The sequence below is a fragment of the Oryx dammah genome, unplaced genomic scaffold (genome assembly GCF_014754425.2).
Source record: "Oryx dammah isolate SB20612 unplaced genomic scaffold, SCBI_Odam_1.1 HiC_scaffold_26, whole genome shotgun sequence".
Classification (NCBI taxonomy): domain Eukaryota; kingdom Metazoa; phylum Chordata; class Mammalia; order Artiodactyla; family Bovidae; genus Oryx; species Oryx dammah.
The window spans coordinates 71328608-71400696 of record NW_024070210.1 but is presented as its reverse complement, the minus strand read 5'-3'; positions in this window follow the sequence as shown (position 1 = coordinate 71400696).

The window sequence follows — 72089 nt, the reverse complement described above, 5'->3', positions numbered from 1 at the left end:
TGGGGTAAGAATTTCCCCATGTGATTGAGGGGCAAAAATTAATGCTATAAGGCAAAAATGGTGAACTAAGGCAGTTATGCTCTCTCCCCACTCTTCCCATCTATTGATTATCTACTGTGACATAAAAAATTACTCCCCGAACCTAGCATCTTAAAACAACAATCTTTTACTAGCTCCCAATTTCTGTGGATCAGAAATCCAGATATGGATTATTTAGATACTCTGACTCAGGTTCTCTCAGAGGGCTGAAGCCTATCCAAAAACTTGTCTGGTAAAGATCTGCTTCGAAGGTCATTCACATGGCTATTGGCAGAATTCAATTCCTTAGGGTTGTTGGACTGAGGGCCTCAATTCCTTGCTGGGCTGGAGACTTTTTTTTTTTTTCCTCTCAGTAGGGCAGCTGGCTTCCCATAGAATGAGGAAGTGAGAGGGCAAGGGAAAACGTCCAATATGGAAGCCCATGATGGAAGCCAGAATGGAATCATATCATGGAGGTGACTTTTCAACACTTGTCACATTCTATTCATTAGAAGTGTGTGACAATGTCCAGCCTTGATTCAAGGGGAAGATACACAAGGGAAAGAATACCAGGAGGTGGTGATTGTTGGGAGCCACCTTGGAGGCTGCTTCTCAGACCCTCAATTCATTCTGTCCCCTATTCTGCCCTGGTATGGATGTCAGTTGGACAGCATCTCTCAGGCTCTTAACCTTTGGCTTTCAATTGGGTTTCGCCAATGGGAAATGCAGGCAGAAGAATAAAAAAGGAAAGAGAAGCAGAAATACAGTAGAAATATTTCTTTTCCTGCCTTTTTTTTTTTTTTTTTTGCATTCACGCTGTGTTTCTGGAAGTGGCTAAATTATTCTGCCTCCAGACATCACTCAGTAGTGCTAATGCCATTCCTCCACTTCCCTCTTCAGGCTTGGGAATGGTTTAGGCTTCCCACAATTTCCAGTCCCTGAAATACCTCAACATCCATTGCTGATTCTTTAATTCTGCACACACATCTAAAATGTTTCTTTCGTTAAATTCTTTTATTTCCCTAATAGAATCTTGAATAGTATACATTTCTTAAAGGAAGACATTGTGTATTATTAGTTTTTTAGTCATAGTGCCTTACATGGTAAACATTTAACCACTGTTGGGTGATTAAGGGCATGAGTGAATGGGTAGATGAGTGAGCCTAGTTTAGAAAATATATTGTTATATGAAAATTCTTTACTGTTACAGAGACATTAATCTTCTTATGTTTTGTTTGAAACTATAACAGAGAAAAGAATAAAATGATCTCTAATGAAATCTGACTGTGGCTCAGATCATGAACTCCTTATTGCCAAATCTGGACTTAAACTGAAAAAAGTAGGGAAAACCACTAGACCATTCAGGTATGACCTAAATCAAATCCCTTACAGTGGAAGTGAGAAGTCGATTTAAGGGACTAGATCTGATAGAGTGCCTGAAGAACTATGGACGGAAGTTTGTAAAATTGCACAGGAGTCAGGGATCAAGACTATCCCCAAGGAAATGAAATGCAAAAAGGGCAAAATGGCTGTCTGAGGAGGCCTTATGAATATCTGTGAAAAGTAGAGAAGCGAAAAGCAAAGGATAACTATAAAGTTATAAAATAAAACTATATCCATTTGAATGCAAAGTTCCAAAGAATAGCAAGGAGAGACAAGAAAGCCTTCCTCAGTGATCAATGCAAAGAAATAGAGGAAAACAATAGAATGTGAAAGACTAGAGATCTCTTCAAGAAAATTAGAGATACCAAGGGAACGTTTCATGCAAAGATGGGCACAATAAAGGACAGAAATGGTATGGACCTAACAGAGCAGAAGATATTAAGAATACGTGGCAAGAATACACAGAAGAACTGTACAAAAAAGATCTTCATGACCCAGATAATCACGATGGTGTGATCACTCATCTAGAGCCAGACATCCTGGAATGTGAAGTCAACTGGGCCTTAGAAAGTATCACTACGAACAAAGCTAGTGGAGGTGATGGAATTCCAGTTGAGCTATTTCAAATCCTGAAAGATGATGCTGTGAAAGTGCTGCACTCAATATGCCAGCAAATTTGGAAAACTCAGCAGTGGCCACAGGACTGGAAAAGGTCAGTTTTCATTCCAATCCCAAAGAAAGGCAATGCCAAAGAATGCTCAAACTACCGACAATTGCACTCATCTCACATGCTAGCAAAGTAATGCTCAAAATTCTCCAAGCCAGGCTTCAACAATATGTGAACTGTGAACTTCCAGATGTTCAAGCTGGTTTTAGAAAAGGCAGAGGAACCAGAGATCAAATTGCCAACATCTGTTGGATCATTGAAAAAGCAAGAGAGTTCCAGAAAAACGTCTATTTCTGCTTTATTGACTATGCTAGTTTTTTTGTGTGTGTAAAACAAACTGTGGGAAATTCTGAAAGAGATGGGAATACCAGACCACCTGACCTGCCTGTTGAGAAATCTGAATGCAGGTCAGGAAGCAACAGTTAGAATTGGACATGGAACAACAGACTCGTTCCAAATAGGAAAAGGAGTACATCAATGCTGTATACTGTCACCCTGCTTATTTAACTTATATGCAGAATACATCATGAGAAACTCTGGGCTGGATGAAGCACAAGCTGGAATCAAGATTGCCGGGAGAAATATCAATAACCTCAGATATGCAGATGACACCACCCTTATGGCAGAAAGTGAAGAAGAACTAAAGAGCCACTTGATGAAAATGAAAGAGGAGAGTGAAAAAGTTGGCTGAAAGCTCAACATTTGGAAAACTAAGATCATGGCATCTGGTCCCACTTCATGGGAAATAAATGGGGAAACAGTGAAAAAGGGGCAGACTTTATTTTTTTGGACCCCCAAAATCACTTCAGATGGTGACCACAGCCATGGAATTAACAGATGCTTACTCCTTGGAAGGAAAGTATGACCAACCCAGACAGCATATTCAAAAGCAGAGACATTACTTTGCCAACAAAAGTCCGTCTAGTCAAGGCTATGGCTTTTCCAGTCATGTATGGATGTGAGAGTTGGAGTATAAGGAAAGCTGAGCACTGAAGAATTGACGCTTTTGAGCTGTGGTGTTGGAGAAGACTCTTGAGAGTCCCTTGGACTGCAGGAGATCCAATCAGTCCATCCTAAAAGAAATCAGTCCTGAATATTCATTGGAAGGACTGATGCTGAAGCTGAAACTCCAATACTTTGGCCACTTCATGCGAAGAACTGACTCATTTGAAAAAACCCTAATGCTGGGAAAGATTGAAGGTGGGAGGAGAAGGGGATGACAGAGGATGAGATGGCTGGATGGCATCACCGACTCAAATGTCATGAGTTTGAGTAAACTCTGGGAGCTAGTTATGGACAGGGAGGCCTGGCGTGCTGTAGTCCAAGGGATCATAAAGATTTCACACATGACTGAGCGACTGAACTGGCTGACTGACTGAATGCAAACTGGAAATTTTAAAGAAGTAATTTTTTTTCTTTTGATAGAGAAGAGAAAAAGAAACTTACTTAAACAAGCCAACAAATTTACAGTAGTGTAAACAGAGATTTTTCAGGGGATAACCAAGTTTATGAAGGCAAAATGCATACCAATACTAGATAGGCATAACCTGAAGTGTGGTTATTTTTATACCATTTCTAAACAATTAAGATTTTTCTAGCTATATGTCTCATGAAAGATGTTTAAATTTTTGTTAGTAATAAAGAACAGTTAGGCTGATGTTTGAAAGTATTTAAGAGTTTTAGACATAAAATAAAACATACTGTACTGTGTTCTAAATATTAATATACAATTAATAAAGAACTCTAACCCATAGAGGAAAGACAATTAAAAGCATTTACTGTTGTATAACTTCACTCTGCAAGATGTAATATTGTGGAAATATGTATTTTTCATAATTTAGTTTGTCAAGGCAAGGTACCATATTCTTTGAGATTTTGGCTTCTATCATTTCGCCACCATAGTAAGAAATAGCCTTAGTGTTCTGGGCTAGAATTTACCTGTCAATACGAGGCAAATTCTGGATACCATGTGTTTTCTTTCTGTAAAGTATGTTATAGCTGCCTTGTAAATAACTTTCAAAAATTGACTTTCTTATTATTTTCCCTACCTGTCCTAGCCTTAGGGGACATATATTTGAACAGGAAATTCATAATCTTTGCTATGAGGCACACTTGGTTACTTCCAGTGGATAAGTAATTAAGGGAATATTTGCAAGGCTCATGTAGAGACTATGAGGATGAGTAGAATTTAAAGGTAGAATCCAGTCAGCTCAAAAGCATCTTATTAGTGAGAAATTTATTTTTTGATGTTTTTTTTTATATAGCCCAACTACCTAGCTAATTTGTTTTTAAAACAAAATCTCTAGGAGAACCTTTTCTTAATTGGCAGTTTTATTGGCATGGTGTTGACAACAGTCCTCATTAATACAACATTCATTGCACTTAAAGAAACCTAAGATGGTGTGCTGCAGGGTGTAAAAATATCTCAAACAACTCTGCACCTTCTTCCCAACATTTGCAATGAATAAAATAAAAATGTTGAGAGATATTAATAAAGTGACAGAAACCAATAATGTTCAAAAAGAAACTAAAACTAAGAGCTTCGACTTCTTAATTACGTCTTCTCTTCCATTTCAAACACAGACATGCACAAACCTACATATATCTTAATTTCAGCATATTCAAAGATACACTCACTTTTTCAGACTTGAGCTAACTTACAGATTCCCAAAGAGGTGCAAGGTTTAGGAAATAGTTCAATTAATAGAGAACCAAGAATTCTTTTAACTAGAAATATTTGTAATCAACCTCCCAAGAGGGTAATAAAATATGTGACTGAATGTGAAACAGGCAAGAGTAAGAAGTGACAAATTCATTTATTTCTTAAAAATCAAAACATTATATTGAAAAATCTGTTACTCACTTACCTGCCAAGTTCTAAGATTAGAAATCTTTGTTTTCACTGCAACAGTTGATGCTACTGCAAACTGCTAAGTCACTTGAAGAACCTCCCCCCTGTTCTGTTTCAGATGTTTCTTCTTCAATAACTTTTTAATTAAAAAGCTTTACAGATAACTCTAAACTTAGAGCCATAAGAACAATGCTTTTAGATTTTTCCCCTCTCTCATGTGTGTATATATGTCTATAATTCTCCAGATTTATTAATATTAAAATAAGTGCTGTCCTGCACTGAAATAAAGCTACAAGTACAATATCTGTCTCAGTTCTTTAATTACTTCATGGATATCTACCAATGTATTAATTAACTTCTAAAGTTAATGACTTTGTCAACTGTACAGTTACTTCTCTCAGTATCTGCTCTTAGTATTGTCCATAGTTTTAAAAATCAAATCAATCATTTTCTATAGGTTTCATTTAATTCAATCACTACAGCTATTTAGTTTATCATTTCATTAAGATACTTCTTATTTATAATATTATCATAACAAACAAATATTATTTGTTTGTAATAGAGAAAAATATAAGGAACCACTAATAGTATCATAGTATCCAATAGTCACATATAGATTTAAGAGTTGGACTACAAAGAAAGCTGAGTGCCAAAGAATCGATGTTTTTGAACTGTGGTGTTGGAGAAGACTCTTGAGAGTCCCTTGGACTGCAAGGAGATCCAACCAGCACATCCTAGAGGAAGTCAGTCCTGAATATTCGTTGGAAAGACTGATGCTGAAGCTGAAACTCTAATACTTTGGCCACCTGCTGTGAAGAACTGACTCATCTGTAAAGACCCTGATGCTGGGAAAGATTGAAGGCAGGAGGAAGAAGGGGAAGACAGAGGATGAGATGGTTGGATGGCATCACCTACTCAATGGACATGAGTTTGAGTAAACTCTGAGAGCTGGTTATGGACAGGGAGGTCTGGTGTGTTGCAATCCATGGGGTTGCAAAGAGTCAGATACAACTGAGCAACTGAACTGAACTGAATAGTATCATGGGTTAAGAGATGCTTAAAGTCCAGAATCTACTGAAAACCATTATTCTATACATGGTATGGTGTGTAAAACTCTCACCATCAGTGTCACTTTATTTCATTAAGTTGAATGGACCAGGACAATTATATAACCTGATACTATTACAAGGAAGTAATCTAATATCACAACAGTAACATGATTGGGGTAACTTGAAACCAATCTAAAAAAACAATCTTTGCCATTGAGTTTGGGACCAAACTTAACTTTTCACTGAGTCTTCAAATTCTACAACTTTTCCATCATTTATTTAAGATGAATTCTTTAAAACTCCAGGAAAAAAATTAAAAAGAATCTTTTCCCCCACACACTATTACATAGCTAAGGTTTAGAGAAAGCGCCAAAAGTTGAGGGATATGTGTAAAAGATCTTAAAGGACAGAGCTGTTTTTGTTCACTACCCCCTCCTCTGCTTCAAAGAAAAACAACATGAGTTACCTATAAGGATAAGGGAAACAGATTTCCATCTGTAAGCCTATAAGAGGCCATTGAAAACAAGGATGTGAAAAAAAAGTTTTAAAAAACACATTCAGAGAAGACTTTAAAATGAAAGCAAACAATTAGTGAATTGGGTAACAACAGAAACTGAGCCTATGCTGAAGCCTGTCATCTATCTCCTGTCTCTTCAGTGACAGAAACAGCTTTTTTTTTTTCTTTCACTATGTAACCCTATCCTGAACTTTGTGACCTTTACAAGAAAGAAAGGTATTCACAAAATAAAATCAGGATTATCATTGCTGGTGGCAAAATGAGAGACTAGTGGGTTTATTGTTTGGAAACCATTCTAAGTACGAATACTAAAGCAAGGAAATTAAAGTTTGTCTGAAAATAACTTTGATACAAAGAACACATTGAAGTTGCAAGTCTATAAACTGCATAATGTTCTAGAGTAACTGCTGCTGCTGCTGCTGCTAAGTCGCTTCAGTCGTGTCCGACTCTGTGCGACCCCATAGACGGCAGCCCATCAGGCTCCCCCGTCCCTGGGATTCTCCAGGCAAGAACACTGGAGTGGGTTGCCATTTCCTTCTCCAACGCAGGAAAGTGAAAAGGGAAAGTGAAGTCGCTCAGTCATATCCGACTCTTAGCAACCCCATGGACCGCAGCCTACCAGGCTCCTCCATCCATACATGGGCAATAATGGCATGATGTTTTAAGGAGTTTGCTTATATATGAAGATACTTAATCTGGATAATTTAAAGAAGTAGTTATAACCTTGGGCAAGTTTGTTAATCTTACTCTATGTATCTCAGTTTTCCCATTCTTAAAATAGAAATAACAACTCATAATTTGTTTTTTCTGCTGCTAACCTATACAATATATTTAAAATATTTAGAGTTGTGGCTGGCACAAAGTAAGCACTCAATAAATATTACTACTATGCCTTTAAAAATAGATTTTTGCTAAAATATAAGTCACAGTGTCACTGGCTAAGACACAGCATTTGGCCCAGATTAGAAATTTAATCTCAGTGCTCTTCTTGGCATAAAATAGAATCCACAAAATTTGCAGATGTTCTATGTTATTTTTTGTTTGTGTTTTCACTTAGTCATGTACGACTTTGCGATCCCATGGATTGTAGCCCTGTAGGCTCCTCTGTCTGTAGAATTATCCAGGCAAAGATACTGGATTGGGTAGCCATTCCCTTCTCCAGGGGATCTTCCCAACCCAGGAATCGAACCCGGGTCTCCTGCATTGCAGGTGGCTTCTTTACCATCTGAGTTTAAGTGATACTTATGAGCCTGAAAGCTACAAACCAGTGAGCTCTCTTAGAAACTGTTTGGTTACCAGAAGAAAAAAAAATGCTTTTTCTGGTCCTCCGACAAAATTTGTACATGATTTATTCACTAAATTAAGCATCTCACTGTGGACCAGCCAGATCATTCATTTGATGGTAAATGATTATCCATCTAAACTTGTTAATTAAAATACACAGTATTAGGTTTTTGTAGCTCAGTTGGTAAAGAGTCTGCCTGCAGTGCAGGAGACCCAGGTTCAATTCCTGGGTCAGGAAGATCCCCTGGAGAAGGAAATGGCAACCCACTCAAGTATTCTTGCCTGGAGGATCCCATGGACACAGGAGCCTGGCAGACTACGGTCTATGGGGTCTCAAGAGTCGGACACGACTAAGCACACAACACACATAGGTTTTTTCCCATTAGAGAACATCTCTATTGCCTACTGACTAGTCAAATAGAAATAATACCCCAAGATTTAAGTGGTTCTTATTTTGGAGATGATACATTTCTTCCTATGTCAATGAATGTATGCAAAGCCCACAAGAGCTGCTGTATAAGAAATATCAAGAGGCTTTGTGGTTTATGAACCCTAGGTTAAGAACTCGAGACAGAAAGAATTTCAAATATGAAGCAAGATTTTCAGGCATTTTTGTGACAACACAGAGCTTAGGGTGTCAGTTTGGATTTTTGTCCTGAATTGAAAAGAATTAGTTGCATCATATATCTTTAATGCATTTGAGTGGTAGAGTTGGCAAAAACTAATATTGTATTTGATTTGGTGTTGCAAATAGACTTCTATTAAAACTTTCTATTTATATAGGATAGTGTATTAGTTGTCTAGCGCTGCTATAAGAAACTTCCACAGACTGAGTGGCTTGAACAACAGACATTTACTTTCTCACTATTATGGAAACTGGAAGTCCAAGATCTAGGGACTGGCAGAGTTGGTTTCTTCCTCTCTTTAGTTTGAAAATGGTGCCTTCTTGCTGCCTTTTCTTACAATTTTCTCTCTGTGAGTTCATACTCTTAGTATCTCTTCATACATCCAAATTTTTCCTTCTTAGGACACCAGACAGATTGGATTAGGATCCACCCATATGACCTCATTTAATTTTTACCACTTCTTTAAAGGCCCTATTTCTTATACAGTCACATTCTTAGGCATGAGAGTTAGGAGAGTAGGGCATCAACATTTGAATTTAATTGGGACACAATTCAGGCCATAACACACTGTACATGAATTTAATTGGTTTTCTTTGCTTCTAAAAGTGTTCTTTCAAATTCCAAATTTTCTTAGTTGAATTATCTATCCTTCAGAAACATTACATTGTATAGAAATTGTACCTCATTTTGTTACATTAACCTGATGTCAATAAAACTAACAATGGTTAATTTGTGACCCAAAGAAAACAACTATAGACAAAAGGCTTTATAAAGATAAAATAGTAATAACTGTAGTTTGTAGAGCTTTTCTTGACCTTAAATGTCATCATGGAACAAGTAATATAAATAAGCAATATGTAGTTTTGAAAAGATTTATAATATTTGTTTAATTGTCATGTTTGCTTTTTATGTAGAAGATTCGGTATACAAGTTATTCTTGGCAATGGAAAGGCTATACAAATTATGTTTTAATTCTTACCTTGCTACTGATTTTGCTATGTTAGAAGAATATCAATAATATATTGGCAAATCTGCCAGCTGAGGTTGGAAATTGCAAGGGAGTAAGAATTGATAGGTTTATATATACAATAGGCTAAAAGATCAAACATTAGAATTTATTTAGAAATAGTATATTTATTGTTAACTTTCACTGTTAAACTAGCCTTCCCAAATAAAATATTTTATATTGGTGTGCATGCAGAAATGACAAAAGCTAAATACAAAGAGGTAAAAATTATACAGCTGAACAGTGGACGCAAATCCAAAGCAAATAAAATCAATATTGGATATTAAAATGGTAAATATTTAGGCAATAAATCTTAGAATATGAAGATTATCAGTAGGTCAACTTCCACATTTGTGAAAAAGATATAAAAAGGAGACCAGTCTACTTAGTCCTTTTCCCTTACCAAAAATCTTTTTTGCAAAGAGGAAATCAATATTTTGTGTTAGATTTTTTTTTTAAATTTTCCAATGTGCAACCAGTTTTAAGTAATATTAAAAGCATTTAAACCCAGAAAATGTGCAAAATATCAACAAAAATTTAACCCTATTGCATAGTGTGGTTAGATGAACAACAGAAGTAATTGCTGTCAGTTTGTATTTTTTTGACCAATAATTCTCTGTATTTCCTGCAAGTAACTAGAGTGATGCAAATGACCTTATTTTTACAGCATGCTTTTATTAAATAGTTTATTATTTTGGCAGACTAATAAAGATTTTGGTATTTGCTTTTATTTGCAATAATATTACCACCACATAAAAAAGGATTTTATGTTCTTTTTGAGGAACAAGGAGGATAAAAGTGGTGATGGATAGCGCAACTGAGGCATCAGCAATGAGCTGGAAATGAGACACATAAATATGAAAGCAGAGCTAAGAAAATAGAACTGCACCCTTGGCCTTTCTTAAAAGAACATGCACACTTCAAGGTTCATTCACACTGTTACGAAAACTCCTTTTGTTTCTGATTAATCAGGGCCTGCACTTAAAGTCTGAAACACTATTCTTACTCATAACTGACTGACTCCTTCTATTTAATTAGATTCATTCTAGGGAAGTATTTCCAAGCTTTCTGAGGATGTTTTGATTTGAGGGGAAAAAAATCAATTGAAAATTTGGTAGCTGGAGGCAGTGGAAGGGGAATCAAAACAGATTGACTATTTTTAACTTTATTTAGCACAGTGCACATAAATGAAAGCTTTCCACACTGTAGCATCTAAGAGTCAATAGAGCAATTGCATAGTGTTTAAGGATGTAGGTGGCTAGGCAATTGAATGTGTCATTAAGGACAAATAGTATTCAGTATATGTATATATACATATACGTATTCAGTATATATATACACATATATATATAAACACATTGGGCACACTGCATTGGATGGAGTCTTTGGGAATTATAGCATTATATCTTGCCAGTGATGGTATGTGTTTATTCAAAAATTATAATTGTTTTCATGTTGCATGTTTTCTGATTTAATGTCAGTATGTAAAATTTACATGTCAAATATTATATATTTATTGTCACCAGAGTATGTTTAGCATTAATTTTATCTTTTCCCATTAATAACTTGTTTCCTTGTAGCAGCATTTAATTGTTACCATGAATGAAAGTAAGCAGACTGTGATAAAGAGAGGAGGGAAGGTAAGTCTTTTATTCAGGGCTAGAACCTGAATTGGCAGCTCTTAACTCTGTAATATTCAAACGTGGAACTATTTTTTCTTTGCACATGAAAGTGCAGCCAATAGATAAAAGTAAGAAGAAGTAATATGTTGTGAGCTGAGAAATCCACTGCTTCATTATCGACATAATTCTTCAGATCTTACAGAGGGAGAGAGCTCTACCATTTGGACTCTTGTTGCAAAGGCTTACAATAGACACGATTCTGACAAGAGGTTGGTGGTAGCTGAACAGACTTAACAATTAATGGTATGCCAAGGCTGAGTTCAGAGAATTGCTTTACCCAATGCCAATCATTCATTCCTGGCAGTAGCACTTCACATCTTTCCTGGGATGCCGTCCAACCACAGTGGCATCTAAAATATATCGAGCAGTGTTACAGTTGGAGGTGAAATTGAAATTTGCGCCAAACAGAAGTGACAAATTCACATGGCTGAGTGTTGCCTAGCAATCAGGTCCAAGGGGGATGTGGCAGTTCTGCCTTTACCCATGGGGGTGTGTAAGAGGGAAAAGAAACAGTTATGTTAGAGCTTAGGTGGGTTCACAAGTAGAGCCAGGTGTATGAGTGACTTTATTTTACTTTCAGAGTGTAAGGAGTTAGGAATTGAAGTGGCATAGGGAAAGGAGGGCAGCAGCTGAAGTTGGTAGGATAAGCAGCTTTCATGCTGGAGGTTCTCAGCAACTAACCTGGGGGAGGGGGAGAGCAGCAGGATGCCAAGTTGCCAGACTTCCTGCAGAAATTCATGGCAGTTGGCCATCCTGCTGCCTTTTGACTGCAGGCCTCTGATGCACCTCTGTTCAGCTGACATTTGGCAGCTGGGTGGCCCCAGGGTAAAGTGAGCAAATGGTGGCTTTCTCTTCCCAGAAATCCACCTGGGAGCAAAGCTCAGCTGGGCAGCCAGACTCAAGAGATGAGTGGAAGGAATGAAACAGTCAGGCTGAAATTCTTATCTTGTGCCCTCATCTACTGTTTCTTTAGGGGGTTTCCCATTCCACCTATTTTTTTTATTAGTCTTCTCTTTATCTGAAGGAATGCTACTCAAACTCCCCCTACTCTATCCTCTAAAGGATGAAGTGACTGTCAGAATCAGTGATCAACATACAAAACAGCAGAAGGGTATATCAAAATACCAACTCTGGGGAAAGAAACCCAATGCTTGCCCTGTACAATTTTCTCAGGTAACCACCTAAGAAATCTTGTGTAAATTATTTTGTGTTGGGTTTTCTACCTCTTCTTGTTTGGAAGAAGCATGAACCTGGAAATGTGTGGCATAGGTTTAACTGTTTAGTGGAGGAATCCATGGGGGTATACAGCCATCACATCATAGGCTGTTTTCCTTTTTGCCTACTTTTTTGATGTTTTTTTTCTTTTGAAATGTTAAGACCTCATTAACCTAATGAGTATAGTCTTCACAGCCCTATATGAGAGAAGAGCCCAACCTCGACTGAGATGGTGTTCACTATCATTCCCCAGTGTGGTGCTCATTAATCCATAGACTTACTCTTAATGACTCTCAGCCTGAGCAAATGCCTATTCATAGTGTTGCAAAACTTCAGTGCTATGTCTGGGAAGTTTGGCTAAATTTGTATGTAATCTCTTATTTTCTCAAGCCAACTAGAACTTCCTAAGGGTAGGAACCTAAGTAGGATCAGATAAGATAAAAAGGTGAAAATGTAAATGCTATATAATTGTGAGGTATTTTTGTTATTCTTATGTATAGTATGCAGTTCATTTTGCAAAAGATGTTTAATAAATTCTGGTGGATCAATGGTCAAACTAAATTTATGGATCAATTGATAATGACTGATGAATATATAAAACTACATATATGTTTAAGAGTCTATAGATCATAAAACTGGGTAATAATAATAGCAACAACTAAATTTATGGACTGCTGATTCTGTTATCCTTTCTTTAATTAACTCATTTAATTCTCACAGCAACAATATGAGGTAGATATTATGATTCTCATTTAAAATGAGTTGTTTGCACAAAAAGATTAATCAGTTTTCCCAAATTGTTAGTAAGAAGAATTTGTTTCTAACTGGACTTCAGAAATAACCTCCATTATTGGCATTAATTGCCCACATATATTAAAATTCAGATCTATTCTATTTAATTTCTGTAAGAATGAAAAGCTAAAGCAGAATGCAGTCAGTACACACTTAACGGTCAGCAGAAATTTCTGTTTTTTAGTCGCTCAGTCGTGTCTGACTCTTTGCAACCTCATGGACTGCAGCACACCAGGCTTCCCTGTTCTTCATCATCTCCTGGAGCATGCTCAAACTCTTGTCCATTGAGTCGATGATGCCACTGAATCATTTCATTCTCTGTCGCCCTCTTCTCCTCCTGCCTTCAATCTTCCCCAGCATCAGAGTTTTTTCCAGTGAGTCAGTTCTTCACATCAGGTGGCCAAAGTACTGAAGCTTCAGCTTCAGCATTAGTCCTTAAGATGAATATTCAGGACCGATTCCTTTAGGATTGACTGCAGTTCCAAGGGACTCTCAAGAGTCTTCTCTAACGTCACAGTTCCAAAGCATCAATTCTTCACCACTCAGCCTTTTTTTTACTGGCAGAATAGTAGTGAAGTGAAAGTCACTCAGTCATGTCCGACTCTTGTGACCCCATGCATGTAGCCCACGAGGTTCCTCTGTCCATGGGATTCTCCAGGCAAGAATACTGGAGTGGGTTGCCATTTCCTTCTCCAGAATAGGACACTTCAAAAGTTACCATATCCAATCCCTGAAACCTTTGAATATGTTACCTTACGTGGCAAAAAGGAATTAAGGTTGCAGATGGGATTATGGTTGCTTATCAGATTACCTTAATCTAGGGAAAGGTTATCCTTGATTAACCAGTAGGTCCAATGTAATCTAATCACAAGAAAATACAGAGATGATACTGAAGAGAGAGGCAGAAGATTGTCAGAGGAATCACTGTGAGAAAGACTTGACTGCCATTACCAGTTTTGAAGATGAAAGGGGACCATCATCCAAGGAATGCGTACAGAGTCTAGAAGCTGAGACAGGCAAAGGTCTCTGGCCTCTTCCCATACCTTGATTTTAACACAGTGAGACCCTTTTTAGACCTCTAACCTCCAAAGCTGAAACATAATGAAATCATATTGTTTGAAGTAATTAGGTTTGCAATAATTTATTATAGCAGAAATAGGCAACTAATACAGTTTTCAAATTCCAAGATTACAGAATGAATTTTGATTTCTTGCAAATCTAATGCTGGAAGAGATTATTGATATAAGTTCCAGGAGTCAAAAATTGGAAGGCTTGGCCTGGTTTAGATTCACTATTAATCTTATTTTCATTTGAACTAGTACAAGGAAAATATCTCTACATAATCTATAAATTCTGAGTACTTTCTTTTCTCTAAAACAAGCAATATCTATTTTTATTCCATTTTAAGCATATTGTTTTATTTTATTCCAATTTAAGCATATTATTATTGTTAAACTTATAGATATCAGTCCAGTTCAGTCGCTCAGTTGTGTCCGACTCTTTGTGACGCCATGAATCACAGCACGCCAGGCCTCCCTGTCCATCACCAACTCCCGGAATTCAGTCAGACTCATGTCCATCGAGTCAGTGATGCCATCCAGCCATCTCATCCTCTGTCGTCCCCTTCTCCTCCTGCCCCCAATCCCTCCCAGCATCAGAGTCTTTTCCAATGAGTCAACTCTTCGCATGAGGTGGCCAAAGATAGGCACCCAAAATTACTTGGAAAAGAGAAACATCAAATTCCATGGTCCATGATTTAAGCTATCCTGCCCTGTTACTTCACATTCCTTGTTCTTTCTGTCTTTCCTCCTCTTTTCCATCTTCCTTTACCAGTCCTTTGTTTAACTCTCAAAACAATGATTTCCTCACACTTGATACTTCTCTGGCTAGAGATCCATAAGAATACATCCCTTTTTAAAAAGTCTCAGTAACCTAATATTTCTATTTCTCTTTTCTTCTCTTTTAGTGTAATAGTAGTAATAATAATAATAAATGAAAATTTTAAGCACTTCCTATGTGCTAATATTGTGAAAAATGCTTTACATACATTATATCATTTAATCCTCATAAAAAATAAGAGGTTAAAAAAAAAAGAGGTAATTACTCTATTTTTGTTTTCAGATAAGAAAAGGGAGGCTTAAAGGTTAGAGACTTGCCCTAAGTCAGTTAGCTCAAAAGTAGAAGAGCAGGGATTCAAATCTAGAGAAGTGTCCACTTCAGGTGAGTGATTTTAACCTCACTTTCTGCTACTTACTTGTTTAGTTTCTCCCTGGGAGCAGCTACTATACTATCTCCTATGCAAAAAAATACCTGAATGCACAGTGCTTAGGATAAAAAAATTATAAATTGTCAAGTGCTCTGTCCTGAGGGGAGCTCTAGCTGGTTAAGAAATAAACAGAGTAAAAGTGGGGGAAGTGAGCAACCCAGCCAAGTGTTGTGGATGCAAAAGCCAAGGGTATCCATATTAGAAAATAGACCCTGGGAATATCAAAGCAGAGCCTTTGGATTATTTAGTTTCATATTTTGAGAATTTCACACCAAGTCTGTGTATGGTGAGTGTTCTACCAGTGATTTTAAAGCTGATATTGCTGGACCATTAGGGATGTGATGATAATATTGGAGAATCATGTGTTTTATAGTCAGTATTCTAATATGTCAAAGAAAATTATCCCTCTACAATAATAAGACTACAGACTATTTAAAAAGATGAGTTTCTTGGCTGTTGGCTAGGATTATATCAGTTCAGTAAGGTTATATCCTTGACCAGAATCTTTGCTTAACAGATGTATATGTGTAAGAAAATAGGAAGCCAAATATTACTTAAACTGTTTGTTAAACAATATATATCAAAACACAAGGATTGTGGAGTATAATGAATTTAAAGCTTTACAATGGTGAAATAGGCCAGAACTGTAATGTGTACTCAAAAATTGTTGAGTTTAGTTCAGTTCAGTCATTCAGTAGTGTCCAACTATATGCAACCTCATGGACTGCAGCAGGGCAGGCTTCCTTGTCGATCTCGAACTCCTGGAGCTTACTCAAACTCATGTTCATAGAGTCAGTGATGTCATCCAACCATCTCATTCTCTGTCGTCCTCTTCTCCTGCCCTCAATCTTCCCCAGCATAGGGTCTTTTCAAATGAGTCAGTTCTTTGCAGCAGGTGCCAGAGTATTGGAGTTTCAGCTTCAACATCAGTCCTTCCAATGAATATTTAGGACTGATGTCCTTTAGGATGGATTGGTTGGATCTCTTTGTAGTCCAAGGGAATCTCAAGAGTATTCTCCAACACCACAATTCAAAAGCAAAATTTCTTCAATGCTTAGCTTTCTTTATAGTCCAGCTCTCACATCCATACATGACTACTGGAAAAACCATAGCTTTGACTAGATGGATCTTTGTTGGCAAAGTAATGGCTCAGCTTTTTAATATGCTGTCTAGGTTGGTCGTAACTTTTCTTCCAAGGAGCAAGCGGCTTTTAATTTCATGGCTACAGTTACCATCTGTAGTGACTTTGGAGCCACCCCCCCAAATAAAGTCTGTCACTGTTTCCATTGTTTCCCCATCTATTTGCCATGAAGTGATGGGACTGAATGCCATGATCTTAGTTTTCTGAATGTTGAGTTTTAAGCCAGCTTTTTCACTCTCCTCTTTCACTTTCATCAAGAGGCTCTTTAGTTCTTCTTCACTTTCTGCCATAAGGGTGGTGTCATCTGCATAACTGAGGTTATTGACATTTCTCCCAGCAATCTTGATTCCAGCTTATGCTTCATCTAGCTCAGCATTTTGCATGATTTATTCTACATATAAGTTAAATAAGCAGGGTGAAAATATACAGCCTTGACATACTCCTTTCCTGGTCTGGAACTGGTCTCTTGTTCCATGTTCTTGCTTCTTGCTTCTACATACACATTTCTCTGGACGCAGGTCAGGAGGTCTTGTATTGCCATCTCTTTAAGAATTTTCAGAGTTTGTTGTATTCCACACAGTCAAGGGATTTGGCATAGTCAACAAAGCCAGGGTAGATGTTTTTCTGGAACTCTCTTGCTTTTTTGATGATCCAACGGACATTGGCAATTTGACCCCTGGTTCTTCTGCCTTTTCTAAATCAAACTTGAACATCTGGAAGTTCATGCTTTTATGTACTGTTGAAGCCTGGCTTGAAGATTTTTGAGCATTACTTTACTAGCATGTGAGATGAATGTAGTTGTGCTGTTGTTTGAACAGTCTTTGGCATTGCCTTTCTTTGGGATTGGAATGAAACTGACCTTTTCTAGTCCTGTGGCCACTGCTGAGCTTTTTGCTGGCATATTGAGTGCAGCACTCTCACAGCATCATCTTTTAGGATTTGAAATAGCTCAACTGGAATTCCATCACCTCCACTAGCATTGTTCATAGTGATGCTTCCTAAGGCCCACTTGATGTTGCCTTCCAGGACGTCTGACTCTAGGTGAGTGATCACACCATCATGGTCATCTAGGTCATGAAGATCTTTTTTCTATAGTTCTTCTGTGTATTGTTACCACCTCTTCTTAATATCTTCTTCTTCTGTTAGGTCCATACCATTTCTGTCCTTTATTGTGCCCATCTTTGCATGAAATGTTCCCTTGGTATCTCTACTTTTATTGAAGACATTTCTCTCTAGTCTTTCCCTTTCTATTGTTTTCCTCTATTTCTTTGTATGGACCACTGAAGAAGGCTTCCTTTTCTCTCCTTGTTATTCTTTGGAACATTGCATTCAAATGAGTGTATCTTTCCTTTTCTCCTTTGCCTTTTGTATCTTTTCTTTTGTCAGCTATTTGTAATGCCTCCTAGGGCAACTATTTTGCCCTTTTGCATTTCTTTGTCTTGGTGATGGTCTTAATCACTGCCTCTTGTACAATGTCATGAACCTCCATCCATAGTTTCAGGTACTCTATCAGATCTAATCTCTTGAAGCTATTTCTCACTTCCACTGTATAATTGTAAGGGATTTGATTTAGGTCACACCTGAATGGTCTAGTGGTTTTCCCCACTTTCTTCAATTTAAGTCTGAACTTGGCAATAAAGAGTTCACGGTCTGTGCCATAGTCAGCTCCGGGTCTTTTTTTTTCTCACTGTGTAGAGCTTCTCCATCTTTGGCTGCAAAGAATATAACAAATCTGATTTTGGTATTGAGCATCTGGTGATGTCCATGTGTAGAGTCTTCTCTTGTGTTGTTGGAAGAGGGTATTTGCTATGACCAGTGTGTTGTCTTGACAAAACTCTGTTAGTCTTTGACCTGCTTTGTTTCTTCTCCAAGGCCAAATTTGCCTGTTACTCCAGGTATCTCTTTACTGCCTACGTTTGCATTCCAGTCCCCTGTAATGAAAAGGATATCTTTTTTGGGTGTTGGTTGCAAAGGGACTTGTAAGTTTTCATAAAACCATTCAGCTTCAGCTTTCTTTAGCATTACCGGTCGGGGCGTGGGCTTGGATAAAAGTTGAGTGAATAGGTTAAAATTTTATGTTTCCGAATATGCCCAGTTATAAATCTAATACTTCCATGAACAGAGCAATGAATTACTTCTTCTGATCATCATACTTTAGTGCTAATTGACTTATCAGCTCAACTTTTGTGCCAGGTGATGTATAGCTGAGATATGGACACAGAGGAATGTGTCAGAAGGAAGACAATTTTTCTGGAAAGTAATACACAGTTTTATCCAGTAGGAAGTATTAAGGGGCTAGTTTCTTTGGGGCTTGGGTGGGGGGTGTAGGTATAGAAGAGAGTAACATAAAAAAGAATAAAAAGTATGAAAACAAGAGGTAAGATAATACAACTAGAGGTAAATGTTTATTTTACAATTTTTCTACTCTTGGTACTTAAACCAAAATGGAAGCAATAAATAATTTCTAGGCCTCTAGTTGAAAGGACTGCACCATTCAAAATATAATGCTGTCCCCAAAAAGGAAATGAGATTTGAACACAGGTCTGGTACTAGGATGAGGAGAGTCAAGGCACATCATTTAAAGCATATGAAAATGTATATAGTAGCATAAAAAATCATAATTTCATTTAATAAAACAGTAGATATCACATGGTAGTACTGAAAAAATTAACCAGGAAGTGATGCAAAACTGGGAAGAGGGAGCCATCATTAAGGCCTGGATTCAAGAGGTACAGAACCAATATACAGGGGTCTGGAGGGAGCATCTGTCTGATTTGCCCTGTATTCCCAGGCATGTACAACATTGGATTCAGTTCAGTTCAGTTCAGTTGCTCAATCATGTCTGACTCTTTGCAACCCCATGGACTGCAGCACGCCAGGCCTCCCTGTCCATCACCAACTCCCAGGGTTTAACAAAACTCATGTCCATTGAGTCTGTGATGCCATCCAACCATCTCATCCTCTGTTGTCCCCTGCTCCTCTGGCCCTCAATCTTTCCCAGCATCAGGCTCTTTTCAAATGAGTCAACTCTTCACATCAGGTGGCCAAAGAATTGGAGTTTCAGCTTTAACATCAGTCCTTCCAATGAACACCCAGGACTGATCTCCTTTAGGATGGACTGGTTGGATCTCCTTGCAGTCCAACGGACTCGCAAGAGTCTTCTCCAACATCACAGTTCAAAGCATCAATTCTTCAGCATTCAGCTTTTTTATAGTCCAACTCTCACATCCATACATGACTACTGGAAAAACCATAGCCTTGACTAGATGGAACTTTGTTGGCAAAGTAATATCTCTGCTTTTTAATATGCTGTCTAGTGTGGTCATAACTTTCCTTCCAAGGAGTAAGCATCTTTTAATTTCATGGCTGCAGTCACCATCTGCAGTGATTTTGGAGCCCCCCAAAATAAAGTCAGCCACTGTTTCCACTGTTTCCCCATCAATTTGCCATGATGATGGGACCAGATGCCATGATGTTAGGTTTCTGAATGTTGAACATTGAATTACACTTACTAAAAGAGATTTTTCACTCTCTCTTCTCATAGTATATAGTTCAGTCGCTCAGTCGTGTCTGACTTTGTGACTCCATGAATCGCAGCACGCCAGGCCTCCCTGTCCATCACCAACTCCCGGAGTTCACTCAGACTCACGTCCATCGAGTCAGTGATGCCATCCAGCCATCTCATCCTCTGTCGTCCCCTTCTCCTCCTGCCCCCACTCCCTCCCAGCATCAGAGTCTTTTCCAATGAGTCAACTCTTCGCATGAGGTGGCCAAAGTACTGGAGTTTCAGCTTTAGCATCATTCCTTCCAAAGAAATCCCAGGGCTGATCTCCTTCAGAATGGACTGGTTGGATCTCCTTGCAGTCCAAAAGACTCTCAAGAGTCTTCTCCAACACCACAATTCAAAAGCATCAATTTCTTTGGCGCTCAGCCTTCTTCACAGTCCAACTCTCACATCCATACATGACCACTGGGAAAACCATAGCCTTGACTAGACAGACCTTAGTCGGCAAAGTAATCTCTGCTTTTGAGTATGCTATCTAGGTTGGTCATAACTTTTCTTCCAAGGAGTAAGTGTCTTTTAATTTCATGGCTGCAATCACCATCTGCAGTGATTTTGGAGCCCCCCCCCCCCAAAAAAAAATAAAGTCTGACACTGTTTCCACTGTTTCCCCATCTATTTCCCATGAAGTGATGGAACCAGATGCCATGATCTTCATTTTCTGAATGCTGAGCTTTAGGCCAACTTTTTCACTCTCCTCTTTCACTTTCAACAAGAGGCTTTTTAGTTCCTCTTCACTTTCTGCCATAAGGGTGGTGTCATCTGCATATCTGAGGTTATTGATATTTCTCCTGGCAATCTTGATTCCAGCTTGTGTTTCTTTCAGTCCAGTGTTTCTCATGATGTACTCTGCATATAAGTTAAATAAGCAGGGTGACAATATACAGCCTTGACGTACTCCTTTTCCTATTTGGAACCAGTCTGTTGTCCCATGTCCAGTTCTAACTGTTGCTTCCTGACATGCATACAGATTTCTCAAGAGGCAGGTCAAGTGGTCTGGTATTCCCATCTCTTTCAGAATTTCCCACAGTTTATTGTGATCCACACAGGCAAAGGCTTTGGCATAGTCAATAAAGCAGAAATAGATGTTTTTCTGGAACTCTCTTGCTTTTTCCACTATCCAGCGGATATTGGCCATTTTATCTCTGGTTCCTTTGCCTTTTCTAAAACCAGCTTGAACATCTGGAAGTTCACAGTTCACGTATTGCTGAAGCCTGGCTTGCAGAATTTTGAGCATTACTTTACTAGCATGTGAGATGAGTGCAATTGTGTGGTAGTTTGAGCATTCTTTGACATTGCCTTTCTTTGGGATTGGAATGAAAACTGACCTTTTCCAGTCCTGTGGCCACTGCTGAGTTTTCCAAATTTGCTGGTATGTTGAGTGCAGCACTTTCACAGCATCATCTTTTAGGATTTGAAATAACTCAACTGGAATTCCATCACCACCATTAGCTTTGTTTGTAGTGATGCTTTTAAGGCCCACGACTTCACATTCCAGGATGTCTGGCTCTAGATGAGTGATCACACCATCGTGATTATCCAGGTCATAAAGATCTTTTTTGTACAGTTCTTCTGTGTATTCTTGACACCTCTTCTTAGTATCTTCTTCTTCTTTTAGGTCCATACCATTTCTGTCCTTTATCGAGCCCATCTTTGCATGAAATGTTCCCTTGGTATCTCTAATTTTCTTAAAGACATCTCTAGTCTTTCCCATTCTGTTGTTTTCCTTGATTTCTTTGCGTTGATCACTGAAGGCTTTCTTATCTCTTCTTGCTATTCTTTGGAACTCTGCATTCAGATGCTTATATCTTTCCTTTTCTCCTTTGTTTTTCACCTCTCTTCTTTTCACAGCTATTTGTAAGCCCTCCCCAGACAGCCATTTTTCTTTTTTGCATTTCTTTTCCATGGGGATGGTCTTGATCCCTGTCTCCTCTACAGTGTCACGAACCTCATTCCATAGTTCATCAGGAACTCTATCTATCAGAACTAGGCCCTTAAATCTATTTCTCACTTCCACTGTTAAATCTATTTCTCACTTCCACTGTATAATCATAAGGGATTTGATTTAGGTCATACCTGAATGGTCTAGTGGTTTTCCCTGCTTTCTTCAATTTAAGTCTGAATTTGGTAATAAGGAGTTCATGATCTGAGCTGCTCCTGGTCTTGTTTTTGTTGACTGTATAGAGCTTCTCCATCTTTGGCTGCAAAGAATATAATCAATCTGATAACTGAAACTCATGGGACCCCTTTTTTCTTCTCATGACAGCCCTAAGATTCTCAACCTAGCTGTCAAATTCTATAGTACCAATCAGAGGACTGGCCCCATAGATCCACACAATAAATACTCTCTAATGGACAGGGAGGCTTGGCGTGCTGCAATTCATGGGGTCGCAAAGAGTTGGACACGACTGAGCGACTGAACTGAACTGAATTATACAGTGAAGCATAAAAAACATTAACTTGGAGATCTCAGCAAATGGCGACTCTGATATTTCCTAGCAGTGTGAATTTAGGTCAGTTATGTATTAATTTTGTTTTCCTTATCTGTATAATGGGATTACTAAGTTCAACAAAAGATTAATTGAACTATAAGCATAACTGAGGTCACATGTAAATGTGTCTGATAATTATTAAAAACTCAAATGTTGACTCTAAATTTGAAAGGTGACCATATTGCTATATACTGCTGGAGGCTGCCACATTTCATTGAGGGAAGTTGTGTGGTATTTAGAAATTGGGTCTGTTCAAAGCAGTTAGATCTGGAAGATCACTGAAATTCTGTTTCTGAGAAGCAACCATCTAGTCACATTCTTTCTAGGTCCTAAAGCACTGATACAAAATATAATACAAAAAGATTAACAGAAAACTTAACTACACTTTTTGCTCATTGTGCATATGCTTACATCTTGGCTGTGTATCAATTGGGGTCAGTGGGTGATGATATTATTAGGCTGGCAAAATTAAAAACAAAAACAAAAAGTAGTAAGCATTTTATTTAGTCAAATGTATTTGACTTAACAGGAAGACACATCTTATTCAGGGATTCTTTCTACTACATTTGTATCAAATTGTCTTTTATTAATACAATGGTGATAAAAGATAGTAATTATTCAAATTACCTTTCATAGGAAAATGAAAAGTTTTCACTCTATATCAATTTCCCAGTTTTTTCTATTGTTAATTAATTTTTAAGTTAATTAAATTTGAAAGTCTAGAAGTTCCTGACTGTAGCACTGACCTATTAATAGTTTTTATTTTTATTATTAGCATTGACATTATCATGAACAGTGCTAAGAGGAAACTTTCTGAAAACAATATCTGATTGTTCATTGAAAAATGCCAAGTTTTAAAATCCTTACTTGCCTTTCTCAGTATCAAAACCTAACCCCACCCCCTGAACCTCCCACCCCTAGCTCTGAGGAGGAAAAGATGAGAGGAAAGAATGAGCAAGAATCAGACATTTTTGTGCTCCTGTGGGATCCTACTGACTGAAATATTTAAAAGTGTGGAAGTTGCACAGAGGAAGCCCACTTACTGCTAAGGGGAAAGGTTGCAATTTGGCTTGCACCATCCTCTGCAAGCCAGCTCAGAAGGCTTCTCTGCCCTGACCTAGCTCTAGGCAAGTGGCTATCAGGCCTGTCTGGGGTAAGCAATACAAATAAGATAAAACACCAACAGCAGTTTGAATATCAAAACTGCTACTTGAGTTGCCACACTCCCAGCAGAATAATGCAGTCACATTTTAGAGGATTTTCATGGGATGAAATTTCAACAGATATAGTAGGAAAATTGAAGAAAATAACTCTATAAAAGTTTAAAGTCCATGCACAGTGGTAGATTTTAAATCCATTGTAAACTCTTCGTTTTGACTATCTCTGATTAACTTTCAAAGACATTTCTATTGTAAATTAATAAAAAAACTTTTATAAGGACTGGAGATAGTTTCTGACCTAAGAACTTAATCATGAAGTTGTTAATCTTTAAATGATTTACAAATATAAAAAGCTACTATTTTTTCTACTATTTAATAAAATTTACCAGCAATATTTGTCATATTCTTATCATTATCTCTTCATTGAATTTGACTTGAAAAGTAATTTTTAATTGCAAATGTCAACTCTGAGTGTTATGGTGAGTTGTATCAGACCTGTTATTCAGACATATTCACATTAAGTTAAGAGAAACAAAGAGAATCTACAAACTCTGAGATCTCACCAGATTAGTCTGTTATCAGAGCCAAGACCATATATGTAGAAGTTTGGTTTGCTCAAACTATTTCAAGCCCCACTCATAATCCTAGACACTTATTTAATCTGAACATATATTTATAAGAGAATTTGCTAAAAAAACCTCATGTCAATAAGTGACAGGAATAGTTGCAATAATACAAATAGACTTGACAATACCAATAATAACATATATTCCCTACAGAACAAATATCCTCTTCAACATGGTGGCATTTATGTTCTTCGATTAAGATTTGATATTTTACCACCCAGGAGAGCATCCCACTCTTTGACCTCTTCTTCTGAGTTAAGAATTATTAATTGCTCATGCTCTGATTCTGTTTATCTGTTAGAAAAAACAGAAAGGAGTTTCACCTCTTTCCCATTTTTATGCATCCTTTGTGACTGGCTAAGCTATATTAGGATATATATACACACATTTTAGGATAAGTATATATGCCAAGAGAATACACTGGTCATAACAAACACCCTCTTCCAGCAACACAAGAGAAGACAACACATGGACATCACTAGATGATCAATACCGAAATCAGATTGATTATATTATTTGCAGCCAAAGATGGAAAAGTTCTGTACAGTCAGTAAAAACAAGACCGGGAGCTGACTGTGGCACAGACTGTGAACTCCTTATTGCCAAATTCAGACATAAATTGAAGAAAGTAGGGAAAACCACTAGACCATTTGGGTATGACCAAAATCAAATCCCTAACAATTATGCAGTGGAAGTGAAAAATAGATTCAAGGGATTAGATCTGATAGAGTGCCTGAAGAACTATGGACAGAGGTTCCTGACATTGTACAGGAGTCAGGGATCAAGACCATCCCGAAGGAAAAGAAATGGAAAAAGGCAAAGTGGTCGTCTGAGGAGGCCTTACAAAGACCTGTGAAAAGAAAAGCAAAAGGCAAAGGAGAAAAGGAAAGATATACCCATTTGAATGCAGAGTTCCAAATAATAGCAAGGAGAGATAAGAAAGCCTTCCTCAGTGATAGGTGGAAAGAAATAGAGGAAAACGATGGAATGGGAATACAAAGGGAACATTTCATGCCAAGATGGGTATGATAAAGAACAGAAATGGTATGGACCTAACAGAAGCAGAAGATATTAAGAAGAGGTGGCAAGAATACACAGAAGAACTGTACAAAAAAGATCTTCATGACTCAGATAACCACGATGGTGTGATCACTCACCTAGAATGAGACAGCCTGGAATGTGAAGTCAAGTGGGCCTTAGAAAGCATCACTACCAACAAAGCTAGTGGAAGTGATGAAATTCCAGCCGAGCTTTTTCAAATCCTAAAAGATGATGCTGTGAAAGTGCTGCACTCAATATGCCAGCAAATCTGGAAAAACTCAGCAGTGGCCACAGGACTGGAAAAGGTCAGTTTTCATTCCAATCCCAAAGAAAGGCAATGCCAAAGAATGCTGAAACTACTGCACAATTGCATTCATGTCACATGCTAGTAAAGTATTGCTCAAAATTCTCCAAGACAGGCTTTAACAGTATGTGAACCGTGAACTTCCAGATGTTCAAGCTGGATTTAGAAAAGGCAGAGGAAACAGAGATAAAATTGCCAACATCGCTGGATAATCAAAAAAGCAAGAGAGTTCCAGAAAAACATCTAATTCTGCTTTATTGACTATGCCAAAGAAAGCCTTTGACTGTGTGGACCACAACAAACTGTGGAAAATTCTGAGAGATGGGAATACCAGACCACCTGACCTGCCTCTTGAGAAATCTGTATGCAGGTCAGGAAGCAACAGTTAGAACTGGACATGGCACAACAGACTGGTTCCAAATAGAGAAAGGAGTAGGTCAAGGCTGTATATTGTCATCCTGCTTATTTGACTTATATGCAGAGTAAATCATGCAAAACGCCCTGCTGGAGGAAGCACAAGCTGGAATCAAGATTGCTGGGAGAAATATCCATAACCTCAGATATGCAGATGACACCACTCTTATGGTAGAAAGTGAAGAGGAACTAAAGAGCCACTTGATGAAAGTGAAAGAAGAGAGTGAAAAAGTTGGCTTAAAGCTCAACATTCAGAAACCTAAGATCATGGCATCTGGTCCCATCACTTCATGGCAAATAGATGGGGAAACACTGGAAACAGTGAGAGAGTTTGTTTTCTTTGGCTCCAAAATCACTGCAGATGGTGACTGCAGCCATGAAATTAAAAGATGCTTGCTCCTTGGAAGAAAAGTTACGACCAAACTAGACAGCATATTAAAAAGCAGAGACATTACTTTGCCAACAAAGGTCCATCTAGTCAAAGCTATGGTTTTCCCTGTAGTCATATACAGATATGAGAGTTGGACTATAAAGAAAGCTGAGCCGAAGAACTGATGCTTTTGAACTGTGGTATTGGAGAAGACTCTTGAGAGTCCCTTGCAATGCAAGATCCAACTAGTCCATCCTATAGGAAATCAGTCCTGAATATTCATCAAAAGGACTGATGCTGAAGCTGAAACTCCAATACTGTAGCCACCTGCTGCTAACAACTGACTCATTTGAAAAGACTCTGATGCTTGGAAAGATTGAAGGTGGGAGGAGAAGGGGACAACAGAGTATGAAATGGTTGGATGGCATCACCGACTCAATGAACATGAGTTTGAGTAAACTATGGGAGTTGGTGATGAAGAGGGAGGCCTGGCGTGCTGCAGTCCATGGGGTCACAAAGAATTGGACACGACTGAGCCACTGAACTGAATTGAACCAATATTAAAGTGGTTACCATGTGTAACAGAACACCATTCATGCATGCACCTGTCTTCCTCAGGTTTATTCTGACAGTGGGTATGTGTGTATGTGTGTGTTTGAAAGGAAGATAATAAATATAGCCATGTATATTTTGACACAATGTTGAATGTCATAAAGCAAAATTTAATATTTTTCTTTTTTAAAGCCAGAAATAAAGATCATTCATCAATGAATCTATTAAAGTTAAATTGACTGGAGAAATATGTTTATTTTCTTTAACTTTTATTTTGTATCTTGATGTTGAAAATTATTCTTAAATTTTTCCCCGATCCTCATTTTGCGTCTGTAATTTTTTGATTGACTAAATTTAGTTTTTTTTTTGTTGTTGAAGTATAACTCTGTAATTTTTAAAGATAGCCTTACCAGTCAGAGTGGATCTTCAGGTGTATATGTGTGGAACCTGGGACAAACTGACACATACATCTTTAATATATCTCCTGCCTTTAGATTTATGGCGAAATCCTTTAAACATAGTATTATGTTTTTATAACGTCATTGAGAAATTGAAAAAATTTAAATTTAAAATAATTTTTGTCAAAACTAGATCATTATAGTCTAAAGAATATATTTGAACTCATGCTACATCAAAACTCAGGACAGGCATGGCTATTCAGGTGTTGTTCCCTGATCAAGTCATGCAGGGTAAGATTTTAGCTTCTAGACTTTCAGACAAGAAGTTTTAGAGAATGAATATATAGTTTACCTTAAGTTAATTTCCTTTGAAATCAATATATGTTATTGATATTAAAGGGATATATAGACTGCATTAATGTACTGTATTTGAATGGACCATTCTAAGAATATATTTGTATGTAAGGATATGTGTGTGTATACACACCCATTTTTAATATCTAATAAAAAAGAATTCATGGGTCTATATTCAAACCTGAGCACACATATTCATATTTTATGATCAAGCACAGTTCTGACATCACTGACACTTTGCACTGGAATAGGACAAGCTGGTGTCACCAAACAGGAAAATTAATTCATTCAATCCTTAGTACACTCATGGAAGCCACACAATTCATTATAAGCATATTGCCAGTAGAAAGACAAACAACATGTTTGTTCTGTTAGATCTAAATCATAGCAGGGAGCTGGGCTGGTGGAAATATAGTGCATCCAGCCTTAAGTATTCTGAGTTGTATTCATGAATGACTTACAATGTGCCTGGGTTCCACTCCAGTTCCTTATAATTTACACTGGGTTATTATGCATTGTGCTTCTTCCCAAATCAGCTGTATCCATAAGAAACTCATGCATTATGGAGCCAGGGGAACACTCAGGACCAGCCAAAGAATGTTCTGTCCACTGGGGAAATGGCAAAATAAAAACCACTCCCTATACAAATGCACAAATATGCTGGTCCCTAAACATCAGATATTTCTGAAACCGCACCTAAGAAAAGTCCAATGTCTGGTCTCAAGAAGTGTGTGACTGGCAGTTTGGAGTAGATAATTTTAGCTGTCATCAAGTTGGGGAGCCTGGCTGGTTAAATCTTTTGCAAGTCTACTGCTTTTCCAAACATTCCTCAGAGTATCTAACACACAAACATACTTTATTGAGCAACAACAAAGGTTGTTTTTTCCACCCACCCTACTACCTTATTCAGACTAATACAGGAATTAAGACCAATGAAAAGGGAAAAGTAAAACCCTAGGTGTTTAAAGTTCTTTGCTCAGACAAGATTATTTTTTCAAGTTTTGAATTTGTAGCACGCCTTCATGGATACCCTACTTTAAAATTTCAGTATAGCATTACTAGTACTTTCTGCTTTAAAAACAGATAGCTAATGGGAATTTGCTGTATGACTCAGGGAACTCAAACTGAGGCTCTGTAACAACCTAGAGGAGTAGGATGGGGAGAGAGATGGGAGGGAGGGGATATAAGTATACCTATGGATGATTCTTGTTTGTGTTTGGCAGAAACCAAAGAATTCTGTTGCTTGACCTGAGGCCAAACTATGGTGGAGGTAATTACCTAAATCAAATCCCTTACAATTATACAGTGGAAGTGACAAATAGATTCAAAGGATTAGATCTGATAGACAGAGTGCCTGAAGAACTATGGATGGAGGTTCGTGACATTGTACAGGAGGTAGGAATCAAGACCATCCCCAAGAAAAAGAAATGCAAAAGGGCAAAATGGTTGAATGACAAGGCCTTACAAATAGCTGAGAAAAGAAGAGAAGTGAAAGGCAAAGGAGAAAAGGAAAGATACCCATTTGAATGAAGAGTTCCAAAGAATAGCAAGGAGAGATAAGAAAACTTCTTCAGTGATCAATGCAAAGAAATAGAAGGAAAAAATAGATTGGGAAAGACTAGAGATCTCCTCATGAAAACGAGAGATACCAAGGGAATATTTCATGCAAAGATGAGCACAATAAAGGACAGAAAAGGCATGGACCTAACAGTAACAGAAGATACTCAGAAGAGGTGGCAAGAATACACAGAAGAACTGTACAAAAAAGATCTTCATGACCCAGATGACCATGATGGTGTGATCACTCATCTAGAACCAGACATCCTGAAATGTGAAGTCAAGTGTAGGTGATGGAATTCCAGTTGAGCTATTTCAAGTCCTAAAAGATGATCCTGTGAAAGTGCTGCACTGAATATGCCAGCAAATCTGGAAAACTCAGCAGTGGCCACAGAACTGGAAAAGGTCAGTTTCATTCTAGTTCCAAAGAAAGGCAATGCAAAAGACCGTTCAAACTATGCACAATTGCACTCATCTCACATGCTAGCAAAGTAATGCTAAAAATTCTCCAAGCCAGGCTTCAACAGTATGTGAACTGTGAACTTCCAGATGTTCAAGCTGAATTTAGGAAAGGCAGAGAAACCAGAAATCAAATTGCCAACGTCGTTAGATCATCAAAAAAGCAAGAGAGTTCCAGAAAAACATCTACTTCTGCTTTCTTGACTATGCCAAACCCTTTGACTGTGTGGACCACAACAAACTCTGGAAAATTCTTAAAGAGATGGGAATGCCAGACCACCTGACCTGCCTCCTGAGAGATCTGTATGCATGTCAAGAAGCAACAGAACTGAACATGGAACAACAGACTGGTTCCAAATAGGGAAAAGAGTACGTCAAGGCTATGTATTTTCACCCTGCTATTTAACTTATATGCAGTGTACATCATAAGAAATGCCAGGCTGGATGAAGCACAAGCTCGAATCAAGATTGCTGGGAGAAATATCAATAACCTCAGATACGCAGATGACACAAAGCTATAATTTTTTCAGTAGTCATATATGAATGTGAGAGTTGGACTATAAAGAAACATAAGCACAGAAGAATTGATGCTTTTGAACTGTGGTGTTGGAGAGGACTCTTGAGATTCCCTTTGAGTGCAAGGAGATCCAACCAGTCCATCCTAAAGGAAATCAATCCTGAATATTCATTGGAAGGACTGATGCTGAAGCTGAAACTCCAATACTTTAGCCACCTGCTGCAAAGAACTGACTCATTTGAAAGACCATGATGCTGGGAAAGATTTAAGGTGAGGAGAAGGGGGTGACAGAAGATGAGATGGTTGGATGGCATTACCGACTCAATGGACATGAGTCTGAGTAGACTCTGGAAGTTGGTGATAGACAAGGAAGCCTGGGTGCTTTAGTCCATGGGGTCACAAAGAGTCAGACACAACTGAGCGACTAAACTGACTGAAACAATTCTGTAAAGGAATTATCCTTCAATTAATAAATAAATTAAAAATAAAAAAACTATATTGTTAAGCCTATATGAAGGGATGATTTAAGTTCTATATGAGACTAGACTAAGAAGTTTAATAGTGAAATATTCAAATAATGCTGTTCTAATATATGAGCATTTTTTTAGCAAACATTTTTAATGGAAACTAGATATATGCTCTAATAGTAGTTTTATGTATTTTTCTCACTATTGTATTGCTAGTAACTAGACCATAGGAGACATTCAACACATATTGTTAAATGGGGGTAAGAAATCTATGGTTTGGTGACATGTCAGAGAGAGAACACAGCTTTGAACAGGTGGTATGTTTATCACATTGGAATTTATTTCTCTATGTATGTATGCTCGGAAATCCAGAGGATAAGACGTTAAGCAAGTTTTAATAAAGGGTGTACTAATATCTGTTCTGATCTTTGTGGCCAGAACAGGGTCAAAGGGGTCTTCAGGGATGTATTTGGCTACAAATATCAGAAAACTCCCACAGTGGCCCTAACAGACCTAGTTTTGTCTTCTGCAGCAAGAAGGTTGGGAGTAGGTAGAACAAGGTAGGTGTGGTAGCTCAATAATGCTACTGCTGCTGCTAAAGTCGCTTCAGTCGTGTCTGACTCTGTGCGACCCCATAGACGGCAGCCCATCAGGCTCCACCGTCCCTGGGATTCTCCAGGCAAGAACACTGGAGTGGGTTGCCATTTCCTTCTTCAATGCATGAAAGTGAAAACTGAAAGGGAAGTCGCTCAGTCGTGTCCAACTCTCAGTGACCCCATGGACTGTGGCCCACCAGGCTCCTCCGTCCATGGGATTTTCCAGGCAAGAGTACTGGAGTGGGGTGCCATTGCCTTCTCTGAATAATGCTACTAGGAACCTCAATTCTTTCCATCTTTCTGTTCTGCCAAACATAATCTGTGGGCTCTTGCTCTCAAGCTTGGCATATTATGAATGCAAGAAAGATACCTGCTGCCATGTTTTAAGCTAATATTTCATCAGGCAAAAAGGAAACACAGAGGGAATGGGGAATTGGGAATGGATGGTGACAGCACCCAGAAGCAACTGCTTTCCCATCAATCCCAGCAAATGTCTGCTTACGTTTCATAGAGTAGGAGGTGCCACATCATTAGGATACCATGCAGTCTGGGATCAGTTCAGTTCAGTTGCTCATCCATGTCCAACTCTTTGTGACCCCATGGACTGCAGCACGCCAGGCTTCCCTGTCCATCGCCAACCCCTGGAGCTTGCTCAAACTCATGTCTATTGAGTTGGTGATGCCAGCCAACCGTCTTATCCTCTGTCATCCCCTTCTCCTCCTGCCTTCAATCTTTTCCAGCAAGAGAGGGTCTTTTCTAATGAGTCAGTTCTTCTCATCATGTGGCCAAAGTATTGGAGTTTCGGCTTCAGCATCAGTCCTTTCAATGAACATTCAGGACTGATTTCCTTAAGGATTGACTGGTTTGATCTCCTTGCAGTCCAAGGGACTCTCAAGAGTCTTCTCCAACACCACAGTTCAAAATCCACAGTCTGGGATAGCAAATGATTTTAGCTAGATGGTTTGTTTCATCTCCAAAAGCCAGGGTTTTATTAGACAAAGCAGAAGTGAGGAAAGATATTGGGTAGATATCTGGCTGTATCTGCCCAAGGACTAAAGTGAAGAAATTAGTTTAACTGTCATAACATAAAATCTGAGCAGTGTTCCTCTTGATTTACCCTTCTATAAGTAAATTCAAACTAAAGCAGTTCTATGGGGAAACGGTTTTAGTGGATATTTTCATGACTGAATTAATTTAGACCTTGTTGTTTTCATAAATAGCTTAATAGGTAAAGATATCATGATGGATTTTTATCCTGCATTTATGGCCTAGGGAACAGAAAATAATCTTTCTATTGCCCTGAACTTAGAGTCTTCTCTTATCTGGGTCAACTTCTTCCTTTTTTCTCCTTTCAAAATCATTTTCTCTAAGTAGCTCTCAAAGAAGGAATATTATAAAGAAATTTGTACCCAAATGTAAATGTTTGAGAGTATTTTTCTATGTTATCCTTTTGGTGGGATATTTGAAGTTTAATGGGATAATTGCCTTAAAATCTATCTCTAATAGAAAGAGTGGCCAAGAGACATATTTTTGAATTCAGGAATCTTAACCTTAGATATGTAGTCACCTGTTATGGGCAGTTGTCTTTCTTATCTAAGAATTGAACTTTGTTTTTCTTTACCAAGAATGCTAAAAGAGTAATAATAATGTCTCTTTAATACTTGACAATGTACCAATGGAACAATTGATTCCTTTAGCAGATGACTTATATGAAACACGTAATTCTATGACTCTTTGCTTATAGAAATATAAACAATTTAATACTTGTTAGGAGTTGGAGATGCTCAAATTTTCATTTAAGGTTCTGGCCCTTTCCTTGGATTCATTACTTTTATTTTAGACCAAGACTTTTATTAATATAATGAAGGGAAATGTTTGGCAGAAAGGTATAATGTAAGCTAATCCTTTGTAAATTTAAGAAAACTAGAAAGAGGGGAAGGAATAAGTGACTCATGACTAAAACAATGGAAGCTGTTGTTGCAGGTGTTCATGGATGTTGCATGTGGACCAAGAAAGTCTTTATAGTCTTCAAAAAACAATTTGTCTTCACCTACAGACTGCATAGCCTTATCACATATTTACTGCTCACCACCCCATTTGCTCCTATAAATTTCCTTTTTTGCCTTCAGTCTTAATGCTCTTGGCAAAGGAGAAAGCTTATGGAAAATATTCATTGACTTCTTACTGAAGCAGTGTTGTTTCTGCATAGGAGGCAGGCTCAAGGAGTATAGCTACAGATCCCAGAACAACTTCCTTGATTTTACAAGGGCTCTGAGGGAACTTTACTGCAGTAATACAAGCAGAAACTCTCATTCTAAGGTTTCACAGAAATGCACATTACCCTCTCTTTACTCACATTGCTAGAAGACCTTGCCCTTAGAGAATCAGAACCTGGGCTCTAGGTGTATGTGGACAAGAGACATCTGAAGGGGCACTGTTTTTACTGTTATTTGCTCTAGGATACCCTTTCATCTCTGTTCTATTATCTCCCAGGCAGGCCTTTCTGAGGCTGTGTAGGGTCTTCCTCTCTGCTGAACTGCATAATAGCCCCAAACTTCCTGCCCCAGGTTGGAAGTAGGGGATGAGGATGTGTAGAATAAATGTAAATGGATCTTTTCCAACAATTGTCAAGGAACAAGGAACATTAGAGAATTTCTTTGCCCACATATGGAGTATATTGTCCCTGGCTGTTCAGAATAAGCCTCTCAATCTCAGAGAATTCTGTCCCTCAGGAATGCCACAGGAATAGCCCCAATTTACAGAATGTAAATTACTTGAGTCAGGATCATATATTTAACGACAATCTTTCCTCCCAAATGACATGAATTCTTGAATAATTTAGAAGGAAAAAATAATTAAATACAAGGGTACTCTCTTTAGATTTAGGGGATGCTTGTGGCCATGCTCAAACGTACATTTGTGCCATATGGGAGGGTTAGTATTAGAGAAGTTTAACCAGCTTTAAAGTGGAACAGAGTTGATATTTTCAACCTATAAAAAGCTCTTTTTAAATACATAGAATGACATCAAGATCCCAGGTAGATAAATGGACAAAAGTTATTGAGGCAACTTATTCAGGAGAAAGTAAAATAAGGAAACAGAGAAAATATTCACCTTCTTTTTTGGAGGAATCCAGAAAATGCAGATTAAAACAATAATAAAGGCCCATTTTATCATTAAAGTAAGTAAAACTTTAAAAATTATATTATATAATACTAATGAGATTGTGGAGAAGCAAATATTTATATTTATTGCTGGCTGTAGTGTAAAACTTCGGAAACAAGTTTGGACATTTTATTACATCAAAAGCTCTGAGAAGTTTTGTGACCAATGATCCTAAGAAATAATTCAAAATATTGAAAACTACATGAATGGAGAGTAATTGCTATGTTTTCTATAATAGCTAAAGTGAAGTGAAGTCGCTCAGTCATGTCCAACTCTTTGAGACCCCACGGACTGTAGCCTACCAGGCTCCTCTGTCCATGGGATTTTCCAGGCAATAGTACAATAGTATTGGAGTGGATTGCCATTTCCTTCTCCAGGGGATCTTCCCAACCCAGGGATCGAAGCCGGGTTGCTCACATTGTAGACAGACGCTTTACCGTCTGAAACACCAGGGAAGTCTAATAGCTAAAATTAGAAGCAAATATGAAAAATAGTTACAAATTATAAAATAACAGTTCAGTGGAATCAAATGTCTTTTAAAATGTTTGATTATACTATGCTAGCATATGATACATGAAATAAAAAATATTCAAAATTTAAATTACACTCTGTATATAGCTATGTAAAATATTTAACTATATGTATAAGCCCTAAGAAGAAATTTATAAAATAGTATCAATATATTAATTTAGTATGATTTTCAGAGATTTATTCTTAAATTTGTTTTAAGATGATAAAATTTAAAATATGTATTGAGTTTTGTGAGGACTTTCAACTTGTTAGGGATAAATGTGAATTAGATTTATTTCTCTGATAACTCTGTACTATGCTGAGTTCTTTATTTTTTTGCTGAGGTACTATTTCTAATGCTATAACTTAATAATCTTTTAAGTTGTCAGGACAGTTTCTCTAGTTTTTTAAAACTCAGTCCTGTTTTGCAATTTCAATCTCACATTCAATACAAAACTTTCCCATTTCCCTCCATCTTCATTTAAATTTATGACTTGCTATGGATTGCATGTTTGTGCTTCACCAGAATTCATATGTTGAAACCCAAACCCTACTATTATGGTATTTGCAGGTAGAGCCTTTGAAAGGTTCAGTTCAGTTCAGTTCAGTTGCTCAGTCGTGTCCGACTCTTTGCGACCCCATGAATCGCAGCACTCCAGGCCTCCCTGTTCATCACCATCTCCCGGAGTTCACTCAGACTCACATCCATCGAGTCAGTGATGCCATCCAGCCATCTCATCCTCGGTCGTCCCCTTCTCCTCCTGCCCCCAATCCCTCCCAGCATCAGAGTCTTTTCCAATGAGTCAACTCTTCGCATGAGGTGGCCAAAGTACTGGAGTTTCAGCTTTAGCATCATTCCTTCCAAAGAAATCCCAGGGCTGATCTCCTTCAGAATGGACTGGTTGGATCTCCTTGCAGTCCAAGGGACTCTCAAGGATCTTCTCCAACACCACAGTTCAAAAGTATCAATTCTTGGGCACTCAGCCTTCTTCACAGTCCAACTCTCACATCCATACATGACTACTGGAAAAACCAGAGCCTTGACTAGACGGACCTTAGTCAGCAAAGTAATGCCTCTGCTTTTGAATATGCTATCTAGGTTGGTCATAACTTTTCTTCCAAGGAGTAAGCATCTTTTAATTTCATGGCTGCAGTCACCATCTGCAGTGATTTTGGAGCCCCCCAAAATAAAGTCTGACACTGTTTCCACTGTTTCCCCATCTATTTCCCATGAAGTGATGGGACCGGATGCCATAATCTTCGTTTTCTGAATGTTGAGCTTTAAGCCAACTTTTTCACTCTCCTCTTTCACTTTCATCAAGAGGCTTTTTAGCTCCTCTTCACTTTCTGCCATAAGGGTGGTGTCATCTGCATATCTGAGGTTATTGATATTTCTCCCGGCAATCTTGATTCCAGCTTGTGTTTCTTCCAGTCCAGTGTTTCTCATGATGTACTCTGCATATAAGTTAAATAAGCAGGGTGACAATATACAGCCTTGACGTACTCCTTTTCCTATTTGGAACCAGTCTGTTGTTCCATGTCCAGTTCTAACTGTTGCTTCCTGACCTGCATACAGATTTCTTAAGAGGCAGGTTAGGTGGTCTGGTATTCCCATCTCTTTCAGAATTTTCCACAGTTTATTGTGATCCACACAGTCAAAGGCTTTGGCATAGTCAATAAAGCAGAAATAGATGTGTTTCTGGAACACTCTTGCTTTTTCCATGATCCAGCGGATGTTGGCAATTTGATCTCTGGTTCCTCTGCCTTTTCTAAAACCAGCTTGAACATCAGGGAGTTCACAGTTCACATATTGCTGAAGCCTGGCTTGGAGAATTTTGAGCATTACTTTACTAGCATGTGAGATGAGTGCAGGAGGCTGTGAGGGCCGGCCGGCGCACCAAGCGTGGCCGAGAGGAGCTACCCCACGTCTGAGGTCAGGGGCAGTGGTCTAGAGTGCCAGGCTGCGACGGTGCAGGAACGGCCAAGAGGAGCTACCCTGCACTCGAGGTCAGTGGTGGCCGGGAGGAGACACCCCACGTCAGAGGTCAGGGGCGGCCGGGTGGAGACACCCTGCGTCCGAGGTCAGGGGGAGCTGGGAGAAGCCACCTCGTGCCCGAGGCCAGGGGCGGTGACCCTGAGGAGCCACCCTGAGCCCAAGGCCAGGGGCAGCAGCTGGGAGGAGCCACCCACGCCCGAGGCTAAGGCCGGCGGCCGGGAAGAGCAACCCGGGAAGCGGTGGCTGCGCAGGCACAGGAAGGCCTAGAGGAGCTATCCCACGTTGAAGGTCAGGAACGGTGGTGGTAAGGAGATACCCCTCGTCCAAGGTTAGGAGCAGTGGCTGTGCTTTGCTGCAGCAGCCGTGAAAAGATACCCCACACCCAAGGTAAGAGAAACCCAAGTAAATGGTAGGTGTTGCAAGAGGGCATCAGAGGGCAGACATACTGAAATCATACTCACAGAAAACTAGTCAATCTAATCACACTAGGATCACAGCCTTGTCTAACTCAATGAAACCAAGCCATGCCTGCAGGGCAACCCAAGATGGGCGGGTCATGGTGGAGAGGTCTGACAGAACATGGTCCACTAGAGAAGGGATTGGCAAGCCACTTCAGTATTCTTGCCTTGAGAACCCCATGAACAGTATGAAAAGGAAAAATGATAGGATACCAAAAGAGGAACTCCCCAGGTCATTAGGTGCTCAATATGCTACTGGAGATCAGTGGAGAAGTAACTCCAGAAAGAATGAAGGGATGGAGCCAAAACAAAAACAATACCCAGTTGTGCATGTGACTGGTGATAGAAGCAAGATCCGATGCTGTAAAGAGCAATATTGCATAGGAACCTGAATGTCAGGTCCATGAATCAAGGCAAATTGGAAGTGGTCAAACAAGAGATGGCAAGGGTGAATGTTGACATCCTAGGAATCAGCGAACTAAAATGGACTGGAATGGGTGAATTTAACTCAGATGACCATTATATCTACTACTGTGGGCAGGAATCCCTCAGAAGAAATGGAGTAGCCATCATGGTCAACAAAAGAGTCTGAAATGCAGTACTTGGATGCAATCTAAAAAATGACAGAATGATCTCTGTTCGTTTCCAAGGCAAACCATTCAATATCACAGTAATCCAAGTCTATGCCCCAACCAGTAATGCTGAAGAAGCTGAAGTTGAATGGTCTTATGAAGACCTACAAGACCTTTTAGAACTAACACCCAAAAAAGATGTCCTTTTCATTATAGGGGACTGGAATGCAAAAGTAGAAAGTCAAGAAACACCTGGAGTAACAGGCAAATTTGGCCTTGGAATGCGGAATGAAGCAGGGCAAAGACTAATAGAGTTTTGCCAAGAAAATGCACTGGTCATAGCAAACACCCTCTTCCAGCAACACAAGAGAAGACTCTACTCATGGACATCACCAGATGGTCAACACCGAAATCAGATTGATTATATTCTTTGCAGCCAAAGATGGAGAAGCTGTATACAATCAATAAAAACAAGACCAGGAGCTGACTGTGGCTCAGATCATGAACCCCTTATTACCAAATTCAGACTCAAATTGAAGAAAGTAGGGAAAACCGCTAGACCATTCAGGTATGACGTAAATCAAATCCCTTATGATTATACAGTGGAAGTGAGAAATAGATTTAAGGGCCTAGATCTGATAGATAGAGTGCCTGATGAACTATGGAATGAGGTTCATGACATTGTACAGGAGACAGGGATCAAGACCATCCCCATGGAAAAGAAATGCAAAAAAGCAAAATGGCTGTCTGGGGAGGGCTTACAAATAGCTGTGAAAAGGAGAGAGGCAAAAAGCAAAGGAGAAAAGGAAAGGTATAAGCATCTGAATGCAGAGTTCCAAAGAATAGCAAGGAGAGATAAGAAAGCCTTCTTCAGCAATCAATGCAAAGATATCGAGGAAAACAACAGAATGGGAAAGACTAGAGATCTCTTCAAGAAAATTAGAGATACCAAGGGAACATTTCATGCAAAGATGGGCTCAATAAAGGACAGAAATGGTATGGACCTAACAGAAGCAGAAGATATTAAGAGGTGGCAAGAATACACAGAAGAACTATACAAAAAAGATCTTCATGACCCAGATAATCATGATGATGTGATCACTAATAGAGCCAGACATCTTGGAATGTGAAGTCAAGTGGGCCTTAGAAAGCATCACTACGAACAAAGCTAGCGGAGGAATTCCAGTTGAGCTGTTTCAAGTCCTGAGGGATGATGCTGTGAAAGTGCTGCACTCAATATGCCAGCAAATTTGGAAAACTCAGCAGTGGCCACAGGACTGGAAATGGTCAGTTTTCATTCCAATCCCAAAGAAAGGCAATGCCAAAGAATGCTCAAACTCATTATCAGAGAAATGCAAATAAAAACCACAATGAGGTACCATTTCACACCAGTCAGAATCACAGCTATCCAAAAGTCTACAAGCAATAAATGCTGGAGAGGGTGTGGAGAAAAGGGAACCCTCTTACACTGTTGGTGGGAATGCAAACTAGTACAGCCACTATGGAGAACAGTGTGGAGATTCCTTAAAAATTTGCAAATAGAACTATCTAAACTTTATTTTAAAATTTCCAGGCTACTAGGCCACCAGAATGTGTGATACTAAATATGGATAAAGGGAAAGAAGAAGATGGCATGTAAGAGAGGTCAGTGAAACAGTCTGTATTCCACTGTTAAGTGTGTACTATGAGCCATAATTTCCTATGAAACACTGAGTAGGATGGCTGGCTTGAGCTGACTTGCTGGTATCAACCCATCCACAATAAGGCTATCTATTAACTAAGAGGATCCCAGCAGTAAGGGTCTATAGCAAGTGTGGCTTGTGAAAAGGGTTGACCTAGGAAGAAAAGATTAAAGCCATTCCAGGAGATTCAAGGGGGTATTCCCAGGACCCTCCAATAAACCAAAGGAGAATGATGGCCAATCAGCATTAGATGGAGATTAACTTGTTAAAAATAAATAAACACAAAGAAGCCATGTCTATCAAAGTAGAAGTACAGGGAAAAGGGAAGGGAAATAAGTCATGTCTTGGTCATTTGAGGCTGCTCTAACAGAATACCGTAGACTGGGTGCCTTAAACAACAAAAAATGATTTCTCATTGTTCTGACAGATGGGAAACACAACTTCAAGGTTGCTGGGTTCTGGTGAGGCCCCTTTTCCTGATTTGCAGTTAGCTACCTTCTCACTGTATCCTTGTATGGAGCAGGTCTCTTCTCATAAGGGCACTAATCCCATTGTGAAGATTCAATCCTCATGACTTCATTTAAACCTAAAGAATGCTCAAACTACCGCACAGTTGCACTCATCTCACATGCTAGTAAAGTAATGCTCAAAATTCTCCAAGCCAGGCTTCAGCAATATGTGAACTGTGAACTCCCTGATGTTCAAGCTGGTTTTAGAAAAGGCAGAGGAACCAGAGATCAAATTGCCAACATCCGCTGGATCATGGAAAAAGCAAGAGTGTTCCAGAAACACATCTATTTCTGCTTTATTGACTATGCCAAAGCCTTTGACTGTGTGGATCACAATAAACTGTGGAAAATTCTGAAAGAGATGGGAATACCAGACCACCTAACCTGCCTCTTGAGAAATCTGTATGCAGGTCAGGAAGCAACAGTTAGAACTGGACATGGAACAACAGACTGGTTCCAAATAGGAAAAGGAGTACGTCAAGGCTGTATATTGTCACCCTGCTTATTTAACTTATATGCAGAGTACATCATGAGAAACACTGGACTGGAAGAAACACAAGCTGGAATCAAGATTGCCGGGAGAAATATCAATAACCTCAGATATGCAGATGACACCACCCTTATGGCAGAAAGTGAAGAGGAGCTAAAAAGCCTCTTGATGAAAGTGAAAGAGGAGAGTGAAAAAGTTGGCTTAAAGCCCAACATTCAGAAAACGAAGATTATGGCATCCGGTCCCATCTCTTCATGGGAAATAGATGAGGAAACAGTGGAAACAGTGTCAGACTTTATTTTGGGGGGCTCCAAAATCACTGCAGATGGTGACTGCAGCCATGAAATTAAAAGATGCTTACTCCTTGGAAGAAAAGTTATGACCAACCTAGATAGCATATTCAAAAGCAGAGACATTACTTTGCCAACAAAGGTCCATCTAGTCAAGGCTCTGGTTTTTCCAGTGGTCATGTATGGATGTGAGAGTTGGACTGTGAAGAAGGTTGAGTGCTGAAGAATTGGTGCTTTTGAACTGTGGTGTTGGAGAAGACTCTTGAGAGTCCCTTGGACTGCAAGGAGATCCAACCAGTCCATTCTGAAGGAGATCAGCCCTGGGATTTCTTTGGAAGGAATGATGCTAAAGCTGAAACTCCAGTACTTTGGCCACCTCATGCGAAGAGTTGACTCATTGGAAAAGACTCTGATGCTGGGATGGATTGGGGGCAGGAGGAGAAAGGGACGATTGAGGATGAGATGGCTGGATGGCATCACTGACTCGATGGATGTGAGTCTGAGTGAACTCTGGGAGATGGTGATGAACAGGGAGGCCTGGAGTGCTGTAATTCATGGGGTCGCAAAGAGTCGGACACGACTGAGCAACTGAACTCGACTGATAATGAGTGATGTTGAGCATCTTTTCATGTGTTTGTTAGCCATCCGTATGTCTACTTTGGAGAAATGTCTATTTAGTTCTTTGGCCCATTTTTTGATTGGGTCGTTATTTTTCTGGAATTGAGCTGCATAAGTTGCTTGTATATTTTTGAGATTAGTTTGTCAGTTGCTTCATTTGCTATTATTTTCTCCCATTCTGAAGGCTGTCTTTTCACCTTGCTTATAGTTTCCTTTGTTGTGCAGAAGCTTTTAATTTTAATTAGATCCCATTTGTTTATTTTTGCTTTTATTTCCAGTATTCTGGGAGGTGGATCATAGAGGATCCTGCTGTGATTTATGTCGGAGAGTGTTTTGCCTATGTTCTCCTCTAGGAGTTTCATAGTTTCTGGTCTTAGATGTTTAATCCATTTTGAGTTTATTTTTGTGTGTGGTGTTAGAAAGTGATCTAGTTTCATTCTTTTACAAGTGGTTTATCAGTTTTCCCAGCACCACTTGTTAAAGAGATTGTCTTTAATCCGTTGTATATTCTTGCCTCCTTTGTTGAAGATAAGGTGTCCATATGTGTGTGGATTTATCTCTGGGCTTTCTATTTTGTTCCATTGATCTATATTTCTGTCTTTATGCCAGTACCATACTGTCTTGATGACTGTGGCTTTGTAGTAGAGCCTGAAGTCAGGCAGGTTGATTCCTCCAGTTCCATTCTTCTTTCTCAAGATTGCTTTGGCTATTCGAGGTTTTTTGTATTTCAATACAACTTATGAAATCATTTGTTCCCAGCAATCCCACTGCTGGGCATACACACCGAGGAAACCAGAATTGAAAGAGACACGTGTACCCCAATGTTCATTGCAGCACTGTTTGTAATAGCCAGGACATGGAAACAACCTAGATGTCCATCAGCAGATGAATGGATAAGAAAGCTGTGGTATATATACACAATGGAGTATTACTCAGACATTAAAAAGAATACATTTGAATCAGTTCTAATGAGGTGGATGAAACTAGAGCCTATTATACAGAGTGAAGTAAGCCAGAAAGAAAAACCAATACAGTATACTAACACATATATATTGGAGAAGGAAATGGCAACCCACTCCAGTATTCTTGCCTGGAGAATCCCAGGGATGGGGGAGCCCGGTGGGCTGCCGTCTCTGGGGTCGCACAGAGTCGGACACGACTGAAGCGACTTAGCAGTAGCAGCAACACATATATATATGGAATTTAGAAAGATGGTAATGATAACCCTGTATGCGAGACAGCAAAAGAGACATAGATGTTTAGAACAGACTTTTGGACTGTGTGGGAGAGGGAGAGGGTGGGATGATTAGGGAGAATGGCATTGAAACATGTATACTATCATGTAAGAAACGAATGTCTATGTTTGATACAGGATACAGGATGCTTGGGGCTGGTGCACGGGGATGATCCACGGAGATGATATGGGGTGGGAGGTGGGAGGGGGGTTCAGGATTGGGAGCTCATGTACACCCGTGGCTGATTCATGTCAATGTATGGCAAAACCAATACAATATTGTAAAGCAAAATAAAGTAAAAATAAAAATTAAAAAAAAAGATTTATGTTTTAGAATGTCCATAGAACATGGTGAAAAGTTTCAAACAAATTATATGGCCATCAGTGATGTGTTATATATACATATTTTGCTATACTGGGTAAATATTAAATTTACATTTTATAGAAAGTGTAATGAGAAAAAAGTTCTCAATAAATACAGTTAAATGAAATATAAGATTAAAAAAAATAAATAAATAAATTTTAGTCATTGAGAGTAATTCTCCTGGAACCTTCCCCTCTCTATTTTGGCAACAAGTATGCCATCTTTATTCTTCTGTGGGAAAGCAATAGCCTTGATTTTCAAATTTATAACCCTTGCACTCTCCAGAAAAGCCATGCCTCATTTCCCATAACCAGTCTTTCTCTTATTTGGTGATGATGGTGGTGGAGGTGATCTTTATGGTTATGTTGAAAGAGTGCTTTTCTACAGGCCTAACAGGGAAGATGATGCTGGCTACAATTACTGGCATTCCTTTGAACTTAGAAGATTATTTAGATTACAGTTCTGGCACCATTTAAAAACAGAATTATCATTAAATGATAGTTTGTAGTTAATTTATAGGATCAGGGGAATAAACAAGATGCTTTATTACTGGTAAATATAGTTAATGACACTGATATTTATTGATTGAATTATTAAATGGTTTTTCAAAAAGATCAGGACAATAATTCAAAATGTTTCAGAAGTAATTCCTAAAGCTCCAAACACAATCACATAGATAATTTATTTTCGGAGTTACTGCCAAAGAGTTCTATCTGCTGAAAATCCTTTCTCTCTCCAAATACTTGTCTTGTATAAATCTTCTCTACAGAAGATCGGTTAAACTTGTCACTTCTGAGTTAAAGTTGTCACTATTATAGATAGAGAAAGGAGATTTTGAATGAAGAGCTCTGGAATGATGGAGCCAATGGAGAGATGGGACTTCTAATTACTTGTTTTATGTTTTACCAGGGTTAGCACCAGCAATCACATGATAATCAGCAGGAATTCTGTGCTTCCTTCTCAAATTTACTAATGAGTACTTATTAACTCACAAGCAATTAAAGGACCTAAGGGCACAAATCTCTGTCTTGTCAGTAAAATGCAGAGGTATTGCCTAACACTAAATAATGTGGAAACTACTATTTTGAATCTATTCTTGAATTAGAAGACAATGGTACAATTTCAAATCAATCAATTTTTCAGAGCTAACGATAAAAAATACTGTTTAGAGTTGACGAGAGGAGGAGAGAAAGTCTTTTATTGTTGCTGTTTATGAACTTTTGAAAGTTAGAAAAATGTCATGGAAACCTAAGTCTTTGGGATGCTTTTGAATTTAGATCAAAATATTATTCTAATGGAGCTATTAGTCTATATTTGAACAAAAACTGTCCATTTTTTAAATGGATTTTACTTGAGATGTGCATCATAGATATATTTTTAAATTAATCAATTTGACATAGTAGTTTAAAATACAACATGTCCCTTAAGACCCAACATCTTTGAAAGTGGGAAGCTTGAGGTTGAAATAGCTTAAGGCAGAGTTAAAAAAATGCGCTATATTAATATCAGTAAGCTTATTTTGCGTTTGATCATGCACCAACAGAAAATCATGTCTCAGAAGTGAAACTGTTGAGTATTATCAACATGCCTCTCCATTGTTGTTACATTTTGCAGTGAAAGCTAATTCTTTATTTAAAACCAAATGTTCAGTTTTTTAGACTATTTTAAAATGACATGTAATTGGATATAATAAAATCAGTAAAATATAAAATATCACACACTAGATGAATCTATAGTAGCTGCTGTGATAAATTAGACTCTGGAAAGAGAAGAGCTAAAGGGTCTGTTGATTGTAATTCTGATCTATACTTGATGACTGCCTCCCAAGAAACAATAGCCAAATAACATATTTAAACACAAACTTCAAATGAACCAAGTGAATGAAACTTCGACTTTTTTTTTTAAAGTATGTAGGCTCAGTTATATATGTTATTACTATCTAGCATTTAACTGCAAACTTTTGTTTTCTATTTATTTTATATGTATAAATTTTATATATGTGCAAAGATTTTATTTTCTATTATATTTCTTGTCTATTTCTAGCCTGCAATCTCTTTATATCTTATCAGAAAGATAAAGATTATGGAATATGTGGGAAACCTGGGCTCAGTCCCTGGGTTGAGAAGATCCCCCTGGAGAAGGGAAAGTCTACCCATGCAAGTATTCTGGCCTGGAGAATTCTATATAGTCCATGGGATCACAAAGAGTCAGACATGACTGAGCAACTTTCACTCACTCACTTTTAACTTGGTGCAACATTTGAATGTCTGATTTTTCCTTCCTGCAAACTTGTGGGTGTGATAATACCTTGTTACAACTTTGCTGAACCTCTGGTACTCAGATCTCTCTCCTAATTTCAGCCTCACTTGCATTATATTCCTCACCCCATACCTTGTAGTAACAACTAACAATTTAGTAGCTAACTGATCAGGGATGAATATTGGTAGTCTCACTCATACTTCAGTTACTGAGCCTCAGAAGTGTAGAAGTAGCAGGCAGAAGGCTAAAAGCAGCTCAATTTTGTCAAAATAATTTGAGTTGATTGATGGTAAATGAAATCTGATATTTTCCCACTTCCTACATGGTTAGGAATTTTCGTTCTCAAAAGGTGTTGAATTTAATAGTGAGAACTACTGGGAGCCACATCTATGTCTCTGAGAACAATGATTAATTTTACAGGTTCTTGAAAATCTAGTTCCAATCTATGTTACTAAAGAGAGCTGCTAAAATTAGGTTTCTTTGAACCACAATTCCCATATGTTTTATATTGTCACTGCATGAATTCTCTATTCCTTTGATGTAGTCAATAATTTACTACTTTTTGCATTTTTTTGTGACACAGATCAAAGAGCCATAAGAAACTGACCATTCATTTCATATAATTTGGGCTTAAAAGATGATAGAAAACAAGAGTAAAAATAGTCACTATATCAAATTACGTGTAACAAATCTTATTCCATTGAATGAACTTCTCTATAAAAGAATGATATTGTTATAAAATTTTATATAATGACAACCTGTTCTACAATAAAACTCTGCTTATGTCTATTAAATAATCATAAAACCTGACGTTTTCATTCCCTTTTTACCAAAGCCAGTTGAGCCAGAGAAAAAGACCCAAATATTTAAAGTTTGATATGAGCCATCATTAAACTCAACCAATTATGGTAACTAAGGCTCAAAATGGTGAATATTGCATGTCATCGACCACTTTTGCTGACCACACAAACATTTTTTTTTTTTTTTCATTCGCAAGCTAACTCAGACTAGGGAAACCTGTCGGATTCTTTTTATCTTTATCACACGTGGATGGCAAGTTAAATTTCAAGTAAGATTCCATTCTGAAGCAATTGGAGAACCTTATGCAATTTTTGTGTGTGTTTAAGTTACAGAAATCTAGCAACATAGGTTAAATTCCATTATAAATCTGTGTGTGTGTGCAATCTTGTGGAGCATGGAGAGAAGTGGGCAAAGATACTATGTACTTTTCCCCATCAAAAGTCAGAAATATAACACCTCCCTGCAAACTCAAAAATATTCATAATTTCTATCTATAGTTAAAATACAATCACTCATCTTGATTGGTATATAACATTTTAAAAGACTCTTAATATTGGGAAACATATGACTGTATTGTCTTTCAACACTTAAAAAGGATAGAGGGAATATACCAAGCCACACAAAACATTATATTTTATCAAAGACAACCACAGCTACCTACTTGGTGATGGGCATGGATATATAAGTCCTGAATCCTTTTACACTCCTAGTATTTTCTAACACTGAAATCCTGAGCAACAGAAGGCAACCATGTTAAGGGTCTTAGCATTCTTTAATTACTGTTAGACATTCTTTCCCTTTTGTTATGGTATTTAAAATGTTTACTTTTACCTTTCAAACATAAATTACTAGTTATTATTACTTTTCTATGGCCAATAGTTACTTTTCTTTACTGTAATTTTATTGATTTTTGTCCTCACACATTTTGTGGCACATGTATTCCTATGGGTTCTCTTTCCTTTATGCTGAAATGCAGGCCTTATTGATGTTTATGGTGAGGATCTATGTGTGGCAAACTTTAAGTCTCTGTAGGTCTGATGATGTGTTTACTTTGCCCTCATTCTGAAGTAACAGTTTGAACAGATATAAAATTCTAAATTGATGTCTTTTTTCCTCAATATTCTGAAGGTGTCGTTCCATTGTTTGCTGATTTCTATTGCCTTAGGTAACATATCAGTCTATTTTCATTCCTTTGTACTTCAGTCGTGTCCAACTCTGTGCAACCCCATAGACGGCAGCCCACCAGGCTCCCCTGTCCCTGGGATTCTCCAGGCAAGAACACTGGAGTGGGTTGCCATTTCCTTCTCCAATGCATCAAAGTGAAAAGTGAAAGGGAAGTCGCTCAGTCGTGTCCGACTCTTCTCGACCCCAGGGACTGCAGCCTACCTACCAGGCTCCTCCGTCCATGGGATTTTCCAGGCAAGAGTACTGGAGTGGGTTGCCATTTCCTTCTCCAATTATTTTGGATACATGCCCTATTTCATGTTTTTCTTCAGTTCTGGAAAATTCCTTTCAAATATTTATTCAAATATTGCTTCTTTTTCATAGTGTCTAGTTTATTGTCTGAGACTTGTTAGATAAATTTGAGAGTTTCTCAATTTGTCTTACATTCTTAAAATTGCTCTTCCTATTTAAAAAAGCTCATTGTCTCTAGGATACTCTGTGGTTTCTTTGCTCCTTTTCCTACTGTCACTAATTCTTTCTTCAATTATATATAATTCAGTTTAATCCAACCATTGTGTTTTTTATTTTAATGGCTATATTTCTAATATTTCTAATTGGTCATTTTTGATATAAATGATTTCTTTCTTTTTTGTAATTTCTAAATAGAAGTTATTAACTCATATCTCTATAAACATTCAATTTATATTTATTCTGAAATCCATCAGCCTTTTCTATGAAATTGCTTTCCTATGAAACAACTTCATGTTCTGATTGCTTTATTTTTTTTCCTATTGGTAAATTTCTTCATAAGTTTGGAAACACTGCTTTGTAAAGTTATTTTAAATAAGTTGTTTATTCTCTCTCTTGGCTTACTCCCTTTCTTTTCTAGGAAATTTTAGGTCTCATCCATTTGGATCCATCTTAGCAAATATTCATGTATTCTCCTACATTTTAAAGCATTTTTAATATTTACTTTGGGGATATGTTACTAGTTCTGACAAATAGGCTGTGAGTGGAAGTAACATGTATCATTCCTAGTCCAAAAATAGTTAAGGCCATATGTGGAATAGCCTTGTATCTTATTTATGGGTATGAAAAACACTGAATTGGCAGATATGCTAGATTCAATCATCCCAGATTTCCATGTCACTGTTGGAGGACAACTCTTGAGGAGAATCATCTGACCTGCATTGGACTGTGATGTGAACATAGGATAAAACTTTCCATGTCATCTAAGTCTGGTAATATTTTGGGTTAATTTGTTACTACAACATAACTTAGCCCTAACTGATATACCATATGCCAACTTACTGTCTTCCCTAGCCTTTATTCCAGAAGTAGGTTATAAAATGATGGTTCAAAGTTCCTGCCTTATTGTGATATTTGAGATATTGAAGATTAATCCACTAAGCCAGCAGGCAAGTTTCAGTTCTTATTAGAAGGATGGTGTCTATATTCCCTATTCCTTAGACCTGAGGACTTCTTTTGTCCCAGGCAGGAATCACCATATGTTCTCTAACTTCTGGCTACATGCTATAAAGCTGACTCTTGTTCTTCTGGAGTGCCTTATGCTTCTGAAGATGAAGTACTTCCTCCCCATCTCTTGTGGACCTGATACCCAGTGAGTCAGGAGCTTCAGCCATGCTTATCTCTATGAATTTTGGTTCACAGTGATGCTTATTTTTTTAAATGCCTTTTTTCCCTTTTCAAAGTTACTATATGTTTGTAGTAGAGGGTTGTGTCAAGTCTTGCATTTACTGGCTTGACTAAGAAAACTTCAAATACATTTCTCCAATCTGGAGTTTAAAGATTTGAATTCATGTAGGCCTTCTCAGAGCCCTGTGGCAGTAAGAGAATGTGCAGTTGTTCTCAGCTGTGGCTTCTGGTGTCATAATGGACTTTATGCAGTTCTTGACTTTCTGTATATACATTCACTATCTGTATTTACCTTTGCCATTTCATATTCTGACAACTTCTATGATGCTTTTTAGAGATGTTTTGAAAGCTGTGGTAGAAGCAATAAGCTAGGCTAGTGAATCTCAAATTTGAATGATATATGGTCTTCTTTTGAAGGAGAAAAATATTCAAGGACCTCCTTAATGTTGATTGACATTGCTATTTATTAATTCACTTAACATACAAACATAAAACTAGATATATGCTTATTATTAGAGCTTAGACACAACTATCGGAGAAGGCAATGGCACCCCACTCCAGTACTCTTGCCTGGAAAATCCCATGGACAGAGGAGCCTGGTAGGCTATGGTCCATGGGGTTGCAAAGAGTTGGACATGACTGAGCAACTTCCCTTTCACTTTTCACTTTCATGCATTGGAGAAGGAAATGGCAACCCACTCCAATGTTCTTGCCTAGAGAATCCCAGGGACAAGGAAGCCTGATGGGCTGCAGTCTATGGGGTCACACAGAGTCGGACACGACTGAAGTGACTTAGCAGCAGACACAACTATAACAAAAGTAAAATTTATAAATTAAGTAAAACTATAAAACCAATAAAATTCAGAGTAATATATTTATTTTGATATAACAGAGGATGTTGTTTCGATGAATTCAAATTGATGTTTGTAATATGAACAGAGTAATGACCATTGAGATTCATTGTATCAGTTGGATCATGGTGGAAAATGAAAAGCATTTATTTTAGGTGTAGTTGAAGAGAATTTAATAAAGGAAACATATACAATGGTGTATACAGGCTCAGAAGAAACTGAAGAGGGTTGAATATTTTAGTAGTGAAGAGCCATTATGCTGTGAGACTATAAAAGCAAATGAAGATGTGATCATCAGAGCCTGGAGAGAGTGGCTGCAGTTGTAGAGCAATGTAGAGAAGCTGTGCCCTTTGTTAGAGGAATACAGTCCATTTGCAGGAATCCAGTGGGAAGGCAGCCATCAACATAAATACCTTGAAAATTGTGGTATACATATACAATGGAATATTACTCAGTCATAAAAAGGAACAAATGTGAATCAATTGAACTGAGGTAGATGAACCTAGAGCCTGTTATACAGAGTGAAGTAAGTCAGATAGAGAAAAACAAATATGTATTAACAAAATAAATATATATTAATGCATGTATATGGAATCTAGAAAAATGGTACTGATGAACCTATTTGCAGGGAAGGAATGGAGGCACAGATGTGGAGAATGGACTTGTGTACACAGTGGGAGAAGGAGAAGGTGGGATAAAGTGAGAAAGGAGCATTAACCCATATACGCTACCATGTGTAAAAACAGATAGCTAGTGGGAAGCTGCTATATAATACAGGGAACCCAGCCTGGTGCTCTGTGACAGCCTAGAGGGATGGGATGGGGGAGTTGGAAGGAGACTGAGGAGGGAGGGGCTATATATATATATATATTGGTCATATGACCGATTCATGTTGCTGTACAGCAGAAACCAAACAATACCGTAAAGCAAATATTCTCTAGTTAAAAAAAAAACAAGTGAAATGAATACCTTGACCTTACTCTTCTTATTCTTCAGCCTCCTGCTACTAACTCCCATTTATTGAACCCAATCAGAAACCAGAAAGCAAGGGAACCCCTTGATGAAGGTTATGGGCACAGAATAGAATGGAGAGGGGTAGAGAGAGTTGTCTAGAAAGGTAAAGAAAAATGTTTATCCAAATTCTTTGGAGTTCAATATGTACTATTAGATACTTTGTGATAACAGTTCTCTTATAACATTTTTTTTAATTCAAATGTATAAAAAAATTTGCCTTTCCTTTGGCATGAATACAAATTTACATTTGAAGTTCACTTTATTTCTTATTAGTCCATAGCAATTTAAATTGTAATTAGTGCTAACATGATGATGAACAGAAAGAAGGCATAAGCACTGAAACTTGTGGTGTATTTAATTATAATATGGTCATCTAGCTGAACCTAAATTGTCTTTTTAAATTACTGTTAATGGAGAAAAGAGAATCCTCCTACACTGGTGGTATGTCAATTGATACAGCCACTACAAATAAATAGTATGGAGGTTCCTCAGAAAATGAAAAGTAAAATTATTATATGATCCCACTCCTGGGCATGTGCTTGGACAAAACTATAATTCAAAAAGACAGGCACTCCTATAGTCAAAACATGGAAACAGCCTAAATGTCCATTGACAGATGAATGGATAAAGAAGATGTGGTACATATATACAATGGAATACTATTTAGCCATAAAAAGAACAAATAACACCATTTGCAGAAACAGGGAGCAACTAGAGATTATAATACTAAATGAAGTGAGTCAGAATGAGAAAGACAAATGCCATATGATATCACTTATATATGGAATATAAAATATGACATAAATGAATCTTATCGACAAAACAGAAACAGACACAGACAGCAATCAGACTTGTGGTTCCCAAGGAGGAGAAGGGGAGGAAGAGGGATGGACTGGGAATCTGGGGTTGGTAGATGCAAACTATTAAATTTAGAATGGATAAACAACAAGATCCAACTGTATGGCAGAAGGAAACTATATCCAATTTCCTGGAATAAACCATAATGGAAAAGAACAATTTAGAAAAGAATGTATATATGGGTCAAACTGAGTCATTTTGCTGTATAGCATAGATTGGCAAAGCACTGTAAATCAACTATACTTCAATAAAAAAAGAAAAGGCTATTTCATGGCATGCAGTATTATATGAATCAAAAAAATTCATGAATATACAGTATTTTAAATGATAAAACAAATAAGCAAATAATAACAAAATCCTCAAAAAGATCTTCAAATTGTGCCTAAAGATCCACTGAGTTCATGTACCTCATTTGAGAAGTTTTGAGCTAAGCCATTTCATGTTTATATCTGGATAATTTCTTCACATTCTAGAGCAACCTGCACTTGTCTGCTGAAAAAATCTACTGAAACTCTTCTGTGATAATATCTATTAAAAAAAAAAAAACTTTAATGGGTCCTCTTAGCCTTCAGAATTCAGTATAATGTCCTCAACCTAGAATTCAAAAACCTCCACTTATTTTTCAAGCTTTATATTCATGATTGTTCCCTTAGATATAGAATATATTCTGGCCAAACTAGGATGTGTATTGTGACATGAATAGATCCTATGTTATTCTGCTTGATTTTCACAATACCTACTTTTTCCCCTCTGCTTGGAATATCAGTTGCTTCATTTATGCCTTTTAAAATCCTAAATATCTCTCTAAACTCATTTCAGATTCTGCCTCTTCCTTGAAGACTGAGTTAACACCAAGGATCAGAATGTCAGACCAAACTCATAGCTCTTATGACAAATCATACCTCTTATACATTATGAAGTTTTTGCACCATTTTCAAGAATGTAAGCACTCAAAAACCAAAGGCAGAGCAGAGAGCAGCCTAGGACATCCCACAAGATTCCCTATGTCTCCTTTTTGGTAGATGTACTCTCCAGCCCAGAATAATAGGCAAGGTCTCTAATGAGGACTGCAGGTCACCTCACATAGTTCAAAGCATTTAAGTTAGGAAACATCTCCGCCTCGTGCTCCAGGGTCCAGGGAGCTGTATAGCTTAATCACATTCTATAGGGAACCATGCATCATAAATCCATAGATTATAGGCTTGTTCATCCTAAACAGTCCTAAACCAGGGACATCCTACATTATCAGTATATTTCCCCAGAATTCCAGTAATTATATTTGCAAGAACATTAGATTCAGTCACTGTCTTCTTTTTCTAGAAATATCCCTATGGTAATCGAGAAAGAAATGGATCACTGGTCAACTGCTTTAACTTCTTTCTCTATAAGCACCTTCCTGATTGCATCAATCTTATATAATCGTTCCCTCCTATCTCTTTGTGACTCTATCATAGAATTATTTTTCTTCTTTGCATTATACTTATATAAATTATGGCCTCCCTTCTTGCAACACAGCAGAAGGGGCATGGTTTATTAATTTGGGGGTCACTAGCAGTTTAGGGCTTCCCAAGTGGCACTAGTGGTAAAGAATCTGCCTGAAAATGTAGAAGACTCAAGAGATGCAGGTTTGATCCTTGTGTCCTGGAGATCCCCTGGAGAAGGAAATGGCAAACCTCTCCAGTATTCTTGCTTAGAAAACCCCATGAACAGAGGAGCATGGGATGCTACTGTCCATGGGGTTGCAAAGAGTCAGACATGACTGAGCAACCAAGCACACGCAATAGCGCTTTACGAAGTGTCTTGCATATAACTATTTTACATTTAATAACTGTTGGAAGAGATTAGGAGAAAGATAATTTTCTATTCTCATTATTTCCCACAAATACCACTGTTGAGTCCAGGACAATGGAGAGGAATGGGACCAAGTTTGCTGCTGCTGCTGCTGCTGCTGCTGACAAGTCGCTTCAGTCGTGTCCGACTCTGTGCGACCCCATAGATGGCAGCCCACCAGGCCCCCCTGTCCCTGGGATTCTTCAGGCAAGAACACTGGAGTGGGCTGCCATTTCCTTCTCCAATGCATGAAAGTGAAAAGTGAAAGTGAAGCTGCTCAGTCGTGTCCGACTCTTAGTGACCCCATGGACTGCAGCCTACCAGGCTCCTCCGTCCATGGGGTTTTCCAGGCAAGAGTACTGGAGTGGGGTGCCATTGCCTTCTCTGGGGACCAAGTTTAATTGAGTAAATATCTGCTTGAGTAGATAACTTAATAACAGCCCCACAAAACTATGCAAAATTATACAGTAGATGAAGTTGTTTTTAAGGTCTTCCTCCTGAGCACTATTTCTCTCTCTACTCAAGTGCCTATATCTGGATCTAGTTTGCGGGGTGGACTTTGCCCAGGTGAGAAGCTGGCTAGAAGAGTGCTTCACTGTTCATAATCTCCTTCCCTTCTTAATGTCCTATGGGATATTTTATGGAAATTTACTCTTGAAATATCAGGATCAATAGCAGGAAAAATAAGAGCAGTAATGGCACCATCCTTGGTGGTGGGGAAGTTGGAAAATAATTAAAACATCAACAGGAAGGATAAGACAGAGACATCAACCATTGAGACACAATAAAGAAGACAGAGGACAGGAAAATATACTAGCTGTTGAGGTGAATGATTCAATATACAGGTCTGAAAACCTGGAGTATCTTTGGTGGTGTTGCTTTTATGTGGGTCTTAGAAAACTTTGCTGGGTTAGGAGCAGAGACTTAAAAGGATAGAGCTAACCTGACTAACAGGGTTCTTATGCTCCTCTAAATTCATACAAAATTTCTTTTTCAATATGTGAAAATAATTGATAATAGTTTAAAAATGTCTTCTTTCTGAGGAATGTATAATATTCCTAGAATCCAGAGTCAGGCTAAAATGATGAAGGAAGTATTTGTTATTGAGCTGAAGAAAATTAGTGCCATATGGACTTTCCTCGACTAAGCAACTGAACGACTGACTGAATGCTACTTAAATTACTTGGTTGGATGTCAGGATGTCTCCTCTTTATTTGGCTCCTTAATACTGAGAATCTATGGACATTTCTAAGCCTAACCTCTCTAACTGGTAATATAATAACAAGTTTCATGCTGTTTCTTTTTCCCTGTGGAGAGAGTTCAAAAGCCCATAGGTCTATTTAATTTGTGTTTTTGCTGTTTACATAATGTGTTTCCCCTTATCTGTTTTGAACAGTGTACTTCTTAGAGGTTTTATTATTTTTCTATTACTGATAAAAATTATCACAAAATTGTTTAAAGCAACACAAATTTACTATCTCCCACAGTTTCTGTGGGATGAGAGTCTGAACCTGATTCACCAGGGTCCTTGGTTTAGGTTCTCATGAGGCTACAGCCAAGGTATTGGATTAGGTTGGGTTCTCACCAGAGGCTTGAGTAGGGAAGTATCTATTTCCACGCTCCTGAGGTTGTTGGTAGATTCATTTCCTATGTTTCTTTCTAGAAGTCTGTAACAGAGAGACTTGAGTAAATTGGGTGCTATGCTAATATGCAGTCACACACATGTAATCACATATATTCTATCACATTTGCTATATTTCATAGGGTAGAAGCAAGTCATAAGTCCTGTCCATAATCTAGGGGAGGAGATTACACAAAGATGTGAAACCAGGAGGCAAAAATCTTGGAGGACCATCTTAGGATATTTCTGCCACAGAGGTATAATGCTGTTTATATAAACTGAAAGTGCAAATCAGTCTAGACTCATGGAGAATCTACATAGTGATATAGTGATAGGCAATATAGTGATAATGACTCTAATAGTAATGAAGATCATGGATATTCAGGGCCAGATAGCAGACATTTGTACAAGGCCTCTAAGGTAGAAAGATGGCTTAAATTCATAGACTTTCTCCAGCAACATACAACTTGATGTGTGAAATGTATCCTGATAAAATGTCTTATAACCAGAAATTAAATTTCTATCCCATGCATCTCATAAACCTTGTAGTTCTTAAGTATTATATTCCCTCCACAATGTTTTAGTGACTTAAACAGATCTTTCATCTGCAGTGATTTAATATATAAAGTAGGTAGTTAAAATAGCTTCAGTTCAGTTCAATCGCTCAGTTGTGTCCAACTCTTTGCAACCCCATGGACTGCAGCACCCAGGCTTCCCTGTCCATCACCAGCTCCTGGAGCTTGCTCAAACTCATGTCCATAGAGTCAGTGATGCCATCCAACCATCTCATCCTCTGTTGTCCCCTTCTCCTCCTGCATTCAGTCTTTCCTAGCATCAGGGTCTTTTCCAATGAGTCAGTTCTTTGCATCAGGTGGCTAAAGTATTGGAGTTTCAGCTTCAGCATCAGTCCTTCCAATGAACACCCAGGACTGATCTCCTTTAGGATGGACTGGTTGGCTCTCCTTGCAGTCCAAGGGACTCTCAAGAGTCTTCTCCAAAACCACAGTTCAAAAGCATCAATTCTTCCATGCTCAGCTTTCTTTATAGTCCAACTCTCACATACAAAATTGATTACTGGAAGAACCATAGCTTTGACTAGATGGACCTTTGTTGGCTGAGTAATGTCTCTACTTTTTAATAAGCTTTCTAGGTTGGTCATAGTTTTTCTTTCAAGGAGCAAGCATCTTTTAATTTCATGGCTGCACCATCTGCACTGATTTTGGAGCTCAAGAAAAGAAAGTCTCTATTTTCATTGTTTCCCCATCTATTTGACATGACATGATGGGACCAGATGGCATGATCTTAGTTTTCTGAGTGTTGAGTTTCACCAACTTTTTCATTCTCCTCTTTTACTTTCATCAAGAGGCCCTTTAGTTCTTCTTCACTTTCTGCCATAAGGGTGGTGTCATCTGCATATCTGAGGTTATTGATATTTCTCCCAGCAATCTTGATTCCAGCTAGTGCTTCATTCAGCCTGGCATTTCACATGATGTACACTGCATATATGTTAAATAAGTAGTGTGACAATATACAGCCTTGATGTACTCCTTTCCTGATTTGAAACCAGTCTGTTGTTCCATGTTCAGTTCTAACTGTTGCTTCTTGACCAGCACACAGATCTCTCAGGCAGCAAGTAAGGTGGCCTGGTATTCCCATCTCTTCAAGAATTTTCCACAGTTTGCTGTGATCGACACAGTCAAAGGTTTTGGCATAGTCAATAAAGCAGAAATAGATGTTTTTCTGGAACTCTCTTGCTTTTTTGCTGATCCAACTGAAGTTGGCAATTTGATCTCTGATCCCTCTGCCTTTTCTAAATCCAGTCTGAACATCTGGAAGTTCACGGTTCATGTACTGTTGAAGCCTAGCTTGGAGAATTTTGAGCATTACTTTGCTAGCGTGTGAGATGAGTGCAATTATGCAATAGTTTGAACAGTCTTTGGCATTGCCTTTCTTCGGGATGGAATGAAAACTGACCTTTTCCAGTCCTGTGGCCACTGTTGAGTTTTCCAGATTTGCTGGCATATTGAGTGCAGCATCATCGTTTAGGACTTGAAATAGCTCAACTGGAATTCTGTCACCTCCACCAGCTTTGTTTGTAGCGATGCTTCGTAAGGCCCACTTGACTTCACGTACCAAGATGTCTGGCTCTAAGGGAGTGATCACACCATCATGGTTATCTGGATCATGAAGATCTTTTTAATATAGTTCTTCTGTGTATTCTTGCCACCTCTTCTGAATATCTTCTGCTTCTGTTAGGTCCAGACCATTTCTGTTCTTTCTTGTGCCCATCTTTGCATGAAAAGTTCCTTTGGTGTCTCTCATTTTCTTGAAGAGATCTCTAGTCTTTCCCAGTTCTATTGTTTTTCCCTGTTTCTTTGCATTGATCACTGAGGAAGGATTTCTTGTCTCTCCTTGCCATTCTTTGGAACTCTGCATTCAAATGGGTATATCTTTCCTTTTCTCCTTTGCCTTTTGCTTATCTTCTTTTCACAGCTATTTGTAAGGCTTCCTCAGACAACCATTTTGCTTTTTTGCATTTCTTTTTCTTGGGAATGTCTTGATCCCTGTCTCCTGTACAATATCATGATCCTCCATCCATAATTCTTCAGGCACTCTATCAGATCTAATCCCTTGAATCTATTTGTCACTTCCACTATAATCATAAGGGATTTGATTTTGGTCATACCCAAATGATCTAGTGGTTTTCCCTACTTTCTTCCATTTAAGTCTGAATTTATCAATAAGGAGTTCATGATCTGACCACAGTTAGGTCCTGGTCTTGTTTTTGATAACTGTGTAGAACTTCTCCATCTTTGGCTGCAAAGAATGTAATCAATCTGATTTCAGTGTTGACCATCTGGTGATGTCCATGTATAGAGTCTTCTCTTGTGTTCTTGGAAAAGGGTGTTTGTTATGACCAGTGCATTCTCTTGGCGAAACTGTGTTAGCCTTTGACCTGCTTCATTTTGTATTCCATGGCCAAATTTGCCTGTTACTCCAGGTGTTTCTTGACTTTCTACTTTTGCATTCCAGTCCCCTATAATGAAAAGGACATCTTTTGGGGGTGTTAGTTCTAGAAGGTCTTGTACGTCTTCATAGAACCATTCAACTTCAGCTTCTTCAGTGTTACTGGTCAGGGCATAGCCTTGGATTACCGTGATATTGAATGGTTTGCCTTGGAAACGGACAGAGATCATTCTGTCATTTTTGAGATTTCATGCAAGTACTGCATTTCGGACTCTTTTGTTTACTCTGATGGCTACTCCATTTCTTCTAAGGGATTCTTGCTCACTGTAGTAGATGTAATGGTCGTCTGAGTTAAATTCACCCATTCCAGGCTATTTTAGTTCGCTGTTTCCTAAAATATCAATGTTCACTCTTGCCCTCTCCTGTTGGACCACTTTTAATTTGCCTTGACTCATGGACCTAACATTCGAGGTTCCTATGCAATGTTGTTCTTTACAGCATCGGACTTTACTTCCATCACCAATCACGTCCACAACTGGGCATTGCTTTTTATTTGACTCCATCTCTTCATTCTTTCTGGAGTTATTTGTCCTCTGATCTCCTGTAGCATATTGGGTACCTACTGATCTGGGCATCTTTCAGTGTCCTATCTTTTTGCCTTTTCATGCTGTTCATGGGGTTCTCAAGGCAAGAATATTGAAGTGGGTTGCCATTCCCTTCTCCAGTGGACAACGTTTTGTCTGAACTCTCCACCATGACCCATCCATCTTGGGTGGCCTACAGGGCATGGCTCCTAGTTTCACTGAGTTAAACAAGTGATCAGTTTGGTTAGTTTTCTGATTGTGGTTTTCATTCTGTCTGCCTTCTGCTGAATAAGGACAAGAGGCTTATGGAAGCTTCCTGAAAGGAGAGACTGACTGAGGGGGAAACTGGGTCTTGTTCTGATGGGCAAGGTCATGCTCAGTAAATCTTTAATACAATTTTCTGTTGTGGTCAGGACCCTGTTGTTTGACCTGAGGTCAAACTATGGTAGATATAATGAAGATAATAGCTGTTTCCTTCCAAAAGTCCCATGCAAGCACTGCCACACTCTGTGCCCCCAACCCTGCAGCAGGCCATCATTGACCCATGCCTCTGCCAGAGACTCCTGGACACTCATGGACAAGTCTAGGTCAGTCTCTTGTGGGGTCACTGCTCCTTTCTCCTGGTGTGCTCAAGGTTCTGTTTGTGCTTTCCAAGAGTCTCTTTCCTCTGTGCTATGTAAATTCTGGTGGCTCTGTGGTGGGGTTAATGGCAACCTCCTCCAAGAGGGCTCTGCTGCACCCAGAGCCTCTGCCCTTTTGGCAGGCCACTGCTGAACCTGTACCTTCTCAGGAGACACTCACACACAGTTCTGGCTCATTCTCTGTGGGGTCTGGGTCCTGGTGTGCACAAGGTTTGTTTGAGCCCTCTGAGCATCTCTGGTGAGTAAGGAGTTTGATTCTAAACATGATTTCGCCCCTCCTACCATCTTGCTGGGGCTTCTCCTTTGCCCTTGGACATGGGGTATCTTTTTTTGGTGGGATCCAACATTCTCCAGTTGACAGTTGTTCAGCAGTGAGTTGTAGTTTTGTAATTCTCACAGGAGAAGAGAGAGCATGTCCTTCTACTCCACCATCTTATGCCACACACTTTTGTGGGTAATGCTATCAAATTGCATGCTGATCAAATCTGAGGACATGATTCAGGAATAATAGATTTAACTGAGGGGAAAGGAGGCAGCCCTCAGGATCATCCTTGTATCATATGGGATCTTTCCTTGAGGTAGGAGGGCTGAAGATGGCTCCCAATTACAATAGCTTGGTCTTTCTGTATTCTGACATCATGGAAAGAAAAATAATCACTCTGGTAACTTGTGACTGGAGTTTTGTAACTAACAAAGGTACAACATGAAGGCTGTCACTGCTTGTCAATGTTAAAGCATTCAATACCTAGCAAAGGACCACGTGGGAAGACAGACTGTTGTTTCTTCACTGCATCAAGAACTTTTCATGATTAATTGCTTTGTCTATTCTAGATCCATTCAAGATAAAAAAAGAAATATGGGGAGGAAAAGCATAGAAGGAATTTCCAATACAGATATTTACAATGAGAATTGTTTCAAAGATCTGTGTTTCAGACCTTCTTCAGAGAATGTCCTGTCACATAGCTCCTTGCCAAGAGGAAATGTGCCTGGTAGGAGGAAAGAACAGCACCTGGTTTTCCAAATTACATGGGCCCCAATGTTTTCTTTTACTACTCTCTTTTACTTATCCTATGACTGCTAAACAGGGCTGTCGGCTACTTTCTGCACATGACCTACATTTTCCTCATTTTCTTGCCCCATCGAAAGTGTTCTCTATGCTTCTACTGCTATTCTGCCTCTAGTCTGTCCTTAAGTCCTAGATCAAACATCATTACCTTCTTTAGTGTTCTGATTTGTATTTCCCAAATGGCTAATGATATTGAGCATCTTTTCATGTTTTTGGTGTTCATTTGTTTATTTTTGAAGTTATCCCATAGACTTTTATGTTCATTTCTTACCTTTCCTCTGAGACTACAAGTTTCCTCAGAATAGAAGTGTACTATTAATCTTAATCTCTCAGGGGATTTATTAAGCTAATTGGGCACACTGAATGCTCAACAAATGCTTATTGACCTGAATTTAGGAGTCATAACAAAATATTGTATTGCCTGAGTCAACCCTGAGATGAGGTCCTCATATTAATAATAATAATTTCAGTATTAAACCATTCTTACTTAGAACATCAGTAAACTCTTTGTTAATAAATTTATTGGATTTTCCAGTGGCATCTGAACTGTTGACCATATACTCCTTCAAATATTTTCTTTCCCTAGGCATGAGAGTAAGAATTGGTTAAAGGGATTTGGCTCAGGTGGCATATTAAGCTCATTAGAAACTGGGACCAGAATCTCTTTCTTCTTTACTGTGGTGCAAAGCATGGGCTCTTGGAAGATGCTACTTATCCTAAATGGAGCTTATGAAAAGTAGAGGTTCCAGACCCTAAGGGGAAGGGTCAATGTCCAGAAGGAAAAGAGAAAGCACTGGGCTTGGTTTCATGGAGGCAATCAGAAAGTAAAACAGAGCTGACAATCTGGAATTGATGATGACACTATCTGCTTTCATAGTCTCACCTTGAGCAATGTCCAGTACTTTATGTTTCAGAAGGAAAAAAATCCCATTACCTTATACATTTTTCACTCAGTAAATTATTAAAATCTGGAAATTATCCTTCATTCTACCTTTATTTTGACATTTTTTCCCTTTGATACTTGGTTCTTTCAGATTTCTAAACTAGACTAGAACTCGAAAAATATTAATGATGATTGTTTCTCCTGCTGAAAGACTGGGATGTGTATTGCAAACTTGCAGGTGTGATAGCTGCCTTGCCAAATACAGTGTTGTGGAGAGTCCCTAGTGGGTCTAGAAAGGTTTGCAGAAAGAGCAAGCACATCACATGTTCTAAATATCCCGAGATGTACCACTAGGACTTACATTTTCAGTCATTTCTTGGTTTTTACTTGTTACTTCAGCTATATTCTAGGTAAAGAAGTGGGCAGAAGAAATAAAAAAGAGGAATAAAAGAAATACATAGAACACCTTTGTTTGTAATCCTTAGCTCCTAGAGGTTACCATTATGATAACTAAATTGTTATAGCTTCAGAAAGTTACCCATAGCTTTTGTTTAGGGTCCTCAAGCTAATGTTTGACTTCTGAGTTGACAATCTAGATCAGCATGCTTTTGAAAAACGTACTTCGACCAGGATCAAAAGAGAAGAATTCATCATCAGTAACTGTTAGAACATTTTCAAGTACTCTTCCCCATGACTTTTGGGCCCTTGTATAGAATCACAGAATTTTTGTACTGAAAGATAGTAGAGATAATAAAATAAAACCTCTTCAATTTTGAGCCCAAACTTTGGCCTCCAAAGTTTTAATTTCATAATTTGTTCATTGTTACTTGGTTGTTAACGGTACAATTGTGACTAGAAGTGAGTCCCCCCTCCCTGTCTAGTGTTTTTTCCTTTTACACTTGATGCCCAGTGTTCTCCTTTCTTTTTTGATAATTTTCTCCAAAACCTCCTCTGGAGTAGCTGAATAAGACTGCTTGCCAAGTTTTTTTTTTTTTTTTTTTTTTAATGTGAGCTCCATTTTTATTCTTTCTCAACAGTAATCTCCTCTGATGGAAAGAATCAGAATATTAGTATTAGAAGGGGTATTTATGGGTTCTAATCTCCTTATTTTACAAATGTAAAAACCAAGGCCTAGGGCATCAACTGTATGCAGTTGTATGTATGTAAAGAGAAATCTGTATGCAAGTCAAGAAGCAACAGTTAGAACTGGACATGAAACAACAGACTGGTTCCAAATTGGGAAAGGAGCACGTCAAGGCTGTATATTTTCACCCTGCTTATTTAACTTATATGCAGATTACATCATGCAAAATGCTGGGCTGGAAGAATCACAAGCTGGAATCAAGATTGCTGGGAGAAATATCAATAACCTCAGATATGCAGATGACACCATCCTTATGGCAGAATGCAAAGAAGAACTAAAGAGCCCCTTCATGAAAGTGAAAGAGAAGAGTGAAAAAGCTGGCTTAAAACTCAACATTCAGAAAACTAAGATCATGGCATCCGGTCCCATCACTTCATGGCAAATAGGTGGGAAAACAATGGAAACAGTGAGACACTTTATTTTTGGGGGCTCCAAAATCAGTGCAGATAGTGACTACAGCCATGAAATTAAAAGATGCTTGCTCCTAGGAAGAAAAGCTATGACCAATCTAGATAGCATATTAAAAAGCAGAGACATTACTTTACCAACAAAGGTCTGTCTAGTCAAAGCTATGATTTTTCCAGTAATTGTGTACAGATGTGAGAGTTGGACTATAAAGAAAGCTGAGCACTGAAGAACTGATCCTTTTGAAGTGTAGTATTGGAGAAGATTCTTGAGATTCCCTTGGACAGCAAGGTTATCCAACCAGTCAACTCTAAAGGAAATCAGTCCTGAATATTCATTGGAAGGACTCATGCTGAAGCTGAAACTCCAATACTTTGGCCACCTGATGCGAAGAACTGACTCACTGGAAAAGATCCTGATGCTGGGGAAGATTGAAGGCAGGAGGAGAAGGGGACAACAGGGGATGAGATGGTTGGATGACATCACCAATTTGATGGACATGAGTTTGAGTAAGCTCCAGGAGTTGGTGATAGACAGGGAAGCCTGGGTGCTGCAGTCCATGGGGTCACAAAGAGTCAGACATGACTGAGCGACTGAACTGAACTGAGGGAGTCAACTTACCCAAGGTCACAGAGTCATCGGTAATCCTGGAGTGTGAACTCAGCATTCCTGTGAAGTTAATGGCTTGCAGAGAGCTTCAGTACCTTAGGAGAGCCATCTCTTTTTCTGAGCCACATACACAATGACTGAATACATCTGGCTGTTAATTAAATTAAAGACAAGGAAGATTTAGGACTCCAGATTCCATGAGACACAGATGTTCTAGTATACCATGTGTCTTAGAGAATTAGTGAGGAAAGAAAATAGCAAAAATAAAAAGAAAAAACTTGTAAATAAAAATCAGTATTTAAAATGGAACTTAAAATGAAACTATAGATAACAGTGATTTGTGCTTTTTTACCATAATCGGTTCATTAACTAACAGCATTCCTGATGTTAAAGACTAGTGTCCAATATTTTTCCTCTGGAAAATACAAAGTTACCAGCTTGTTTTAAGGCTCCACGCCATTCCCTGTGGATTGTTCATGGCCTCTGCTGTCACAGACAATAACCAGAAAAAGGAAATTGACAGACAGAAAAAAAAAAAAAAATCCTTAACAGCTTGAGCTTTAATTTACCTACCTGGGAAAAAATATTTCGGTTTCTGAGATTTCTCCTGGGTTGCCTGATTTGGAGGTAGAAAGAGAAGCCAGAGGAAAAATCACCAAAAAAGCTTTTAAAAGAAACACTATGAAAAGAGCAAATCCTGAGAATTGTGTTTAATAACAGTAATGATGAATTTCCTGGCAGTCTGTACTGAGCAGTTAAAGACCAACCAGCATGTGAAAGAGACTGAATTAGGATGGTCTAGAGCAGCCTAATAAAGAGTGCCAGAAGATTTATCCTTTCATATGTATAGTTTTGAGATATGAATTATTTTACATTTAAGAAATATGTTACAACCATCACATTAATTTTTACTAAGAACTTCTAGTTTGACTCAAATCAGGGTCTGAAAAATGGAAGAACCATGCTTTGAGCACCAAGTTAGTGCCCCACAGAATATTTTAAAATTATTTAACACGCATCATCTCAGTGTCAACAACTCATCACAGATACACTATCTAATTAACAGAACCCTTCATACTATTTGATAACTGAGTCTTGGCTCAGTTTTTATACCAGAAGGGCAATCCTTGATAAGCAGAAATTATAAAAGCAGATTTTAAAAGCATTAATTCAGAAATAAAATAAAATTGGGCTCAAATTAACCCCCTATTGGTATTTAAACTTATTTAAAACCACTTGGCTTAAAGATAACACTTGGAGAGGCTGCCTTTGACCAGAGTCAGGCTTTGTCTAGACTGTCAGCCTCTGTATTTTGATTCCTTTTGTTGTGTACCAGCCTCCCCATGCCTAGGATAATTGATATGGGTCCTGCACTAGGGACAGATGAGTTTATCCTGTCATTGAAGCCCTCCACAAGATGCCTTAATTATTAGAGCTAATTCAAGGATTTGGAAGCTCGACTGTTTTCTCATTCTAATTCCATGTTGGCAACATTTCCAATGACAAATCCAATAAAGAATTTGTAATTTGGCTTCCTGTGGTTGTGGAAAAAGGACAGCAAGAATGAGCAACGATAATAGTTTCTGTTTGTATAGTTTTTTTTTTTTTAATATGAGAAAGTTATTGCTACAGTTTAGGGACAAAGACTCATGAAAAAGTAGAAATGAATTTGAGTTTCTGTAAGGATGGTAACTTTTGATCCTTTGATCTCTGCTGATAAAGTGCATTTTGCAACTAAGTGGGAAATTGTAGTTTCCAAAGGAGAGCATTGGGGATAAAGAACAAGCAAGACCCTGCCATTAAAAATGGTATCCCTATGTTTAGAATACAAGGTGACAAAGAGGAAAAAGACATCATTAAATTGTGCTTGTTGTAATCAGATAAATCAGGTTACCAAACTCTGAACATACGTATTTGGTGTAAGTGAACTCTTTGGGGCTAGGAATCTACTCTTATATTCCTTAATTAAACCACGTGTTAAATTAAGGCTTACTGAATCTCATCCTGCATAATAGCTGGAACAGCAGAGGCATCCATATATTATTACCAAAAGAATGTACTTCTCAAGATTGCAAGCAATGCTTATTGCCTGCTTCCATTCTGCTGTTATGGATGGGTCAGCACAGAGATGGTTGATACCCAGGTATTAATTGTAATGTTTGCTGAGTGGTGAAACTATGACACTTTTTATTTTCTTTGTGCATGTGTATTGATTATATTTTCTAAAATGAGCATGCATTACTTCTGTAATAACAAAAGACTTATTTTTAAAGTGCCTGCTTTGTGATAGTCCTTCAGATGCATACATACTGATTTTCAACATTCACCTGGGGGAAATCAGGATATATAATAAATGCAATCTCTCAGCTATTTCATTCATGCTATCTCAGTGGCTTCTAGGGTTGATTGTAAACTAGATTTTACCCTCCCTCTGAAAATTATTAGGGTCTTCCCTCATAGCTCAGCTGGTAAAGAATCTGCCTGCAATGCAGGAGACCCTGGTTTGATTCCTGGATCAGGAAGATCCCGTGGAGAAGGGATAGGTTACCCACTCCAGTATTCCTGGGCATCCCTTGTGGCTCAGCTGGTAAAGAAGCCACCTACAATGTGGGAGACCTGGGTTCAGTCCCTGGGTTGGGAAGATTCCCCTGGAGAAGGGAAAGGCTACCCACTCTAGTATTCTGGCCTGGAGAATTCCAGGGACTATACAGTCCATGGGGTCACAAAGCGTCTACTATTCAGATAGAACAGATAAACATGAAATATACTGTTATTGCCTGGAGGAATCTTGTTTCTGATACACATGGATTCAACCAGTTTAACAACTTTTCTTCATCTCCCTTCTTACTCACTATTCTTTGCTTATAAGTAGACCAACAAAGAGGAAACTATAGCATTGTAGTTTTTCAATATCACACTAGCATTGTGTAACAGTATAAGGATGGAAAGACATAGATTGTTTGTGTAGAAATTTTCTGGGTCCCCAATTAAAGAACGGGCACTTCGTGGCAAAATGGACTTTGATGTCGCTATTTGAGCTTCACAGTGGCCCCCTTGAGTCTAGTCCCCTTGAAGAAAAATTTTAATTCTCCAGATTATCTTCTTGTGGTTATGATTATTTTAACTACTGAGTGATAGTTTATACAATGAGCATTTCAGATTTCACAACCTCATTTGGAAGCTGGCTATTAAAAATTAGATTTCCTTTTCTTAGCCTAAAATTTTCATACTTATTTTACCATTCTTTTAATTTACTGCGTCTGTGTCCAGATCACTGCATAGACATCATTCATGTACTTGCAGGCCAGTATTAATTGATCCCTTAATCTTTCCTTCTTTAGGTTTAATGTCCTTATTTCCTTTAGAAAATATGTCTTTTAAAAATTAAAGTTTATTTGATGTACAATGTATATAAGGTTCAGGTGTACAACATAGTGATTCACATTTTTTTAAAGGTTATATTCCTTATGGTTATGAAATATTGGCTGTATTCCTCATGTTGTATAATATGTCTTTGTAGTTTATCTTATACATAATAGTTTTACTTCTTAGTTCCCTACCCCTATGTTGCCTCTCCTTCATCCCTCTCCACACTGGTAATGACTAGTTTGTTCTTGTGAGTCTGTTTCTTTTCTGTTAAATTTACTAGTTTGTTATATTTTTTAGATTTTGCATAAAAGTGTTATCATACAATATGTCTTTCTCTGACTGACTTATTTCACTTAGCCTAATGCCCACCAAGTCCATCTATGTTACTGCAAATGTTTGTTCTTTTCAATGGCTGGGTGGTTTTCCATAGTGTGTGTGTGTGTATTGGGCTTTCTTGGTGGCACTAGTGGTAAGGAACCTGCCTGCCAATGCAGAAGGTATAAGAGAGGCAGGTTTTATCCCTGGGTTGGGAAGATCTCCTAGAAGAGGGCACGGCAACCCACAACAATATTCTTGCCTGAAGAATCCCTATGGACAGAAGAGCCTGGCAGAATACAGTCAATAGGGTTGCCAAGAGTCAGACGTGACTAAAGCTACTTAGCACACATGCATATATATATGATAGGCTACAGTCCATGTGGTCGAAAAGAGTTGGACACGACTGAGTGACTTCACTTTCTCTCTTTCTATAGTTTATTTTTGGGAGGGAAATGGCAACCCACTCCAGTGTTCTTGCCTGGAGAATCCCATGGACAGAGGGGCCTAGTGGGCTGCAGTCTATGGGGTTGCAAAGAGTCAGACACAACTAAGCAACTAACATACACACAACAGACACACACACACACACATATATGTATACGTATACATACACGTATATAGTACATTTTTATCCATTCATTTGCTGATGGACACTTAGGTTGCTTTTATATTTTGGAAATTATAAATAATGCTTCTTTGAACATTATGTTACATGTATCTTTTCAAATTAGTATTTTTGCTTTTTTTTGGATATATATGCAGGAGTGGAATTACTGGGTCATATTAGGCTTCCCAGGTGGTTCAATAATAAAGAATCCACCTGCAGTGCAGGAGATGCAGATTCAATCCCTGGGTCAGGAAGATCCCCCAGAGAAGGAAATGGCAACCCACTCCAGTATTCTTGCCTGAGAAATCCCATGGACAAAGGAGCTTGGTAGGCTATAGTCCATGGGGGTCACAAAAGAGTCAGACATAACATAGTGACCAAATAACAACAATAACATGTTAGCTCTATTTTTAGTTTATTGAGAAATCTCCAAACTGTTTTTCTAGCAGATTGGTAGCTGCAGCAATTTATATTCCTACCAACAATATATAAGGGTCTAAGGAGGTAAAAGACCTGTATTTGGAAAATTGTAAGACACTGATGAAAGCAATTGAAAACAACATAAATGGGTGAAAACAAATATGGTGTTCTTGGATTAGAAGAATTAATATCGTTACTGATGTTTTCACTTTTTGGACTTCCCCAGTTGCTCAGACAGTAAAGAAACTGCCTGCAATGCAGGAGATCTGGGTTTGATCAGCCCTGGGTTGGGAAGAACCCCTGGAGAAGGGAATGGCTACCCACTCCAGTATTCTTGCCTGGAGAATTCCATGAACAGAAGAGCCTGGGAGGCTACAGTCCCTAGTTGCAAAGAGTTGGACACAGCTGAGTGACTAATACTTTCATTTTCTTTCACCCAAGGCAATCTACAGATTTAGTGCAATTCCTATCAAAATACCAGTGGTATTTTTCACAGAACTAGAACAGGTAATTCTGAAAATTTTATGGAAATACAGAAGATGCTGATGGACAAAACAATATTGAGAAAGAAGAACAGAGCTGGAGGAATCATTCTCTCTGACTTCAGACTATACTGCAAAGCTTCAGTAATCAAAACAGTATGGTACTGCACAGAAACTGGCCCACAGATCAATGGAACAGATTAGAGAGCCCAGAAATAAACTCATACACTTATGGTCAGTGCGTCTACAACACTGTAGTGAGTCTACAACAAAGGAGGTAAAAAAGTAAAATGGAGAAATAAGTTGCTCTGGGGAAACTGTACAGCTATATGTAAAAGAATGAAAATAGAACATTCTCTAACTCCATATGCAAAAATAAACTCAAAGTGAATTAAAGGCCTAAATGTAAGATCAGAAAACATAAACCATTTAGAGATAAAATTAGAACATTTTTTTGACATTTTATATATATATATAAAATACCTCAGACATGTAGATGACACCACCCTTATGGCAGAAAGCAAAGAGGAACTAAAGAGCCTCTTGATGAAAGTGCAAGAGGAGAGTGAAAAAACTGGCTTAAAACTCAACATTCAGAAAATGAAGATCATGGCATCCGGTCCCATCACTTCATGGCAAATAGATGGGGAAACAATGGAAATAGTGAGAGACTTTCTTTTCTTGGGCTCCAAAATCACTGCATTTGGTGACTGCAGCCATGAAATTAAAAGATGCTTGCTCCTTGAAAGAAAAGCTGTGACAAACCTAGACAGCATATTAAAAAGTAGAGATATTACTTTGCCAACAAAGGTCTGAATAGTCAAAGCTATGGTTTTTCCAATAGTCATGTATGGATGTGAGAATTGGACCATAAAGAAAGCTGAGTGCTGAAGAACTAATGCTTTTGAACTGTGGTGTCAGAGGTGACTCCTGAGAGTCCCTTGGATTGCAAGGAGATCAAACCAGTCAATCCTAAAGGAAGTCAATCCTGAATAGTCATTGGAATAACTGATGCTGAAGCTGAAGCTCCAATTCTTTGGCCACCTGATGCAAAGAACTAACTCATTAGAAAAGACCCTGATTCTTGGAAAAATTAAAAACAGGAGGAGAAGGGAATGACAGAGGACGAGATGGTTGGATGGCATCACTGACTCAATGGACATGAGTTTGAACAAGTTCTGGGAGATGGTGAAGGACAGGGAAGCCTCGTGTGCTACAGTCCATGGAGTCACAAAGAGCCTGACATGACTAAGTGATTGAATAACAACAACAACAGCAACATATATATATATATATATATATATATAAAATCCGTCCATTTAAGCAAAGGAAATAAAGCTGGAAAGAAACAAATGGGACCTGATTAAACTTAAAAGTTTTTGCACAGAAAAAGAATCATCAACAAAATAAAAAACACTGCCTATGGAATGGGAGAAGATATTTGCCAATTATATGACCAGCAAAGGGTTTTTATCCAAAATATACTAACAGCTCATACAACTTAACATCAAAAAAACCAAACAACCCAATTAAAAACTGGGAAGACCTGAATAGGTATTTTTCCAAAGAGAAAGTGCAGATGGCTAATAGGCACATGAAAAGATGCTCAACATTCAAATCAAAACCACAATGAGACATCACATCACACCTGTCAGAATAGCTGTCATCAAAAAAAAAAAAAAAAAAAAAAAAAACACAAAAAAACATAAATTACACATGTTGGTGAGGATATGGAGAAAATAAAATATATGTCTTTCATTTCCCCATATGGTTCTTCTTTGGTTCATAGTGGAGGCCATGAACATGGTATAATAAAATTCTCAAGCTTTTTTTTTTTTTTTTTTTTTTGAGAATTTAAGGCAGTAATTCTCATTAGTCATGGTTCAAAAGGACTTTTGGACCCCACCTTTGGAGATACTAAATTTGTAGTTCTACAGTAAGATATGAGCTTGCCTTTATATTTCTTAACACTGTCTTTTGAAGAAGAAATTTTTAATTTTAACAAAACATAATTTACCAATTTTCATAGCCTGTAATTTTTGAGTCATTTAGGTATCTGCTTGATCTAAGATGACTAAAATTTTCTTCTAGAAGTTTTATAATTTTCACTTTTAAATTTGGGTCTACGATTCATTTTGGATCAATATTTATATGAAGCGGTAAAGGTCCAGAGTTGTGATCGTTTTTTTAACTAGTGAATATTGTCCTAGCACTTTGGAAATCACTTTTCTACATTGAGTTGCCTTGTCACTCATCAAATATCAACAAACTACAATATATTGGTCTATTTCTTGACTTTTGTTCCATTTATATATATATATTAATTTTTATACCAATATCTTGATTATTGTAGCTTTTAGTATAAATCTTAAAATCAGGTAATGTAATTCTCACAATTTTTTGTTTTTAACATTTTTTGGGGGGGTATTCTTGATCCTTTATACTTCCAGATACTTTTTAGAGTTAATTTATCAATTTCTGAAAAGAAAGTCTATTGGATTTGAATGGAATTGCATTGACTCTATAGATTAATTTGGGGAAAACTGACATTTTATAATATTGATTCTTACAATTCATTGTGCTGTATAGTATATATCTAAGACATCTTTAATATCTTTTTTAAATGTTCTGTAGTTTTCAGTATAAAAGTCTTAAGTATATTTCAAATTTGTCCTTTCTGTATCTCATATTTTAAAGGCTACGTTAAATTGAACTATTTTCTTTATTTTTATATCTCTTTTAGTTATTTATTTCTACCCATTTATTGAAGTGTAACTGAAGTACAACAAAATGGCACATGTAATGTATACAACTTGATCAGTTTTGACTTATTTATACACTTATGAAACTAGCATCACAATCAAGACAAAAACATCTCCATAGCCTTTCAAAATTTCCTCATGCCATTTGCAATTGATCTTTTTCCCCAACCATAGCCCCAGACAACCATTAATTAACCTACCTTCTGTCATTATTGATTAGTCTGAATGCTCTGGAATTTTATGCAAATTGACTCATCCAACAATGTGTCTTTTGGCTTCTTTCGTGAAACATAATGATATTAAGATTAATCTATGTTGTTGCAAGTATGAATAATTCATTTCATTTTATTACTGAGAAGTATTCTATTGTATGGCTACATCAGGATTTGTTTCTTTCTTCACCCGTTGATGAATACTGGGTTGTTTTCAGTTTTCAGGGGTTACAAATATATTTGTGATGAAAATTTGTGTATAAGCCTCTGTGTAGACATATGCTTTTTTTTTTTTTTTTCTCTTGGGTAAAT